This window comes from Taudactylus pleione, unplaced genomic scaffold, assembly GCF_031769625.1.
Source record: "Taudactylus pleione unplaced genomic scaffold, aTauple2 ptg000555l, whole genome shotgun sequence".
Lineage (NCBI taxonomy): Eukaryota > Metazoa > Chordata > Amphibia > Anura > Myobatrachidae > Taudactylus > Taudactylus pleione.
The window spans coordinates 2,908,898-2,980,986 of record NW_028284957.1 but is presented as its reverse complement, the minus strand read 5'-3'; positions in this window follow the sequence as shown (position 1 = coordinate 2,980,986).

Genomic DNA, 72,089 nt, shown 5'->3' with positions numbered 1-72,089 from the left:
AAGCACTGGTACTTCTAGGTATAGAGGTGTATAACAAGCACTGATACTTCTAGGTATAGAGGTGTATAACAAGCACTGGTACTTCTAGGTATAGAGGTGTATAACAAGCACTGGTACTTCTAGGTATAGAGGTGTATAACAAGCACTGGTACTTCTAGGTATAGAGGTGTATAACAAGCACTGGTACTTCTAGGTAGAGAGGTGTATAACAAGCACTGGTACTTCTAGGTATAGAGGTGTATAACAAGCACTGGTACTTCTAAGTATAATGGTGTGTAACAAGCACTGGTACTTCTAGGTATAGAGGTGTAAAACAAGCACTGGTACTTCTAGGTATAGAGGTGTAAAACAAGCACTGGTACTTCTAGGTATAGAGGTGTAAAACAAGCACTGGTACTTCTAGTTATTGAGGTGTATAACAAGCACTGGTACTTCTAGGTATAATGGTGTGTAACAAGCACTGGTACTTCTAGGTATAGAGGTGTAAAACAAGCACTGGTACTTCTAGGTATAGAGGTGTAAAACAAGCACTGGTACTTCTAGGTATAGAGGTGTAAAACAAGCACTGGTACTTCTAGGTATAGAGGTGTAAAACAAGCACTGGTACTTCTAGTTATTGAGGTGTATAACAAGCACTTGTACTTCTAGGTATAGAGGTTTAAAATAAGCACTGGTACTTCTAGGTATAGAGGTGTAAAACAAGCACTGGTACTTCTAGGTATAGAGGTGTAAAACAAGCACTGGTACTTCTAGGTATAGAGGTGTATAACAAGCACTGGTACTTCTAGTTATTGAGGTGTATAACAAGCACTGGTACTTCTAGGTATAGAGGTGTATAACAAGCACTGGTACTTCTAGGTATAGAGGTGTATAACAAGCACTGGTACTTCTAGGTATAGAGGTGTATAACAAGCACTGGTACTTCTAGGTATAGAGGTGTATAACAAGCACTGGTACATCTAGGTATAGAGGAGTATAACAAGCACTGGTACTTCTAGGTATAGAGGTGTATAACAAGCACTGGTACTTCTAGGTATAGAGGTGTGTAACAAGCACTGGTACTTCTAGGTATAGAGGTGTATAACAAACACTGGTACTTCTAGGTATAGAGGTGTGTAACAAGCACTGGTACTTCTAGGTATAGAGGTGTATAACAAGCACTGGTACTTCTAGGTATAGAGGTGTGTAACAAGCACTGGTACTTCTAGGTATAGAGGTGTGTAACAAGCACTGGTACTTCTAGTTATAGAGGTGTATAACAAGCACTGATAATTCTAGGTATAGAGGTGTATAACAAGCACTGGTACTTCTAGGTATAGAGGTGTGTAACAAGCACTGGTACTTCTAGGTATAGAGGTGTATAACAAGCACTGGTACTTCTAGGTATAGAGGTGTATAACAAGCACTGATACTTCTAGGTATAGAGGTGTATAACAAGCACTGGTACTTCTAGGTATAGAGGTGTATAACAAGCACTGGTACTTCTAGGTATAGAGGTGTATAACAAGCACTGGTACTTCTAGGTAGAGAGGTGTATAACAAGCACTGGTACTTCTAGGTATAGAGGTGTATAACAAGCACTGGTACTTCTAGGTATAGAGGTGTATAACAAGCACTGGTACTTCTAGGTATAGAGGTGTATAACAAGCACTGGTACTTCTAGGTATAGAGGTGTATAACAAGCACTGGTACTTCTAGGTATAGAGGTGTGTAACAAGCACTGGTACTTCTAGGTATAGAGGTGTATAACAAGCACTGGTACTTCTAGGTATAGGGGTGTATAACAAGCACTGGTACTTCTAGGTATAGCGGTGTATAACAAGCAATGGTACTTCCAGGTATAGTGTGTAACAAGCACTGGTACTTCTAGGTATAGTGTGTAACAAGCAATGGTACTTCCAGGTATAGTGTGTAACAAGCACTGGTACTTCTAGGTTTTGAGGTGTGTAACAAGCACTGGTACTTCTAGGTATAGAGGTGTATAACAAGCACTGGTACTTCTAGGTTTAGAGGTGTGTAACAAGCACTGGTACTTCTAGGTATAGAGGTGTTTAACAAGCACTGGTACTTCTAGGTATAATGGTGTGTAACAAGCACTGGTACTTCTAGGTTTAGAGGTGTGTAACAAGCACTGATACTTCTAGGTATAATGGTGTGTAACAAGCACTGGTACTTCTAGGTATAGAGGTGTCTAACAAGCACTGGTACTTCTAGGTATAGAGGTGTATAACAAGCACTGGTACTTCTAGGTATGGAGGTGTGTAACAAGCACTGGTACTTCTAGGTATAGAGGTGTGTAACAAGCACTGGTACTTCTAGGTATAGAGGTGTCACTGGTACTTCTAGGTATAGAGGTGTGTAACAAGCACTGGTACTTCTAGGTATAGAGGTGTGTAACAAGCACTGATACTTCTAGGTACAGAGGTGTATAACAAGCACTGGTACTTCTAGGTATAGAGGTGTATAACAAGCACTGGTACTTCTAGGTATAGAGGTGTATAACAAGCACTGGTACTTCTAGGTATAGAGGTGTGTAACAAGCACTGGTACTTCTAGGTATAGAGGTGTGTAACAAGCACTGGTACTTCTAGGTATAGAGGTGTGTAACAAGCACTGGTACTTCTAGGTATAGAGGTGTATAACAAGCACTGGTACTTCTAGGTATAGATGTGTGTAACAAGCACTGGTACTTCTAGGTATAGAGGTGTATAACAAGCACTGATACTTCTAGGTATAGAGGTGTATAACAAGCACTGGTACTTCTAGGTATAGAGGTGTATAACAAGCACTGGTACTTCCAGGTATAGAGGTGTATAACAAGCACTGGTACTTCTAGGTATAGAGGTGTATAACAAGCACTGGTACTTCTAGGTAGAGAGGTGTATAACAAGCACTGGTACTTCTAGGTATAGAGGTGTATAACAAGCACTGGTACTTCTAAGTATAATGGTGTGTAACAAGCACTGGTACTTCTAGGTATAGAGGTGTAAAACAAGCACTGGTACTTCTAGGTATAGAGGTGTAAAACAAGCACTGGTACTTCTAGGTATAGAGGTGTAAAACAAGCACTGGTACTTCTAGTTATTGAGGTGTATAACAAGCACTGGTACTTCTAGGTATAATGGTGTGTAACAAGCACTGGTACTTCTAGGTATAGAGGTGTAAAACAAGCACTGGTACTTCTAGGTATAGAGGTGTAAAACAAGCACTGGTACTTCTAGGTATAGAGGTGTAAAACAAGCACTGGTACTTCTAGGTATAGAGGTGTAAAACAAGCACTGGTACTTCTAGTTATTGAGGTGTATAACAAGCACTTGTACTTCTAGGTATAGAGGTGTAAAACAAGCACTGGTACTTCTAGGTATAGAGGTGTAAAACAAGCACTGGTACTTCTAGGTATAGAGGTGTAAAACAAGCACTGGTACTTCTAGGTATAGAGGTGTATAACAAGCACTGGTACTTCTAGTTATTGAGGTGTATAACAAGCACTGGTACTTCTAGGTATAGAGGTGTATAACAAGCACTGGTACTTCTAGGTATAGAGGTGTATAACAAGCACTGGTACTTCTAGGTATAGAGGTGTATAACAAGCACTGGTACTTCTAGGTATAGAGGTGTATAACAAGCACTGGTACTTCTAGGTATAGAGGAGTATAACAAGCACTGGTACTTCTAGGTATAGAGGTGTGTAACAAGCACTGGTACTTCTAGGTATAGAGGTGTCACTGGTACTTCTAGGTATAGAGGTGTGTAACAAGCACTGGTACTTCTAGGTATAGAGGTGTGTAACAAGCACTGATACTTCTAGGTACAGAGGTGTATAACAAGCACTGGTACTTCTAGGTATAGAGGTGTATAACAAGCACTGGTACTTCTAGGTATAGAGGTGTATAACAAGCACTGGTACTTCTAGGTATAGAGGTGTGTAACAAGCACTGGTACTTCTAGGTATAGAGGTGTGTAACAAGCACTGGTACTTCTAGGTATAGAGGTGTGTAACAAGCACTGGTACTTCTAGGTATAGAGGTGTATAAAAAGCACTGGTACTTCTAGGTATAGAGGTGTGTAACAAGCACTGGTACTTCTAGGTATAGAGGTGTATAACAAGCACTGATACTTCTAGGTATAGAGGTGTATAACAAGCACTGGTACTTCTAGGTATAGAGGTGTATAACAAGCACTGGTACTTCTAGGTATAGAGGTGTATAACAAGCACTGGTACTTCTAGGTATAGAGGTGTATAACAAGCACTGGTACTTCTAGGTAGAGAGGTGTATAACAAGCACTGGTACTTCTAGGTATAGAGGTGTATAACAAGCACTGGTACTTCTAAGTATAATGGTGTGTAACAAGCACTGGTACTTCTAGGTATAGAGGTGTAAAACAAGCACTGGTACTTCTAGGTATAGAGGTGTAAAACAAGCACTGGTACTTCTAGGTATAGAGGTGTAAAACAAGCACTGGTACTTCTAGTTATTGAGGTGTATAACAAGCACTGGTACTTCTAGGTATAATGGTGTGTAACAAGCACTGGTACTTCTAGGTATAGAGGTGTAAAACAAGCACTGGTACTTCTAGGTATAGAGGTGTAAAACAAGCACTGGTACTTCTAGGTATAGAGGTGTAAAACAAGCACTGGTACTTCTAGGTATAGAGGTGTAAAACAAGCACTGGTACTTCTAGTTATTGAGGTGTATAACAAGCACTTGTACTTCTAGGTATAGAGGTGTAAAATAAGCACTGGTACTTCTAGGTATAGAGGTGTAAAACAAGCACTGGTACTTCTAGGTATAGAGGTGTAAAACAAGCACTGGTACTTCTAGGTATAGAGGTGTATAACAAGCACTGGTACTTCTAGTTATTGAGGTGTATAACAAGCACTGGTACTTCTAGGTATAGAGGTGTATAACAAGCACTGGTACTTCTAGGTATAGAGGTGTATAACAAGCACTGGTACTTCTAGGTATAGAGGTGTATAACAAGCACTGGTACTTCTAGGTATAGAGGTGTATAACAAGCACTGGTACTTCTAGGTATAGAGGAGTATAACAAGCACTGGTACTTCTAGGTATAGAGGTGTATAACAAGCACTGGTACTTCTAGGTATAGAGGTGTGTAACAAGCACTGGTACTTCTAGGTATAGAGGTGTATAACAAACACTGGTACTTCTAGGTATAGAGGTGTGTAACAAGCACTGGTACTTCTAGGTATAGAGGTGTATAACAAGCACTGGTACTTCTAGGTATAGAGGTGTGTAACAAGCACTGGTACTTCTAGGTATAGAGGTGTGTAACAAGCACTGGTACTTCTAGTTATAGAGGTGTATAACAAGCACTGATAATTCTAGGTATAGAGGTGTATAACAAGCACTGGTACTTCTAGGTATAGAGGTGTGTAACAAGCACTGGTACTTCTAGGTATAGAGGTGTATAACAAGCACTGGTACTTCTAGGTATAGAGGTGTATAACAAGCACTGATACTTCTAGGTATAGAGGTGTATAACAAGCACTGGTACTTCTAGGTATAGAGGTGTATAACAAGCACTGGTACTTCTAGGTATAGAGGTGTATAACAAGCACTGGTACTTCTAGGTAGAGAGGTGTATAACAAGCACTGGTACTTCTAGGTATAGAGGTGTATAACAAGCACTGGTACTTCTAGGTATAGAGGTGTATAACAAGCACTGGTACTTCTAGGTATAGAGGTGTATAACAAGCACTGGTACTTCTAGGTATAGAGGTGTATAACAAGCACTGGTACTTCTAGGTATAGAGGTGTGTAACAAGCACTGGTACTTCTAGGTATAGAGGTGTATAACAAGCACTGGTACTTCTAGGTATAGGGGTGTATAACAAGCACTGGTACTTCTAGGTATAGCGGTGTATAACAAGCAATGGTACTTCCAGGTATAGTGTGTAACAAGCACTGGTACTTCTAGGTATAGTGTGTAACAAGCAATGGTACTTCCAGGTATAGTGTGTAACAAGCACTGGTACTTCTAGGTTTTGAGGTGTGTAACAAGCACTGGTACTTCTAGGTATAGAGGTGTATAACAAGCACTGGTACTTCTAGGTTTAGAGGTGTGTAACAAGCACTGGTACTTCTAGGTATAGAGGTGTTTAACAAGCACTGGTACTTCTAGGTATAATGGTGTGTAACAAGCACTGGTACTTCTAGGTTTAGAGGTGTGTAACAAGCACTGATACTTCTAGGTATAATGGTGTGTAACAAGCACTGGTACTTCTAGGTATAGAGGTGTCTAACAAGCACTGGTACTTCTAGGTATAGAGGTGTATAACAAGCACTGGTACTTCTAGGTATGGAGGTGTGTAACAAGCACTGGTACTTCTAGGTATAGAGGTGTGTAACAAGCACTGGTACTTCTAGGTATAGAGGTGTCACTGGTACTTCTAGGTATAGAGGTGTGTAACAAGCACTGGTACTTCTAGGTATAGAGGTGTGTAACAAGCACTGATACTTCTAGGTACAGAGGTGTATAACAAGCACTGGTACTTCTAGGTATAGAGGTGTATAACAAGCACTGGTACTTCTAGGTATAGAGGTGTATAACAAGCACTGGTACTTCTAGGTATAGAGGTGTGTAACAAGCACTGGTACTTCTAGGTATAGAGGTGTGTAACAAGCACTGGTACTTCTAGGTATAGAGGTGTGTAACAAGCACTGGTACTTCTAGGTATAGAGGTGTATAACAAGCACTGGTACTTCTAGGTATAGATGTGTGTAACAAGCACTGGTACTTCTAGGTATAGAGGTGTATAACAAGCACTGATACTTCTAGGTATAGAGGTGTATAACAAGCACTGGTACTTCTAGGTATAGAGGTGTATAACAAGCACTGGTACTTCTAGGTATAGAGGTGTATAACAAGCACTGGTACTTCTAGGTATAGAGGTGTATAACAAGCACTGGTACTTCTAGGTAGAGAGGTGTATAACAAGCACTGGTACTTCTAGGTATAGAGGTGTATAACAAGCACTGGTACTTCTAAGTATAATGGTGTGTAACAAGCACTGGTACTTCTAGGTATAGAGGTGTAAAACAAGCACTGGTACTTCTAGGTATAGAGGTGTAAAACAAGCACTGGTACTTCTAGGTATAGAGGTGTAAAACAAGCACTGGTACTTCTAGTTATTGAGGTGTATAACAAGCACTGGTACTTCTAGGTATAATGGTGTGTAACAAGCACTGGTACTTCTAGGTATAGAGGTGTAAAACAAGCACTGGTACTTCTAGGTATAGAGGTGTAAAACAAGCACTGGTACTTCTAGGTATAGAGGTGTAAAACAAGCACTGGTACTTCTAGGTATAGAGGTGTAAAACAAGCACTGGTACTTCTAGTTATTGAGGTGTATAACAAGCACTTGTACTTCTAGGTATAGAGGTGTAAAACAAGCACTGGTACTTCTAGGTATAGAGGTGTAAAACAAGCACTGGTACTTCTAGGTATAGAGGTGTAAAACAAGCACTGGTACTTCTAGGTATAGAGGTGTATAACAAGCACTGGTACTTCTAGTTATTGAGGTGTATAACAAGCACTGGTACTTCTAGGTATAGAGGTGTATAACAAGCACTGGTACTTCTAGGTATAGAGGTGTATAACAAGCACTGGTACTTCTAGGTATAGAGGTGTATAACAAGCACTGGTACTTCTAGGTATAGAGGTGTATAACAAGCACTGGTACTTCTAGGTATAGAGGAGTATAACAAGCACTGGTACTTCTAGGTATAGAGGTGTATAACAAGCACTGGTACTTCTAGGTATAGAGGTGTGTAACAAGCACTGGTACTTCTAGGTATAGAGGTGTATAACAAACACTGGTACTTCTAGGTATAGAGGTGTGTAACAAGCACTGGTACTTCTAGGTATAGAGGTGTATAACAAGCACTGGTACTTCTAGGTATAGAGGTGTGTAACAAGCACTGGTACTTCTAGGTATAGAGGTGTGTAACAAGCACTGGTACTTCTAGTTATAGAGGTGTATAACAAGCACTGATAATTCTAGGTATAGAGGTGTATAACAAGCACTGGTACTTCTAGGTATAGAGGTGTGTAACAAGCACTGGTACTTCTAGGTATAGAGGTGTATAACAAGCACTGGTACTTCTAGGTATAGAGGTGTATAACAAGCACTGATACTTCTAGGTATAGAGGTGTATAACAAGCACTGGTACTTCTAGGTATAGAGGTGTATAACAAGCACTGGTACTTCTAGGTATAGAGGTGTATAACAAGCACTGGTACTTCTAGGTAGAGAGGTGTATAACAAGCACTGGTACTTCTAGGTATAGAGGTGTATAACAAGCACTGGTACTTCTAGGTATAGAGGTGTAAAACAAGCACTGGTACTTCTAGTTATTGAGGTGTATAACAAGTACTGGTACTTCTAGGTATAGAGGTGTGTAACAAGCACTGGTACTTCTAGGTATAGAGGTGTGTAACAAGCACTAGTACTTCTAGGTATAGAGGTGTGTAACAAGCACTGGTACTTCTAGGTATAGAGGTGTATAACAAGCACTGGTACTTCTAGGTATAGAGGTGTATAACAAGCACTCGTACTTCTAGGTATGGAGGTGTATAACAAGCACTGGTACTTCTAGGTATAAAGTAGGGGTGAGCGGGTTCGGATTTCTGAAATCCGAACCCCCCCGAGCCCCCCCGATCCGAGTCCGATCCGAGTCAGGCTCGACTTTTCCCGCCTGACTCGGATCTGAAATCGAGGCAAAACGTCATCATCCCGCCTTCCGAGTCTCGCGGGTTTTGGATCCTATATAAGGTACCCGCGTCGGCGCCATTTTCTCACTCGGCTGTGGACAGTGAAGAGGGAGGGTGGGAGTTAGGGCTGTGTAGTGTAGTGTAGTGTAGTGTAGTGCTGCTGTTGTCCACTACTTCAAAGTCCATAGGGGCTGGCTGTGTTGTGCTGTGCTGCTGTTGTTAATAGGGGCTGTGTCCACTACTTCAAAGTCCATAGGGGCTGGCTGGACTGTGTTGTGCAGTCAGTTCTCCATAGGGGCTGTGTCCACTCCAAAGTCCTGTGCAGTGTCCCAGTCCTAAAGGAGTGCTGTAGTGTTGTCCAGGGGGTGCTCTGTCCATCAGGGGTGCTCCCCCCAAGTGCTAAAAAAATAATATATTTTCTGTGTTTGTGAATTGTGTGCGCAGTAGCCGCACGTGCATCAACAAAGTAGTGCCAAGCGTGCGCCTGTGTCATAAGTAAAGGGCCGGCTGGCTTGACCGTTAAAGGGTGCTGTAACCCCCGAAAGTACACTCCAGTCCAAACCAAAAAAAAATTATTTTCTGTGTTTGTGAATTGTGTGCGCAGTAGCCGCACGTGCATCAACAAAGTAGTGCCAAGCGTGCGCCTGTGTCATAAGTAAAGGGCCGGCTGGCTTGACCGTTAAGGGTGCTGTAACCCCCGAAAGTACACTCCAGTCCAAACCAAAAAAAAAATTATTTTCTGTGTTTGTGAATTGTGTGCGCAGTAGCCGCACGTGCATCAACAAAGTAGTGCCAAGCGTGCGCCTGTGTCATAAGTAAAGGGCCGACTGGCTTGACCGTTAAGGGTGCTGTAACCCCCGAAAGTACACTCCAGTCCAAACCAAAAAAAAAATTATTTTCTGTGTTTGTGAATTGTGTGCGCAGTAGCCGCACGTGCATCAACAAAGTAGTGCCAAGCGTGCACCTGTGTCATAAGTAAAGGGCCGGCTGGCTTGACCGTTAAGGGTGCTGTAACCCCCGAAAGTACACTCCAGTCCAAACCAAAAAAAAAATTATTTTCTGTGTTTGTGAATTGTGTGCGCAGTAGCCGCACGTGCATCAATAAAGTAGTGCCAAGCGTGCGCCTGTGTCATAAGTAAAGGGCCGGCTGGCTTGACCGTTAAAGGGTGCTGTAACCCCCAAAGTACACTCCAGTCCAAACCAAAAAAAAAATTATTTTCTGTGTTTGTGAATTGTGTGCGCAGTAGCCGCACGTGCATCAACAAAGTAGTGCCAAGCGTGCGCCTGTGTCATAAGTAAAGGGCCGGCTGGCTTGACCGTTAAAGGGTGCTGTAACCCCCGAAAGTACACTCCAGTCCAAACCAAAAAAAAATTATTTTCTGTGTTTGTGAATTGTGTGCGCAGTAGCCGCACGTGCATCAACAAAGTAGTGCCAAGCGTGCGCCTGTGTCATAAGTAAAGGGCCGGCTGGCTTGACCGTTAAGGGTGCTGTAACCCCCGAAAGTACACTCCAGTCCAAACCAAAAAAAATATTATTTTCTGTGTTTGTGAATTGTGTGCGCAGTAGCCGCACGTGCATCAACAAAGTAGTGCCAAGCGTGCGCCTGTGTCATAAGTAAAGGGCCGGCTGGCTTGACCGTTAAAGGGTGCTGTAACCCCCGAAAGTACACTCCAGTCCAAACCAAAAAAAAATTATTTTCTGTGTTTGTGAATTGTGTGCGCAGTAGCCGCACGTGCATCAACAAAGTAGTGCCAAGCGTGCGCCTGTGTCATAAGTAAAGGGCCGGCTGGCTTGACCGTTAAGGGTGCTGTAACCCCCGAAAGTACACTCCAGTCCAAACCAAAAAAAATATTATTTTCTGTGTTTGTGAATTGTGTGCGCAGTAGCCGCACGTGCATCAACAAAGTAGTGCCAAGCGTGCGCCTGTGTCATAAGTAAAGGGCCGGCTGGCTTGACCGTTAAAGGGTGCTGTAACCCCCGAAAGTACACTCCAGTCCAAACCAAAAAAAAATTATTTTCTGTGTTTGTGAATTGTGTGCGCAGTAGCCGCACGTGCATCAACAAAAGTAGTGCCAAGCGTGCGCCTGTGTCATAAGTAAAGGGCCGGCTGGCTTGACCGTTAAAGGGTGCTGTAACCCACAAAGTACACTCCAGTCCAAACCCCAAAAAAAATTATTTTCTGTGTTTAGCCGCACGTATATATCAAATCGATATAACATAAATGGAGGACCAAACTTTCTCCGATAAAAATAAAATAGAGAAAGATCAAGAACCACTTCCTCCTAGTGCTGAAGCTGCTGCCACTAGTCATGACATAGACGATAACATGCCATCAACGTCGTCTGCCAAGGCCGATGCCCAATGTCATAGTAGAGGGCACATACAATCCCAAATGGCAAAGTTCAGGAAAATGACCTTGAAAAAGACATTTAAATCAGCTGAAGAGAAACGTAAACTTGCCAATATACCATTTACGACACGGAGTGGCAAGGAACGGCTAAGGTCGATCCCTAGTATGTTCATGACTAGTGGTTCAGCTTCACATGACGATGGAAGCCCTCCTCCCACTAAAAAAATCAAAAGAGTTAAGCTGGCAAAAGCACAGCGAAGAACTGTGCTTTCTAAGAAGATATCACAAATCCCCAAGGAGAGTCCAAGTGTGGTGGTGGTTGCGATGCCTGACCTTCCCAGCACTGGACGGGAAGAGGTGGCTCTTTCCACCATTTGCACGCCCCCTGCAAGTGCTGAAAGGAGCACCCACAGTCCACTTGCTGATATGCAAATTGAAGATGTCACTGTTGAAGTACAACAGGATGAGGATACTGGTGTAGCTGGCGCTGAGGAGGAAGTTGGCGAGGAGGATTCTGATGGTGATGTGGTTTGTTTAAATCAGGCTCCGGGGGAGACAGTTGTTGTCCGTGGGATGAAAAAGCCCATCACGGTCATGCCTGGGCAGAAGACCAAACATTCCACCTCTTTGGTCTGGCAATATTTCTATCCAAATCCGGACAACAACTGTCTTGCCATATGTACCATATGTAAAGGTGAAATAAGTAGGGGTAGGGACGTCAACCACCTAGGAACATCCTCCCTTATACGGCACCTGCAGCGCGTTCATAAAAAGTTACTGTCAAGTTCAGAAACTTTGGCTAAGACCGAAAGCAGTCCAGGGACACCTAAATCCCGTTGTCCTGTTGTATCCAAGTGCCTGCAAACCACACCGTCAACTCCCTCCTCGTCAATTTCCTCCTTAGTTAGGATCGGAAGTAGTCCTGCAGGCCATGTCACTGGCATGACTGACTCTCCTATCCGGGATTCCTCCGGAGGATCCTGCATTGCTACGCCTACTGCTGCCGCTGCTGCTGTTGCTGCTGCTGGGAGTCGTTCATCATCCCAGAGAGGAAGTAGGAACACCATTACTTTTACTAAACAATTGACCCTCCAACAGTCCTTAGCGAGGAGGATGAAGTACGACAGCAGTCATCCTGAAGCAAAACGTATAACTGAGGCCTTGACTGCTATGTTGGTGTTAGACGTGCGTCCGGTATCCGCCATTAGTGCAGTGGGATTTAGACAATTGATGGAGGTAGTGTGTCCCCGGTTCCAAATCCCGTCTAGATTCCACTTCACTAGGCAGGCGATACCGAGACTGTACAGAAACGTCAGAAAAAGTGTCCTCAGTGTCCTGAAAAATGCCGTTGTACACAATGTCCACTTAACCACGGACATGTGGACAAGTGGAACAGGGCAGACTAAGGACTATATGACTGTGACAGCCCACTGGGTAGATGTATCACCTTACGCAGCAACAGCAGCAGCGTCACCAGTAGCAGCATCTCAGAAATGCCAGCTCGTTACAAGGCAGGCTACGCTGTGTATCACCGGTTTCAGTAAGAGGCACACCGCCGACAACCTCTTAGAGAAACTGAGGGAAATCATCGCCCAGTGGCTTACCCCACTTAGACTCTCCTGGGGATTTGTGATATCTGACAACGCCACCAATATTGTGCGGGCATTACATCTGGGCAAATTCCAGCACGTCCCATGTTTTGCTCACACAATAAACTTGGTGGTGCAGAATTTTCTGAAAAGCGACAGGGGCGTGCAGGAGACGCTTTGGGTGGCCCGAAAAATTTCTGGCCACTTTTGCCATTCAGCGACTGCGTGCCGAAGACTGGAGCGCCAGCAAACACTCTTGAACCTGCCCCGCCATCACCTGAAGCAAGAGGTTGTGACGCGGTGGAACTCAACCCTCTATATGCTTCAGAGGATGGAGGAGCAGCAAAAGGCCTTCCAAGCCTATACATCCACCTATGACATAGGCAAAGGAGGGGGTATGCACCTGACTCAAGCGCAGTGGAGAATGATTTCCGTGTTGTGCAAGGTTCTCCAGCCCTTCGAACTTGCCACACGTGAAGTCAGTTCAGACACTGCCAGCTTGAGTCAGGTCATTCCCCTCATCAGGCTTTTGCAGAAGCAGCTGGAGAAAGTGAAGGAGGAGCTAAGACGGAGCGATTCCGCTCGGCATGTGGGACTTGTGGATGAAGCCCTTCATTCGCTTTGCCAGGATTCCAGGGTGGTCAATCTGTTGAAATCAGACCACTACGTTTTGGCCACCGTGCTCGATCCTAGGTTTAAAGCCTATGTGGTGTCTCTCTTTCCGGCCGACACAAGCCTGCAGAGGTGCAAAGACCTGCTGGTGAACACACTGTCAGCTGAAGCGGAACGTGACACGTCAACGGCTCCTTCTTCATTTTCTCCTGCAACTGGGGCTGCCAGGAAAAAACTTAGGTATCCTAAGCAACCCGCTGGCGGTGATGCAGGGCAGGCAGGACCAAGTTTGGACATCTGGTCCGGACTGAAGGACCTGGCAACAATTTCTGACATGTCTACTGTCACTGCATATGATACTGTCACCATTGACAGAATGGTGGAGGATTACATCGGTGACAGCATCCAAGTAGGCATGGCAGACAGTCCATACCTGTACTGGCAGGAAAAAGAAGCAATTTGGAGGCCCCTGTACAAACTGGCTCTATTTTACCTGAGTTGCCCCCCCTCCAGTGTGTACTCCGAAAGAGTGTTTAGTGCAGCCGGGAACCTTGTCAGCGAAAGGCGTAGGAGGTTGCTTCCACAGAATGTGGAGAAGATGATGTTCATCAAAATGAATTATCAGCTCTTCCAGGGAGACCAGCCTCCAGAAGGTACAGAGGGACCTGTGGTGGTGGATTCAAGTGGGGACGAGTTAATACTTTGTGAGGATGAGGATGTACACACTGAAGAGGGTGAGGAATCGGTGGATGAGGAGGATGAGGATGACATCTTGCCTCCATAGAGCCAGTTTGTGCAGGGACACATTAATTGCCAGCTTGTTTTGTGGGGGCCCAAACGAACCAATCATTTCAGCCACAGTTGTGTGGCAGACCCTGGCGCTGAAATGATTGGTTTGTTAAAGTGTGCATGTCCTGTTTATACAACATAAGGGTGGGTGGGAGGGCCCAAGGACAATTCCATCTTGCACCTCTTTTTTTTCTTTGCATTATGTACAGTTTGGGGCCTAGTTTTTCAAACTGCCATCCTGTCTGCCACTGCAGTTTCACGCCTAGATGGGTCACGTGTTTGTGCCGCCCACTTGTGTCGCTTAGCATAGTCATCCAGCTACCTCGGTGCAACGTTTTGGACATAAAAACACTATTGTGAGGTGTGAGGTGTTCAGAATAGACTGGAAATGAGTGGAAATTAAGGTTATTGAGGTTAATAATAGCATAGGAGCAGAAAAACCTACAAATTCTGTGATTTTAGCTGTTTTTATGCTTTTTTAAAAAAAAATACAGATCCAAAACACAAAACCCAGAACCCAAAACACGGAAGGGTGGTTTTGGCAAAACCAATCCAGATCCAAAACACGAAGAAAGATCCAGATCCAAAACCAAAACACAAAACACGAAAAGTGGCCGGTGCACACCCCTAGTATAAAGGTGTATAACAAGCACTGGTACTTCTAGGTATAGAGGTGTATAATAGGCACTGGTACTTCTAGGTATAGAGGTGTATAACAAGCACTGGTACTTCTAGGTATAGAGGTGTATAATAGGCACTGGTACTTCTAGGTATAGAGGTGTATAACAAGCACTGGTACTTCTAGGTATAGAGGTGTATAATAGGCACTGGTACTTCTAGGTATAGAGGTGTATAATAGGCACTGGTACTTCTAGGTATAGCGGTGTATAATAGGCATGGGTACTTCTAGGTATAGAGGTGTATAACAAGCACTGGTACTTCTAGGTATAGAGGTGTATAATAGGCACTGGTACTTCTAGGTATAGCGGTGTATAACAAGCAATGGTACTTCCAGGTATAGTGTGTAACAAGCACTGGTACTTCTTGGTATAGAGGTGTGTAACAAGCCCTGGTACTTCTAGGTATAGAGGTGTGTAACAAGCACTGGTACTTCTAGGTATAGAGGTGTGTAACAAGCACTGGTACTTCTAGGTATAGAGGTGTGTAACAAGCACTGATACTTCTAGGTATAATGGTGTATAACAAGCACTGATACTTCTAGGTACAGAGGTGTATAACAAGCACTGGTACTTCTAGGTATAGAGGTGTGTAACAAGCACTGGTACTTCTAGTTATAGAGGTGTATAACAAGCACTGATAATTCTAGGTATAGAGGTGTATAACAAGCACTGGTACTTCTAGGTATAGAGGTGTGTAACAAGCACTGGTACTTCTAGGTATAGAGGTGTATAACAAGCACTGGTACTTCTAGGTATAGAGGTGTATAACAAGCACTGATACTTCTAGGTATAGAGGTGTATAACAAGCACTGGTACTTCTAGGTATAGAGGTGTATAACAAGCACTGGTACTTCTAGGTATAGAGGTGTATAACAAGCACTGATACTTCTAGGTATAGAGGTGTGTAACAAGCACTGGTATTTCTCGGTATAGAGGTGTATAACAAGCACTGGTACTTCTATGTAGAGAGGTGTATAACAAGCGCTGGTACTTCTAGGTAGAGGTGTATAACAAGCACTGGTACTTCTAGGTATAGAGGTGTAAAACAAGCACTGGTACTTCTAGTTATTGAGGTGTATAACAAGCACTGGTACTTCTAGGTATAGAGGTGTGTAACAAGCACTGGTACTTCTAGGTATAGAGGTGTGTAACAAGCACTAGTACTTCTAGGTACAGAGGTGTATAACAAGCACTGGTACTTCTAGGTATAGAGGTGTGTAACAAGCACTGGTACTTCTAGGTACAGAGGTGTATAACAAGCACTGGTACTTCTAGGTACAGAGGTGTATAACAAGCACTGGTACTTCTAGGTACAGAGGTGTATAACAAGCAATGGTACTTCTAGGTATAGAGGTGTGTAACAAGCACTGATACTTCTAGGTATAGAGGTGTATAACAAGCACTGGTACTTCTAGGTATAGAGGTGTATAACAAGCACTGGTACTTCTAGGTATAGAGGTGTATAACAAGCACTGATACTTCTAGGTATAGAGGTGTGTAACAAGCACTGGTATTTCTCGGTATAGAGGTGTATAACAAGCACTGGTACTTCTATGTAGAGAGGTATATAACAAGCACTGGTACTTCTAGGTATAGAGGTGTATAACAAGCACTGGTACTTCTAGGTATAGAGGTGTAAAACAAGCACTGGTACTTCTAGTTATTGAGGTGTATAACAAGCACTGGTACTTCTAGGTATAGAGGTGTGTAACAAGCACTGGTACTTCTAGGTATAGAGGTGTGTAACAAGCACTAGTACTTCTAGGTATAGAGGTGTGTAACAAGCACTGGTACTTCTAGGTATAGAGGTGTATAACAAGCACTGGTACTTCTAGGTATAGAGGTGTATAACAAGCACTCGTACTTCTAGGTATGGAGGTGTATAACAAGCACTGGTACTTCTAGGTATAAAGGTGTATAACAAGCACTGGTACTTCTAGGTATAGAGGTGTATAATAGGCACTGGTACTTCTAGGTATAGAGGTGTATAACAAGCACTGGTACTTCTAGGTATAGAGGTGTATAATAGGCACTGGTACTTCTAGGTATAGAGGTGTATAACAAGCACTGGTACTTCTAGGTATAGAGGTGTATAATAGGCACTGGTACTTCTAGGTATAGAGGTGTATAATAGGCACTGGTACTTCTAGGTATAGCGGTGTATAATAGGCATGGGTACTTCTAGGTATAGAGGTGTATAACAAGCACTGGTACTTCTAGGTATAGAGGTGTATAATAGGCACTGGTACTTCTAGGTATAGCGGTGTATAACAAGCAATGGTACTTCCAGGTATAGTGTGTAACAAGCACTGGTACTTCTAGGTATAGAGGTGTGTAACAAGCCCTGGTACTTCTAGGTATAGAGGTGTGTAACAAGCACTGGTACTTCTAGGTATAGAGGTGTGTAACAAGCACTGATACTTCTAGGTATAATGGTTTATAACAAGCACTGATACTTCTAGGTACAGAGGTGTATAACAAGCACTGGTACTTCTAGGTATAGAGGTATGTAACAAGCACTGGTACTTCTAGGTATAGAGGTGTGTAACAAGCACTGGTACTTCTAGGTATAGAGGTGTATAACAAGCACTGGTACTTCTAGGTATAGAGGTGTATAACAAGCACTGATACTTCTAGGTATAGAGGTGTATAACAAGCACTGGTACTTCTAGGTATAGAGGTGTAAAACAAGCACTGGTACTTCTAGGTATAGAGGTGTATAACAAGCACTGGTACTTCTAGGTATAGAGGTGTATAACTAGCACTGGTACTTCTAGGTATAGAGGTGTGTAACAAGCACTGGTTCTTCTAGGTATAGAGGTGTGTAACAAGCACTGGTACTTCTAGGTATAGAGGTGTGTAACAAGCACTGGTACTTCTAGGTATAGAGGTGTATAACAAGCACTGGTACTTCTAGGTATAGAGGTGTATAACAAGCACTGATACTTCTAGCTATAGAGGTGTATAACAAGCACTGGTACTTCTAGGTATAGAGGTGTATAACAAGCACTGGTACTTCTAGGTATAGAGGTGTATAACAAGCACTGGTACTTCTAGGTATAGAGGTGTATAACAAGCACTGGTACTTCTAGGTATAGAGGTGTGTAACAAGCACTGATACTTCTAGGTATAGAGGTGTATAACAAGCACTGGTACTTCTAGGTATAGAGGTGTATAACAAGCACTGGTACTTCTAGGTATAGAGGTGTATAACAAGCACTGGTACTTCTAGGTATAGAGGTGTATAACAAGCACTGGTACTTCTATGTATGGAGGTGTGTAACAAGCACTGGTACTTCTAGGTATAGAGGTGTGTAACAAGCACTGGTACTTCTAGGTATAGAGGAGTGTAACAAGCACGGGTACTTCTAGGTATAGAGGTGTGTAACAAGCACTGGTACTTCTAGGTATGGAGGAGTGTAACAAGCACTGGTACTTCTAGGTATGGAGGTGTATAACAAGCACTGGTATTTCTAGGTATGGAGGTGTGTAACAAGCACTGGTACTTCTAGGTATAGAGGTGTATAACAAGCACTGGTACTTCTAGGTATAGAGGAGTGTAACAAGCACGGGTACTTCTAGGTATAGAGGTGTGTAACAAGCACTGGTACTTCTAGGTATAGAGGTGTATAATAGGCACTGGTACTTCTAGGTATAGCGGTGTATAACAAGCAATGGTACTTCCAGGTATAGTGTGTAACAAGCACTGGTACTTCTTGGTATAGAGGTGTGTAACAAGCCCTGGTACTTCTAGGTATAGAGGTGTGTAACAAGCACTGGTACTTCTAGGTATAGAGGTGAGTAACAAGCACTGGTACTTCTAGGTATAGAGGTGTGTAACAAGCACTGATACTTCTAGGTATAATGGTGTATAACAAGCACTGATACTTCTAGGTACAGAGGTGTATAACAAGCACTGGTACTTCTAGGTATAGAGGTGTGTAACAAGCACTGGTACTTCTAGTTATAGAGGTGTATAACAAGCACTGATAATTCTAGGTATAGAGGTGTATAACAAGCACTGGTACTTCTAGGTATAGAGGTGTGTAACAAGCACTGGTACTTCTAGGTATAGAGGTGTATAACAAGCACTGGTACTTCTAGGTATAGAGGTGTATAACAAGCACTGATACTTCTAGGTATAGAGGTGTATAACAAGCACTGGTACTTCTAGGTATAGAGGTGTATAACAAGCACTGGTACTTCTAGGTATAGAGGTGTATAACAAGCACTGATACTTCTAGGTATAGAGGTGTGTAACAAGCACTGGTATTTCTCGGTATAGAGGTGTATAACAAGCACTGGTACTTCTATGTAGAGAGGTGTATAACAAGCGCTGGTACTTCTAGGTAGAGGTGTATAACAAGCACTGGTACTTCTAGGTATAGAGGTGTAAAACAAGCACTGGTACTTCTAGTTATTTAGGTGTATAACAAGCACTGGTACTTCTAGGTATAGAGGTGTGTAACAAGCACTGGTACTTCTAGGTATAGAGGTGTGTAACAAGCACTAGTACTTCTAGGTACAGAGGTGTATAACAAGCACTGGTACTTCTAGGTATAGAGGTGTGTAACAAGCACTGGTACTTCTAGGTACAGAGGTGTATAACAAGCACTGGTACTTCTAGGTACAGAGGTGTGTAACAAGCACTGGTACTTCTAGGTACAGAGGTGTATAACAAGCAATGGTACTTCTAGGTATAGAGGTGTGTAACAAGCACTGATACTTCTAGGTATAGAGGTGTATAACAAGCACTGGTACTTCTAGGTATAGAGGTGTATAACAAGCACTGGTACTTCTAGGTATAGAGGTGTGTAACAAGCACTGGTACTTCTAGGTATAGAGGAGTGTAACAAGCACTGGTACTTCTAGGTATAGAGGAGTGTAACAAGCACGGGTACTTCTAGGTATAGATGTGTGTAACAAGCACTGGTACTTCTAGGTATGGAGGAGTGTAACAAGCACTGGTACTTCTAGGTATGGAGGTGTATAACAAGCACTGGTATTTCTAGGTATGGAGGTGTGTAACAAGCACTGGTACTTCTAGGTATAGAGGTGTATAACAAGCACTGGTACTTCTAGGTATAGAGGAGTGTAACAAGCACGGGTACTTCTAGGTATAGAGGTGTGTAACAAGCACTGATACTTCTAGGTATAGAGGAGTGTAACAAGCACTGGTACTTCTAGGTATAGAGGTATGTAACAAGCACTGGTACTTCTAGGTATAGAGGTGTGTAACAAGCACTGGTACTTCTAGGTATAGAGGTGTATAACAAGCACTGGTACTTCTAGGTATAATGGTTTATAACAAGCACTGATACTTCTAGGTACAGAGGTGTATAACAAGCACTGGTACTTCTAGGTATAGAGGTATGTAACAAGCACTGGTACTTCTAGGTATAGAGGTGTGTAACAAGCACTGGTACTTCTAGGTATAGAGGTGTATAATAGGCACTGGTACTTCTAGGTATAGAGGTGTATAATAGGCACTGGTACTTCTAGGTATAGCGGTGTATAATAGGCATGGGTACTTCTAGGTATAGAGGTGTATAACAAGCACTGGTACTTCTAGGTATAGAGGTGTATAACAAGCACTGGTACTTCTAGGTATAGAGGTGTATAACAAGCACTGATACTTCTAGGTATAGAGGTGTGTAACAAGCACTGGTATTTCTCGGTATAGAGGTGTATAACAAGCACTGGTACTTCTATGTAGAGATGTATATAACAAGCACTGGTACTTCTAGGTATAGAGGTGTATAACAAGCACTGGTACTTCTAGGTATAGAGGTGTAAAACAAGCACTGGTACTTCTAGTTATTGAGGTGTATAACAAGCACTGGTACTTCTAGGTATAGAGGTGTGTAACAAGCACTGGTACTTCTAGGTATAGAGGTGTGTAACAAGCACTAGTACTTCTAGGTATAGAGGTGTGTAACAAGCACTGGTACTTCTAGGTATAGAGGTGTATAACAAGCACTGGTACTTCTAGGTATAGAGGTGTATAACAAGCACTCGTACTTCTAGGTATGGAGGTGTATAACAAGCACTGGTACTTCTAGGTATAAAGGTGTATAACAAGCACTGGTACTTCTAGGTATAGAGGTGTATAATAGGCACTGGTACTTCTAGGTATAGAGGTGTATAACAAGCACTGGTACTTCTAGGTATAGAGGTGTATAATAGGCACTGGTACTTCTAGGTATAGAGGTGTATAACAAGCACTGGTACTTCTAGGTATAGAGGTGTATAATAGGCACTGGTACTTCTAGGTATAGAGGTGTATAATAGGCACTGGTACTTCTAGGTATAGCGGTGTATAATAGGCATGGGTACTTCTAGGTATAGAGGTGTATAACAAGCACTGGTACTTCTAGGTATAGAGGTGTATAATAGGCACTGGTACTTCTAGGTATAGCGGTGTATAACAAGCAATGGTACTTCCAGGTATAGTGTGTAACAAGCACTGGTACTTCTAGGTATAGAGGTGTGTAACAAGCCCTGGTACTTCTAGGTATAGAGGTGTGTAACAAGCACTGGTACTTCTAGGTATAGAGGTGTGTAACAAGCACTGATACTTCTAGGTATAATGGTTTATAACAAGCACTGATACTTCTAGGTACAGAGGTGTATAACAAGCACTGGTACTTCTAGGTATAGAGGTATGTAACAAGCACTGGTACTTCTAGGTATAGAGGTGTGTAACAAGCACTGGTACTTCTAGGTATAGAGGTGTATAACAAGCACTGGTACTTCTAGGTATAGAGGTGTATAACAAGCACTGATACTTCTAGGTATAGAGGTGTATAACAAGCACTGGTACTTCTAGGTATAGAGGTGTAAAACAAGCACTGGTACTTCTAGGTATAGAGGTGTATAACAAGCACTGGTACTTCTAGGTATAGAGGTGTATAACTAGCACTGGTACTTCTAGGTATAGAGGTGTGTAACAAGCACTGGTTCTTCTAGGTATAGAGGTGTGTAACAAGCACTGGTACTTCTAGGTATAGAGGTGTGTAACAAGCACTGGTACTTCTAGGTATAGAGGTGTATAACAAGCACTGGTACTTCTAGGTATAGAGGTGTATAACAAGCACTGATACTTCTAGCTATAGAGGTGTATAACAAGCACTGGTACTTCTAGGTATAGAGGTGTATAACAAGCACTGGTACTTCTAGGTATAGAGGTGTATAACAAGCACTGGTACTTCTAGGTATAGAGGTGTATAACAAGCACTGGTACTTCTAGGTATAGAGGTGTGTAACAAGCACTGATACTTCTAGGTATAGAGGTGTATAACAAGCACTGGTACTTCTAGGTATAGAGGTGTATAACAAGCACTGGTACTTCTAGGTATAGAGGTGTATAACAAGCACTGGTACTTCTAGGTATAGAGGTGTATAACAAGCACTGGTACTTCTATGTATGGAGGTGTGTAACAAGCACTGGTACTTCTAGGTATAGAGGTGTGTAACAAGCACTGGTACTTCTAGGTATAGAGGAGTGTAACAAGCACGGGTACTTCTAGGTATAGATGTGTGTAACAAGCACTGGTACTTCTAGGTATGGAGGAGTGTAACAAGCACTGGTACTTCTAGGTATGGAGGTGTATAACAAGCACTGGTATTTCTAGGTATGGAGGTGTGTAACAAGCACTGGTACTTCTAGGTATAGAGGTGTATAACAAGCACTGGTACTTCTAGGTATAGAGGAGTGTAACAAGCACGGGTACTTCTAGGTATAGAGGTGTGTAACAAGCACTGATACTTCTAGGTATAGAGGAGTGTAACAAGCACTGGTACTTCTAGGTATAGAGGTATGTAACAAGCACTGGTACTTCTAGGTATAGAGGTGTGTAACAAGCACTGGTACTTCTAGGTATAGAGGTGTATAACAAGCACTGGTACTTCTAGGTATAATGGTTTATAACAAGCACTGATACTTCTAGGTACAGAGGTGTATAACAAGCACTGGTACTTCTAGGTATAGAGGTATGTAACAAGCACTGGTACTTCTAGGTATAGAGGTGTATAATAGGCACTGGTACTTCTAGGTATAGAGGTGTATAATAGGCACTGGTACTTCTAGGTATAGCGGTGTATAATAGGCATGGGTACTTCTAGGTATAGAGGTGTATAACAAGCACTGGTACTTCTAGGTATAGAGGTGTATAATAGGCACTGGTACTTCTAGGTATAGCGGTGTATAACAAGCAATGGTACTTCCAGGTATAGTGTGTAACAAGCACTGGTACTTCTAGGTATAGAGGTGTGTAACAAGCCCTGGTACTTCTAGGTATAGAGGTGTGTAACAAGCACTGGTACTTCTAGGTATAGAGGTGTGTAACAAGCACTGATACTTCTAGGTATAATGGTTTATAACAAGCACTGATACTTCTAGGTACAGAGGTGTATAACAAGCACTGGTACTTCTAGGTATAGAGGTATGTAACAAGCACTGGTACTTCTAGGTATAGAGGTGTGTAACAAGCACTGGTACTTCTAGGTATAGAGGTGTATAACTAGCACTGATACTTCTAGGTATAATGGTTTATAACAAGCACTGATACTTCTAGGTACAGAGGTGTATAACAAGCACTGGTACTTCTAGGTATAGAGGTATGTAACAAGCACTGGTACTTCTAGGTATAGAGGTGTATAACAAGCACTGGTACTTCTAGGTATAGAGGTGTATAACAAGCACTGATACTTCTAGCTATAGAGGTGTATAACAAGCACTGGTACTTCTAGGTATAGAGGTGTATAACAAGCACTGGTACTTCTAGGTATAGAGGTGTATAACAAGCACTGGTACTTCTAGGTATAGAGGTGTATAACAAGCACTGGTACTTCTAGGTATAGAGGTGTGTAACAAGCACTGATACTTCTAGGTATAGAGGTGTATAACAAGCACTGGTACTTCTAGGTATAGAGATGTATAACAAGCACTGGTACTTCTAGGTATAGAGGTGTATAACAAGCACTGGTACTTCTAGGTATAGAGGTGTATAACAAGCACTGGTACTTCTATGTATGGAGGTGTGTAACAAGCACTGGTACTTCTAGGTATAGAGGTGTGTAACAAGCACTGGTACTTCTAGGTATAGAGGAGTGTAACAAGCACGGGTACTTCTAGGTATAGATGTGTGTAACAAGCACTGGTACTTCTAGGTATGGAGGAGTGTAACAAGCACTGGTACTTCTAGGTATGGAGGTGTATAACAAGCACTGGTATTTCTAGGTATGGAGGTGTGTAACAAGCACTGGTACTTCTAGGTATAGAGGTGTATAACAAGCACTGGTACTTCTAGGTATAGAGGAGTGTAACAAGCACGGGTACTTCTAGGTATAGAGGTGTGTAACAAGCACTGATACTTCTAGGTATAGAGGAGTGTAACAAGCACTGGTACTTCTAGGTATAGAGGTGTGTAACAAGCACTGGTACTTCTAGGTATAGTGGAGTGTAACAAGCACTGGTACTTCTAGGTATAGAGGTGTGTAACAAGCACTGGTACTTCTAGGTATGGAGGTGTATAACAAGCACTGGTATTTCTAGGTATGGAGGTGTGTAACAAGCACTGGTACTTCTAGGTATGGAGGTGTGTAACAAGCACTGGTACTTCTAGGTATGGAGGTGTGTAACAAGCACTGGTACTTCTAGGTATAAAGGTGTATAACAAGCACTGGTACTACCACGTATAGAGGTGTAAAACAAGCACTGGTACTTCTAGGTATGGAGGTGTGTAACAAGCACTGGTACTTCTATGTGTAAAGGTGTATAACAAGCACTGGTACTTCTAGGTAGAGAGGTGTATAACAAGCACTGGTACTTCTAGGTATAGAGGTGTATAACAAGCACTGGTACTTCTAGGTATGGAGGTGTGTAACAAGCACTGGTACTTCCACGTATACAGGTGTATAACAAGCACTGGTACTTCTAGGTATAGAGGTGTATAACAAGCACTGGTACTTCTAGGTATAGAGGTGTATAACAAGCACTGGTACTTCTAGGTATAGAGGTGTATAACAAGCACTGGTACTTCTAGGTATAAAGGTGTACAACAAGCACTGGTACTACCACGTATAGAGGTGTACAACAAGCACTGGTACTTCTAGGTATGGAGGTGTGTAACAAGCACTGGTACTTCTAGGTATAAAGGTGTATAACAAGCACTGGTACTACCACGTATGGAGGTGTACAACAAGCACTGGTACTTCTAGGTGTAAAGGTGTATAACAAGCACTGGTACTTCTAGGTAGAGAGGTGTATAACAAGCACTGGTACTTCTAGGTATAGAGGTGTATAACAAGCACTGGTACTTCTAGGTATGGAGGTGTGTAACAAGCACTGGTACTTCCAGGTATACAGGTGTATAACAAGCACTGGTACTTCTAGGTATAGAGGTGTATAACAAGCACTGGTACTTCTAGGTATAGAGGTGTATAACAAGCACTGATACTTCTAGGTATAGAGGTGTGTAACAAGCACTGGTACTTCTAGGTATAGAGGTGTGTAACAAGCAGTTATACTTCTAGGTATAGAGGTGTATAACAAGCACTGGTACTTCTAGGTATAGAGGTGTGTAACAAGCACTGGTACTTCTAGGTATAGAGGTGTATAACAAGCACTGGTACTTCTAGGTATGGAGGTGTATAACAAGCACTGGTACTTCTAGGTATAGAGGTGTATAACAAGCACTGGTACTTCTAGGTATGGAGGTGTATAACAAGCACTGGTACTTCTAGGTATAGAGGTGTATAACAAGCACTGGTACTTCTAGATATAGAGGTGTATAACAAGCACTGGTACTTCTAGGTATAGAGGTGTGTAACAAGCACTGATACTTCTAGGTATAGAGGTGTATAACAAGCCCTGGTACTTCTAGGTATAGAGGTGTGTAACAAGCACTGGTACTTCTAGGTATAGAGGTGTGTAACAAGCACTGGTACTTCTAGGTATAGAGGTGTATAACAAGCACTGGTACTTCTAGGTATAGAGGTGTATAACAAGCACTGGTACTTCTAGGTATAGAGGTGTATAACAAGCACTGGTACTTCTAGGTATAGAGGTGTATAACAAGCACTGGTACTTCTAGGTATAGAGGTGTATAACAAGCACTGGTACTTCTAGGTATAGAGGTGTGTAACAAGCACTGGTACTTCTAGGTATAGAGGTGTATATCAAGCACTGGTACTTCTAGGTATAGGGGTGTATAACAAGCACTGGTACTTCTAGGTATAGCGGTGTATAACAAGCAATGGTACTTCCAGGTATAGTGTGTAACAAGCACTGGTACTTCTAGGTATAGTGTGTAACAAGCAATGGTACTTCCAGGTATAGTGTGTAACAAGCACTGGTACTTCTAGGTATAGAGGTGTGTAACAAGCACTGGTACTTCTAGGTATAGAGGTGTATAACAAGCACTGGTACTTCTAGGTATAGAGGTGTGTAACAAGCACTGGTACTTCTAGGTATAGAGGTGTATAACAAGCACTGGTACTTCTAGGTATAGAGGTGTATAACAAGCACTGGTACTTCTAGGTATGAAGGTGTGTAACAAGCACTGGTACTTCTAGGTAAGGAGGAGTGTAACAAGCACTGGTACTTCTAGGTATAGAGGTGTGTAACAAGCACTGGTACTTCTAGGTATAGAGGTGTGTAACAAGCACTGGTACTTCTAGGTATAGAGGTGTGTAACAAGCACTGGTACTTCTAGGTATAGAGGTGTATAACAAGCACTGGTACTTCTAGGTATAGAGGTGTGTAACAAGCACTGGTACTTCTAGGTATAGAGGTGTATAACAAGCACTGGTACTTCTAGGTATAGTGTGTAACAAGCACTGGTACTTCTAGGTATAGAGGTGTATAACAGGCACTGGTACTTCTAGGTATAGAGGTGTAAAACAAGCACTGGTACTTATAGGTATAGAGGAGTATAACAAGCACTGCTACTTCTAGGTATAGAGGTGTATAACAAGCACTGGTACTTCTAGGTATAGAGGTGTATAACAAGCACTGGTACTTCTAGGTATAATGGTGTATAACAAGCACTGGTACTTCTAGGTATAGAGGTGTGTAACAAGCACTGGTACTTCTAGTTATAGAGGTGTGTAACAAGCACTGGTACTTCTAGGTATAGAGGTGTATAACAAGCACTGGTACTTCTAGGTATAGAGGTGTATAACAAGCACTGGTACTTCTAGGTATAGAGGTGTGTAACAAGCATTGGTACTTCTAGGTATAGAGGTGTATAACAAGCACTGGTACTTCTAGGTATAGGGGTGTATAACAAGCACTGGTACTTCTAGGTATAGCGGTGTATAACAAGCAATGGTTCTTCCAGGTATAGGGTGTAACAAGCACTGGTACTTCTAGGTATAGTGTGTAACAAGCAATGGTACTTCCAGGTATAGTGTGTAACAAGCACTGGTACTTCTAGGTATAGAGGTGTGTAACAAGCACTGGTACTTCTAGGTATAGAGGTGTATAACAAGCACTGGTACTTCTAGGTATAGAGGTGTGTAACAAGCACTGGTACTTCTAGGTATAGAGGTGTATAACAAGCACTGGTACTTCTAGGTATAGAGGTGTATAACAAGCACTGGTACTTCTAGGTATGAAGGTGTGTAACAAGCACTGGTACTTCTAGGTAAGGAGGAGTGTAACAAGCACTGGTACTTCTAGGTATAGAGGTGTGTAACAAGCACTGGTACTTCTAGGTATAGAGGTGTGTAACAAGCACTGGTACTTCTAGGTATAGAGGTGTGTAACAAGCACTGGTACTTCTAGGTATAGAGGTGTATAACAAGCACTGGTACTTCTAGGTATAGAGGTGTGTAACAAGCACTGGTACTTCTAGGTATAGAGGTGTATAACAAGCACTGGTACTTCTAGGTATAGTGTGTAACAAGCACTGGTACTTCTAGGTATAGAGGTGTATAACAAGCACTGGTACTTCTAGGTATAGAGGTGTATAACAAGCACTGGTACTTCTAGGTATAATGGTGTATAACAAGCACTGGTACTTCTAGGTATAGAGGTGTGTAACAAGCACTTGTACTTCTAGTTATAGAGGTGTGTAACAAGCACTGGTACTTCTAGGTATAGAGGTGTATAACAAGCACTGGTACTTCTAGGTATAGAGGTGTATAACAAGCACTGGTACTTCTAGGTATAGAGGTGTATAACAAGTAGGGGTGTGCACCGGCCACTTTTCGTGTTTTGTGTTTTGGTTTTGGATCTGGATCTTTCTTCGTGTTTTGGATCTGGATTGGTTTTGCCAAAACCACCCTTCCGTGTTTTTGGTTCTGGGTTTTGTGTTTTGGATCTGTATTTTTTTGAAAAAAAGCATAAAAACAGCTAAAATCACAGAATTTGTGGGTTTTTCTGCTCCTATGCTATTATTAACCTCAATAACCTTAATTTCCACTCATTTCCAGTCTATTCTGAATACCTCACACCTCACAATAGTGTTTTTATCTCCAAAAGGTTGCACCGAGGTAGCTGGATGACTATGCTAAGAGATACGAGTGGGCGGCACAAACACGTGGTCCATCTAGGAGTGGCACTGCAGTGGCAGACAGGATGGCAGTTTGAAAAACTAGGCCCCAAATTATACATAATTCAAAGAAAAAAAAGAGGTGCAAGATGGAATTGTCCTTGGGCCCTCCCACCCACCCTTATGTTGTATAAACAGGACATGCACACTTTAACAAACCAAACATTTCAGCGCCAGGGTCTGCCACACGACTGTGGCTGAAATGATTGGTTCGTTTGGGCCCCTACAAAACAAGCTGGCAATTAATCTGTCCCTGCACAAACTGGCTCTACGGAGGCAAGATGTCGTCCTCATCCTCCTCATCCACCGATTCCTCACCCTCTTCAGTGTTGTGTACATCCTCATCCTCACAGAGTATTAATTCATCCCCGCTGGAATCCACAACCACAGGTCCCTCTGTACGTTCTGGAGGCTGGTCTCCCTGGAAGAGTTGATAATTAATTTTATGAACATCATCTTCTCCACATTTTGTGGAAGCAACCTCCTACGCCTTTCGCTGACAACGTTCCCGGCTGCACTAAAGACTCTTTCGGAGTACACACTGGAGGCGGGGCAACTCAGGTAAAATAGAGCCAGTTTGTACAGGGACCTCCAAATTGCTTCTTTTTCCTGCCAGTACAGGTACGGACTGTCTGACATGCCTACTTGGATGCTGTCACCGATGTAATCCTTTAACAGACAGACGCACGCTTGTCGCTGCTGCTTTGAGGATGCAAGTGCGGCTACAGCCCACACAATTCACAAAGACAGAAAAAAAAAGAATATTTTTATTGTTTGTGGAGCGCACTTTGAGGGTTACACCACCCTTTAACAGACAGACGCACGCTTGTCGCTGCTGCTTTGAGGATGCAAGTGCGGCTACAGCCCACACAATTCACAAAGACAGAAAAAAGAAGAAGAATATTTTTATTGTTTGTGTAGCACACTTTGAGGGTGTCACCACCCTTTAACAGACAGACGCACGCTTGTCGCTGCTGCTTTGAGGATGCAAGTGCGGCTACAGCCCACACAATTCACAAAGACAAAAAAAAGAAGAAGAATATTTTTATTGTTTGTGTAGCACACTTTGAGGGTGTCACCACCCTTTAACAGACAGACGCACGTTTGTCGCTGCTGCTTTGAGGATGCAAGTGCGGCTACAGCCCACACAATTCACAAAGACAGAAAAAAAAAGAACAATATTTTAATTGTTTGTGTAGCACACTTTGAGGGTGTCACCACCCTTTAACAGACAGACGCACGCTTGTCGCTGCTGCATTGAGGACAGTATCATATGCAGTGACAGTAGACTTGTCAGAAACTGTTGGCACGTCCTTCAGTCCGGACCAGATGTCCAAACCAGCCCTTGACTTATGACACAGGCGCACGCTTGGTGCTGCTACTATGTTGATGCACATGCGGCTACATCGCACACAAGTCACAAACACATTAAAAAAATAGTTTTTTATTTTTTGGAGCACTTTGAGGGTTACACCACCCTTTAACAGACAGACGCACGCTTGTCGCTGCTGCTTTGAGGATGCAAGTGCGGCTACAGCCCACACAATTCACAAAGACAGAAAAAAGAAGAATATTTTTATTGTTTGTGTAGCACACTTTGAGGGTGTCACCACCCTTTAACAGACAGACGCACGCTTATCGCTGCTGCTTTGAGGATGCAAGTGCGGCTACAGCCCACACAATTCACAAAGACAGAAAAAAGAAGAATATTTTTATTGTTTGTGTAGCACACTTTGAGGGTGTCACCACCCTTTAACAGACAGACGCACGCTTGTCACTGCTGCTTTGAGGATGCAAGTGTGGCTACATCGCACACAAGTCACAAACACATTAAAAAAATTGTTTTTTATTTTTTGGAGCACTTTGAGAGTTACACCACCCTTTAACAGACAGACGCACGCTTGTCGCTGCTGCTTTGAGGATGCAAGTGCGGCTACAGCCCTCACAATTCACAAAGACAGAAAAAAGAACAATATTTTTATTGTTTGTGTAGCACACTTTGAGGGTGTCACCACCCTTTAACAGACAAACGCATGCTTTTCGCTGCTGTTTTGAGGATGCAAGTGCGGCTACAGCCCACACAATTCACAAAGACAGAAATAAAAAGAACAATATTTTTATTGTTTGTTTAGCACACTTTGAGGGTGTCACCACCCTTTAACAGACAGACGCACGCTTGTCGCTGCTGCTTTGAGGATGCAAGTGCGGCTACAGCCCACACAATTCACAAAGACAGAAATAAAAAGAAGAATATTTTTATTGTTTGTGTAGCACACTTTGAGGGTGTCACCACCCTTTAACAGACAGACGCACGCTTGTCGCTGCTGCTTTAAGGATGCAGGTGCGGCTACAGCCCACACATTTCACAAAGACAGAAAAAAAAAGAAGAATATTTTTATTGTTTGTGGAGCGCACTTTGAGGGTTACACCACCCTTTAACAGACAGACGCTTGCTTGTCGCTGCTGCTTTGAGGATGCAGGTGGAATCTAGACGGGATTTGGAACTGGGGACACACTACCTCCATCAATTGTCTAAATCCCACTGCACTAGAGGCGGATAACGGATGCACGTCTAACACCAACATAGCAGTCAAGGCCTCAGTTATACGTTTTGCTTCAGGATGACTGCTGTCGTACTTCATCCTCATCGCTAGGGACTGTTGGAGGGTCAATTGTTTAGTAAAAGTAGTGATGTTCCTACTTCCTCTCTGGGATGATGAACAACTCCCAGCAGCAGCAACAGCACTAGGAGGAAGTGGTTCTTGATCTTTCCCTATTTTATTTTTATCGGAGAAAGTTTGGTCCTCCATTTATGTTATATTGATATATACGTGCGGCTAAAGCGCACACAAACACAGAAAATATTTTTTTTATTTTTGCTGGAGAGTAGTGCACTTTGTGGGTTACACCACCCTTTAAGAAATGAGCCAGCCGACTCTTTACTTATGGGACACAGGCGCACGCTTGGCGCTGCTCCTTTGTTGATGCACGTGCAGCCACAGTGCACACAAGTCACAAACACAGAAAATATATATTTTTTTGGTTTGGAGTGTACTTTGGGGGTTACAGCACCCTTTAATGGTCAAGCCAGCTGGCCCTTTACTTATGACACAGGCACATGCTTGGCACTACTTTGTTGATGCACGTGCGGCTTCTGCGCACACAATTCACAAACACAGAAAATTATTTTTTTTTTGGTTTGGACTGGAGTGTACTTTGGGGGTTACAGCACCCTTTAACGGTCAAGCCAGCTGGCCCTTTACTTATGACACAGGCGCAAGCTTGGCATACTTTGTTGATGCACGTGTGGCTACTGCGCACACAATTCACAAACACAGAAAATAATTTTTTTTTTGGTTTGGACTGGAGTGTACTTTGGGGTTTACAGCACCCTTTAATGGTCAAGCCAGCCGGCCCTTTACTTATGACACAGGCGCACGCTTGGCACTACTTTGTTGATGCATGTGCGGCTACTGCGCACACAATTCACAAACACAGAAAATATATATTTTTTTGGTTTGGAGTGTACTTTGGGGGTTACAGCACCCTTTAACGGTCAAGCCAGCCGGCCCTTTACTTATGACACAGGCGCACGCTTGGCACTACTTTGTTGATGCACGTGCGGCTACTGCGCACACAATTCACAAACACAGAAAATATATTTTTTTTGGTTTGGACTGGAGTGTACTTTGGGGGTTACAGCACCCTTTAACGGTCAAGCCAGCCGGCCCTTTACTTATGACACAGGAGCACGCTTGGCACTACTTTGTTGATGCACGTGCGGCTACTGCGCACACAATTCACAAACACAGAAAATAATTTTTTTTTTGGTTTGGACTGGAGTGTACTTTGGGGGTTACAGCACCCTTTAATGGTCAAGCCAGCCGGCCCTTTACTTATGACACAGGCGCACGCTTGGCACTACTTTGTTGATGCACGTGCGGCTACTGCGCACACAATTCACAAACACAGAAAATATATATTTTATTGGTTTGGACTGGAGTGTACTTTGGGGGGTTACAGCACCCTTAACGGTCAAGCCAGCCAGCCCTTTACTTATGACACAGGTGCACGCTTGGCACTACTTTGTTGATGCACTTGCGGCTACTGCGCACACAATTCACAAACACAGAAAATAATTTTTTTTTTGGTTTGGACTGGAGTGTACTTTCGGGGGTTACAGCACCCTTAACAGTCAAGCCAGCCGGCCCTTTACTTATGACACAGGTGCACGCTTGGCACTACTTTTTTGATGCACGTGCGGCTACTGCGCACACAATTCACAAACACAGAAAATAATTTTTTTTTTGGTTTGGACTGGAGTGTACTTTCGGGGGTTACAGCACCCTTAACGGTCAAGCCAGCCGGCCCTTTACTTATGACACAGGTGCACGCTTGGCACTACTTTGTTGATGCACGTGCGGCTACTGCGCACACAATTCACAAACACAGAAAATAATTTTTTTTGGGGTTTGGACTGGAGTGTACTTTGGGGGTTACAGCACCCTTTAATTGTCAAGCCAGCCGGCCCTTTACTTATGACACAGGCGCACGCTTGGCACTACTTTGTTGATGCACGTGCGGCTACTGCGCACACAATTCACAAACACAGAAAATAATTTTTTTTTTTGTTTGGACTGGAGTGTACTTTCGGGGGTTACAGCACCCTTAACGGTCAAGCCAGCCGGCCCTTTACTTATGACACAGGCGCACGCTTGGCACTACTTTGTTGATGCACGTGCGGCTACTGCGCACACAATTCACAAACACAGAAAATAATTTTTTTTTGGTTTGGACTGGAGTGTACTTTCGGGGGTTACAGCACCCTTTAACGGTCAAGCCAGCCGGCCCTTTACTTATGACACAGGCGCACGCTTGGCACTACTTTGTTGATGCACGTGCGGCTACTGCGCACACAATTCACAAACAAAGAAAATAATTTTTTTTTTGGTTTGGACTGGAGTGTACTTTCGGGGGTTACAGCACCCTTTAACGGTCAAGCCAGCTGGCCCTTTACTTATGACACAGGCGCACGCTTGGCACTACTTTGTTGATGCACGTGCGGCTACTGCGCACACAATTCACAAACACAGAAAATAATTTTTTTTTTGGTTTGGACTGGAGTGTACTTTGGGGGTTATAGCACCCTTTAACGGTCAAGCCAGCCGGCCCTTTACTTATGACACAGGCGCACGCTTGGCACTACTTTGTTGATGCACGTGCGGCTACTGCGCACACAATTCACAAACACAGAAAATAATTTTTTTTTTGGTTTGGACTGGAGTGTACTTTCGGGGGTTACAGCACCCTTAACGGTCAAGCCAGCCGGCCCTTTACTTATGACACAGGTGCACGCTTGGCACTACTTTGTTGATGCACGTGCGGCTACTGCGCACACAATTCACAAACACAGAAAATAATTTTTTTTTTGGTTTGGACTGGAGTGTACTTTCGGGGGTTACAGCACCCTTAACGGTCAAGCCAGCCGGCCCTTTACTTATGACACAGGCGCACGCTTGGCACTACTTTGTTGATGCACGTGCGGCTACTGCGCACACAATTCACAAACACAGAAAATAATTTTTTTTTTGGTTTGGACTGGAGTGTACTTTCGGGGGTTACAGCACCCTTAACGGTCAAGCCAGCCGGCCCTTTACTTATGACACAGGCGCACGCTTGGCACTACTTTGTTGATGCACGTGCGGCTACTGCGCACACAATTCACAAACACAGAAAATAATTTTTTTTTTGGTTTGGACTGGAGTGTACTTTCGGGGGTTACAGCACCCTTTAATGGTCAAGCCAGCCGGCCCTTTACTTATGACACAGGCGCACGCTTGGCACTACTTTGTTGATGCACGTGCGGCTACTGCGCACACAATTCACAAACACAGAAAATAATTTTTTTTTTGGTTTGGACTGGAGTGTACTTTCGGTGGTTACAGCACCCTTTAACGGTCAAGCCAGCCGGCCCTTTACTTATGACACAGGCGCACGCTTGGCACTACTTTGTTGATGCACGTGCGGCTACTGCGCACACAATTCACAAACACAGAAAATAATTTTTTTTTTGGTTTGGACTGGAGTGTACTTTGGGGGTTACAGCACCCTTTAACGGTCAAGCCAGCCGGCCCTTTACTTATGACACAGGCGCACGCTTGGCACTACTTTGTTGATGCACGTGCGGCTACTGCGCACACAATTCACAAACACAGAAAATAATTTTTTTTTTGGTTTGGACTGGAGTGTACTTTCGGGGGTTACAGCACCCTTAACGGTCAAGCCAGCCGGCCCTTTACTTATGACACAGGTGCACGCTTGGCACTACTTTGTTGATGCACGTGCGGCTACTGCGCACACAATTCACAAACACAGAAAATTATTTTTTTTTTGGTTTGGACTGGAGTGTACTTTCGGGGGTTACAGCACCCTTTAACGGTCAAGCCAGCCGGCCCTTTACTTATGACACAGGCGCACGCTTGGCACTACTTTGTTGATGCACGTGCGGCTACTGCGCACACAATTCACAAACACAGAAAATAATTTTTTTTTTGGTTTGGACTGGAGTGTACTTTCGGGGGTTACAGCACCCTTAATGGTCAAGCCAGCCGGCCCTTTACTTATGACACAGGCGCACGCTTGGCACTACTTTGTTGATGCACGTGCGGCTACTGCGCACACAATTCACAAACACAGAAAATAATTTTTTTTTGGTTTGGACTGGAGTGTACTTTCGGGGGTTACAGCACCCTTTAACGGTCAAGCCAGCCGGCCCTTTACTTATGACACAGGCGCACGCTTGGCACTACTTTGTTGATGCACGTGCGGCTACTGCGCACACAATTCACAAACACAGAAAATAATTTTTTTTTTGGTTTGGACTGGAGTGTACTTTCGGGGGTTACAGCACCCTTTAACGGTCAAGCCAGCCGGCCCTTTACTTATGACACAGGCGCACGCTTGGCACTACTTTGTTGATGCACGTGCGGCTACTGCGCACACAATTCACAAACACAGAAAATAATTTTTTTTTTGGTTTGGACTGGAGTGTACTTTGGGGGTTACAGCACCCTTTAACGGTCAAGCCAGCCGGCCCTTTACTTATGACACAGGCGCACGCTTGGCACTACTTTGTTGATGCACGTGCGGCTACTGCGCACACAATTCACAAACACAGAAAATAATTTTTTTTTTGGTTTGGACTGGAGTGTACTTTCGGGGGTTACAGCACCCTTAACGGTCAAGCCAGCCGGCCCTTTACTTATGACACAGGTGCACGCTTGGCACTACTTTGTTGATGCACGTGCGGCTACTGCGCACACAATTCACAAACACAGAAAATAATTTTTTTTTTGGTTTGGACTGGAGTGTACTTTCGGGGGTTACAGCACCCTTAACGGTCAAGCCAGCCGGCCCTTTACTTATGACACAGGCGCATGCTTGGCACTACTTTGTTGATGCACGTGCGGCTACTGCGCACACAATTCACAAACACAGAAAATAACTTTTTTTTGGTTTGGACTGGAGTGTACTTTCGGGGGTTACAGCACCCTTTAACGGTCAAGCCAGCCGGCCCTTTACTTATGACACAGGCGCACGCTTGGCACTACTTTGTTGATGCACGTGCGGCTACTGCGCACACAATTCACAAACACAGAAAATAATTTTTTTTTTGGTTTGGACTGGAGTGTCCTTTCGGGGGTTACAGCACCCTTTAACGGTCAAGCCAGCCGGCCCTTTACTTATGACACAGGCGCACGCTTGGCACTACTTTGTTGATGCACGTGCGGCTACTGCGCACACAATTCACAAACACAGAAAATATTTTTTTTTTTGGTTTGGACTGGAGTGTACTTTGGGGGTTACAGCACCCTTTAACGGTCAAGCCAGCCGGCCCTTTACTTATGACACAGGCGCACGCTTGGCACTACTTTGTTGATGCACGTGCGGCTACTGCGCACACAATTCACAAACACAGAAAATAATTTTTTTTTTGGTTTGGACTGGAGTGTACTTTCGGGGGTTACAGCACCCTTAACGGTCAAGCCAGCCGGCCCTTTACTTATGACACAGGTGCACGCTTGGCACTACTTTGTTGATGCACGTGCGGCTACTGCGCACACAATTCACAAACACAGAAAATTATTTTCTTTTTGGTTTGGACTGGAGTGTACTTTCGGGGGTTACAGCACCCTTTAATTGTCAAGCCAGCCGGCCCTTTACTTATGACACAGGCGCACGCTTGGCACTACTTTGTTGATGCACGTGCGGCTACTGCGCACACAATTCACAAACACAGAAAATAATTTTTTTTTTGGTTTGGACTGGAGTGTACTTTTGGGGGTTACAGCACCCTTAACGGTCAAGCCAGCCGGCCCTTTACTTATGACACAGGCGCACGCTTGGCACTACTTTGTTGATGCACGTGCGGCTACTGCGCACACAATTCACAAACACAGAAAATAATTTTTTTTTGGTTTGGACTGGAGTGTACTTTCGGGGGTTACAGCACCCTCTAACGGTCAAGCCAGCCGGCCCTTTACTTATGAAACAGGCGCACGCTTGGCACTACTTTGTTGATGCACGTGCGGCTACTGCGCACACAATTCACAAACACAGAAAATATATTATTTTTTTAGCACTTGGGGGGAGCACCCCTGATGGACAGAGCACCCCCTGGACAACACTACAGCACTCCTTTAGGACTGGGACACTGCACAGGACTTTGGAGTGGACACAGCCCCTATGGAGAACTGACTGCACAACACCGTCCAGCCAGCCCCTATGGACTTTGAAGTAGTGGACACAGCCCCTATTAACAACAGCAGCACAGCACAACACAGCCAGCCCCTATGGACTTTGAAGTAGTGGACAACAGCAGCACTACACTACACTACACTACACTACACAGCCCAAACTCCCACCCTCCCTCTTCACTGTCCACAGCCGAGTGAGAAAATGGCGCCGACGCGGGTACCTTATATAGGATCCAAAACCCGCGAGACTCGGAAGGCGGGATGATGACGTTTTGCCTCGATTTCAGATCCGAGTCAGGCGGGAAAAGTCGAGCCTGACTCGGATCGGACTCGGATCGGGGGGGCTCGGGGGGGTTCGGATTTCAGAAATCCGAACCCGCTCACCCCTAATAACAAGCACTGGTACTTCTAGGTATAATGGTGTATAACAAGCACTGGTACTTCTAGGTATAGAGGTGTGTAACAAGCACTGGTACTTCTAGGTATAGAGGTGTGTAACAAGCACTGGTACTTCTAGGTACAGAGGTGTATAATAGGCACTGGTACTTCTAGGTATAGAGGTGTGTAATAAGTACGGGTGAGCGGGTTCGGATTTCTGAAATCCGAACCCCCCCCGAGCCCCCCCGATCCGAGGCCGATCCGAGTCAGGCTCGACTTTTCCCGCCTGACTCGGATCTGAAATCGAGGCAAAACGTCATCATCCCGCCTTCCGAGTCTCGAGGGTTTTGGATCCTGTATTAGGTACCCACGTCGGCGCCATTTTCTCACTCAGCTGTTGACAGTGAAGAGGGAGGGTGGGAGTTAGGGCTGGCTGGGCTGTGTAGTGTAGTGTAGTGCAGAGTAGTGTTGTGCTGTGCTGTGCTGCGCTGTGCTGCTGTTGTCCACTACTTCAAAGTCCATAGGGGCTGGCTGTGTTGTGCTGTGCTGCTGTTGTTAATAGGGGCTGTGTCCACTACTTCAAAGTCCATAGGGGCTGGCTGGACTGTGTTGTGCAGTCAGTTCTCCATAGGGGCTGTGTCCACTCCATAGTCCTGTGCAGTGTCCCAGTCCTAAAGGGGTGCTGTAGTGTTGTCCAGGGGGTGCTCTGTCCATCTGGGGTGCTCCCCCCAAGTGCAAAAAAAAAAATATTTTTTGTGTGTTTGTGAATTGTGTGCGCAGTAGCCGCACGTGCAGCAACAAAGTAGTGCCAAGCGTGCGCCTGTGTCATAAGAAAAGGGCCGGCTGGCTTGACCGTTAAAGGGTGCTGTAACCCCCAAAGTACACTCCAGTCCAAACCAAAAAAAAAATTATTTTCTGTGTTTGTGAATTGTGTGCACTGTGGCTGCACGTGCATCAACAAAGGAGCAGTGCCAAGCGTGCGCCTGTGTCCCATAAGTAAAGAGCCGGCTGGCTCATTTCTTAAAGGGTGGTGTAACCCACAAAGTGCACTACTCTCCAGCAAAAATAAAAAAATATTTTCTGTGTTTGTGTGCGCTTTAGCCGCACGTATAAATCAATATAACATAAATGGAGGACCAAGCTTTCTCCGATAAAAATAAAATAAAGAAAGATCAAGAACCACTTCCTCCTAGTGCTGTTGCTGCTGCTGGGAGTTGTTCATCATCCCAGAGAGGAAGTAGGAACATCACTACTTTTACTAAACAATTGACCCTCCAACAGTCCCTAGCGATGAGGATGAAGTACGACAGCAGTCATCCTGAAGCAAAACGTATAACTGAGGCCTTGACTGCTATGTTGGTGTTAGACGTGCGTCCAGTATCCGCCATTAGTGCAGTGGGATTTAGACAATTGATGGAGGTAGTGTGTCCCCGGTTCCAAATCCCGTCTAGATTCCACCTGCATCCTCAAAGCAGCAGCGACAAGCGTGCGTCTGTCTGTTAAAGGGTGGTGACACCCTCAAAGTGTGCTACACAAACAATAAAAATATTCTTCTTTTTTTTTCTGTCTTTGTGAATTGTGTGGGCTGTAGCCGCACTTGCATCCTCAAAGCAGCAGCGACAAGCGTGCGTCTGTCTGTTAAAGGGTGGTGACACCCTCAAAGTGTGCTACACAAACAATAAAAATATTCTTCTTTTTATTTCTGTCTTTGTGAATTGTGTGGGCTGTAGCCGCACTTGCATCCTCAAAGCAGCAGCGACAAGCGTGCGTCTGTCTGTTAAAGGGTGGTGACACCCTCAAAGTGTGCTACACAAACAATAAAAATATTGTTCTTTTTTTTTCTGTCTTTGTGAAATGTGTGGGCTGTAGCCGCACCTGCATCCTCAAAGCAGCAGCGACAAGCGTGCGTCTGTCTGTTAAAGGGTGGTGACACCCTCAAAGTGTGCTACACAAACAATAAAAATATTCTTCTTCTTTTTTCTGTCTTTGTGAATTGTGTGGGCTGTAGCCGCACTTGCATCCTCAAAGCAGCAGCGACAAGCGTGCGTCTGTCTGTTAAAGGGTGGTGTAACCCTCAAAGTGCGCTCCACAAACAATAAAAATATTCTTTTTTTTTCTGTCTTTGTGAATTGTGTGGGCTGTAGCCGCACTTGCATCCTCAAAGCAGCAGCGACAAGCGTGCGTCTGTCTGTTAAAGGATTACATCGGTGACAGCATCCAAGTAGGCATGTCAGACAGTCCGTACCTGTACTGGCAGGAAAAAGAAGCAATTTGGAGGTCCCTGTACAAACTGGCTCTATTTTACCTGAGTTGCCCCCCCTCCAGTGTGTACTCTGAAAGAGTGTTTAGTGCAGCCGGGAACCTTGTCAGCGAAAGGCGTAGGAGGTTGCTTCCACAAAATGTGGAGAAGATGATGTTCATAAAATTAATTATCAACTCTTCCAGGGAGACCAGCCTCCAGAACGTACAGAGGGACCTGTGGTTGTGGATTCCAGCGGGGACGAATTAATACTCTGTGAGGATGAGGATGTACACAACACTGAAGAGGGTGAGGAATCGGTGGATGAGGAGGATGAGGACGACATCTTGCCTCCGTAGAGCCAGTTTGTGCAGGGACAGATTAATTGCCAGTTTGTTTTGTGGGGGCCCAAACGAACCAATCATTTCAGCCACAATCGTGTGGCAGACCCTGGCGCTGAAATGTTTGGTTTGTTAAAGTGTGCATGTCCTGTTTATACAACATAAGGGTGGGTGGGAGGGCCCAAGGACAATTCCATCTTGCACCTCTTTTTTTTCTTTGCATTATGTATAGTTTGGGGCCTAGTTTTTCAAACTGCCATCCTGTCTGCCACTGCAGTGCCACTCCTAGATGGACCACGTGTTTGTGCCGCCCACTCGTATCTCTTAGCATAGTCATCCATCTACCTCGATGCAACCTTTTGGACATAAAAACACTATTGTGAGGTGTGAGGTGTTCAGAATAGACTGGAAATGAGTGGAAATTAAGGTTATTGAGGTTAATAATAGCATAGGAGCAGAAAAACCCACAAATTCTGTGATTTTAGCTGTTTTTATGCTTTTTTTCAAAAAAATACAGATCCAAAACACAAAACCCAGAACCCAAAACACGGAAGGGTGGTTTTGGCAAAACCAATCCAGATCCAAAACACGAAGAAAGATCCAGATCCAAAAGCAGAACACAAAACACGAAAAGTGGCCGGTGCACACCCCTAGTAATATGTACTGGTACTTCTAGGTATAGAGGTGTATAACAAGCACTGGTACTTCTAGGTAGAGAGGTGTGTAACAAGCACTGGTACTTATGGGTATTGGGGTATGTAACAATCTCTGGCACTTTTGGGTATGGGGGTGTGTAACAAACACTGGTACTTATGGACGTACGTATTTATCCTTGCATCCCATGAGATTTACATTAAACATAACTCATTCCTCATTGGCTGGCAATGGGGAAGGGGTAGGAATACATTTAAATATTTAAATTAACCTGGGTGCATTCTGAAATGTTTGCTTTGTTGCAATCGTGACATTGGCATACAGTGAGCACTGAGCAATGCAGAGAACATTCATTGGGGCATATTTATCATATCAATTTTGTGGGATACCCCCCTAAAGCTTCCTTGAGCTCTGCCCTGGTCTCCAGATGGCATTAGCCCATTGTAGCCTATGAGCTAATGTTCCGCATCTTATTTCCCTGTTAGCCAATACTGACACATGGGCAGCCCGAAGGCCGCGTGCACACATTATGCTCTTATTTCTAACCCCTCGCTGGGACAACTTATTGTTATTTCTCACAAGCTTTGGGCCTGATTCAGAGCGATCGCTCCGAATCAGGACCGGGCTTTTCTTTTTTGATCGGCCTCTTGGCCGCTCGCATACCTGTGGGTGACCACCCACAGCTATAGCGAGCGGCCAGGATGATGGTCAAGACCATCGCGACCATCGGGCTTGCGACAAGACCCTTGTGGTAGGGTCTCGTGGCCGAAAGCCCCAGAGAGCTTCTGGCTCTAATAGATCCGGAAGCTCTCTCACCGACATTACTGGTGATGTCAGTGGGGCCGGCCCACAAATGGCAGTTTGCTTGGGAACGCCTTAATTCGTGAAGCCACCCTCCCACCACGCCTACAAAACAGGGCGAGCTGTCGATCTACATCGACAGCCGCCCCTTTTGTAGTGAGCCACAGAGTGAGAGATTTTCTCTCTCACCCCGGGGCTTGCGCACGCGCAGTGTCAGAGCGCAGCATCGACCTGCTCACGAGCGCTCAAGTGCTTGCAAGCGGGTCTGAAACAGGCCCATAGTGCGGGCTCCATTTTCCTGGAGACCTGCACATGCGCAGTAGACTCTGGCACAAAACCAGAGTCTATTGCGCAACTGGAGAGGAGGGGGCCTGCACGGTGGCTGTACATGGGCCCCCTTCTCTCTTAAACAATTTAAAAAAACAAGCTGTAAAAATGGACACAGTCGCCCACTTTGAGTGTCTTTAGACACTAAAACACCATTTGGTGCATCTTGAGACGCAACTATCTAAGATGACCAGCGGCTGCCTCGCAGATCCATAGATAATCGCCCGTCTGAGTAACCCTATGATCACGCATGAGTGTCCGAGGGAACTGAGTCGCTGGTGCCGTATATTCTGCGTATAGGATCGCAGATGTAGGCAGATGCACATCCCTGAAAATTGCCACGACATGCCAGAGTTTTTGTCGCCACTCCCTGTTATCTCCCAGAAAACAGTCCCGTAGTCAAGTAGCGTCCACTTGTGAATAGAGATGAGTGGTTTGGATTCTGTGGAATCCAAACCGCTCCGAACAGTGGGGATCCGAGTCCACCCGAACGCTGTTCGGGTGTTCCCTGCCTGACTTGGATCCCCGTTCGAGGCCGACCCGCAGCTTCCTGATGTCGGATTCTCACGAGAGAATCCGACGTCAGGATTCTCACGAGAGAATCCGACGTCAGGGCTCCTCTGGTGTAGGGCAGAATGATGTGATAGCGGTCTGCCCTACACAGATCAAACACACACCCGCCAGCTGCAGCTATGTGTTTGTAATAGCAGCCAATGAGAGTCACACAGACTCTCATTGGCTGCTGCACGGAGGGAGCCGGCTGGAGCTAGCTCAGAAGCTCCGTCTTCCGGCTCCCTCCTTGTTGCGTGGATGCAGAGTGGATGACGCGGGAGCGGGGATTCAGGTGTTTTTTTATTTTTTTTATGTGTGTAAGGGCCGGGGGCACTACTGGGGGGCACAACTACTGGGGGGCATACTACTGGGGGGGTCTGCTACTTGGGGGGGCATACTACTGGGGGGCCATTCTACTGGGGGGCCTGATACTGGGGGGGAATACTACTGGGGGGGCCTGCTAATGGGGGGGCCTGCTACTGGGGGGCATAATACTGGGGGCCATACTACTGGGGGGCCTGCTACTGGGGGGGCATACTACTGGGGGGGCCATACTACTGGGGGGGCCTGCTACTGGGGGGGCATACTACTGGGGGGCCTGCTACTGGGGGGTCTGCTACTTGGGGGAGCATACTACTGGGGGGGCCTGCTACTGGGATGCATAATACTGGGGGCCTGCTACTGGGGGGGCCTGCTACTTGGGGGCCTACTACTGGGGACCATACTCCTGGGGGCCATACTACTGGGGGGGGGAATACTACTTGGGAGGCCATACTAATGGGGGGGCCATACTTCTGGGGGGGCCTGCTAATGGGGGACATACTAATGGGGGGCATACTACTGTGGGCATTGTGTAAAAGGGGCACTACTGTGGGTATTGTGCAAAAGGGGCACTACTGTTTGTCGTAACATAAATAGGAGACACTACTTTATGGTGTAATGTGAATAAGATTGTGCACTGTGACTCCTAGGGCCGTAGCCTACTTTGTAAACGAGTACTGTGATTCTGCTGGCCGTACCCCACTGGGTGGGTGCACTACTTTTCATTTCTGCCACTGCTGTGTGGCAATGTGTCATAGATGTGCTTTATACTGTGGTGTCTGTGCCGCTGCTTTGTCGCTTAGTAACCAGTCAGCTCACTGCAACCTTTGGCCAATAATGTTGAAAACAATATTATAAGCTGTGATATGGTCTAAATTGACTGAAAATTAATGTTATTGAGGTTAATAATACTCTAGGAAGAAAAAAAAGACCAATTTATGTGAATTTAGCTTTTTTGTCAATTTTTGTAATAAAAATCCAAATCCAAAGCCAGTCACAGCAGTTTGGCAAATCCAAATCCAAAGCCGGATGACGAATTAGAACCAAATCCAAACCCAAATCCGGCAAAAATGGTCCGGCGCACATCCCTACTTGTGAATCAGTCCCAGAGCTCACAATCATTTAACCGCCTGCGACTGATATATGATGATATTTATGTTTCAAATTATATTGCAGCATTAATTTACTATTTCTGACACCCAAGATATATACTGTATATATATATATATATATATATATATAACAAAGGGGGTGATTCAGCTTCGAACCTGACTGTGGACCTGATTCAGCAATGAATGCAGTTGCTAATACGCACGCAATTGGTTGATTAATTAGCACAGTGCGTGTGCACGAGCCAGATGCTGTGATCAGAACTGCGTACACAGAGGCTACGCAGACAGACGACAGAGTGATTGACAGGAAGTGCCGTTTGTGGGTGGTGCTGGGGGGGTAGCCGTGCGAACGCAGGTGCGTCCGTGCGTTTCAAATGCCATTGCATTGGCGTGCATAAATTAGCCACTGTGATACCAGAAGCCGCCTGAGTATTCCTAGCGTGCGCTGAAGTTAGCAATTCCTGAGTGAGTCTGGGCTTCCTTAACTCTGTGTCTGGGTCCGATGTTACTCGATGTTACCGATTGTTTCGCTGTGTGAGCAAAGTATACGGATGTGAGTAAGGGAAGTGGGCGTCCTTATGTCAGGCTGCGTCCTCAATGTGAATGCAAACATATAAATAGCACCGCTGATATTAGCAACGCAGTTACGTGCATATAAGCAGAATAGCGATCCGTGCTGAATCAGGCCCTATGTCAGGAGTAAGACACCCGCTGCTGCATTTGCAATCCCAGCCCTGCGACCGAGGTCACATGCTGGGATCACAATCGTGACCATCATTCGTGACCATCATTCGCCATTGTGGATGGTGCTGAGGCTTTCTCAGGCTGGCCGGCTTGCGACGCCAGAAAACTGCATCCGTAGACGTAGTCCCTGGCCTTGACACTCCCAGAAAATGGGGCCAACACGTCGCCGTTTCCGGGGAACGCCGGCCGTCCCCACACCCGCACCGCCCCTGAAATGCCTCTGCCTGTCAATCAGTCAGAGGCATAGCAGGGGCTGCGTGCGATTACGCAGGATCTGTTCTGCACACGCGCAGGTTCACGGTAATCGGGAATCTGCACTCAATGCACAATCAGGCCACCATAGCGAAGAATTCATTTTTCTGCCATTTCCAGGCGCTTATGTAATTAGTTTACATTAGGAGTTTTATTCAGCTAGATTCCCATCTGCTGTGAAGGTGATTTTTTTTCTCTATCTGCCATAAATTGCTCTATGCATAGAGGCCCTGATTCAGAGCCGGACGCTCTGACAGAGCTCTCACTCTGAATCAGGGCCGGCCTTCTTGTTTTTTAGAGCGGCCTCCTTTTAGAGGTGACCACCCACAGCTATAGCGAGCGGCCATGATGATGGTAGCGATGGTCAAGACCATCGTGACCATCGGGCTTGTGACGAGACCCTTGTGGTAGGGTGTCGTGGCCGCAACTCCCAGAGAGCTTTCGGCTCAAACAGAGCCGAAAACTCTCCCACTGACATCACATGGGAACGCCTCCGTCTGGACAGCTACCCCCCCGGCCCGCCAACCAAAGGGGGCGTGCTGTCACTCACCATCGACAGCACGCCCCCTTTGGTACGAGACCCGGAGCAACGGCTTGCCCGTCGCTATCCGGGTCTCGCGCATGTGCACGACGGAGCCGGCTCCGCCGTGCGCATGCGCACTGGCCCACCATCGACCCGGTTGCGAGTGCACAGCGCTTTCGACCGGGTCTGAAACAGGCCCAGATTGCAGAGAATAGAGGAAGGCAGCCGTAGTCAGTACTTCTGGTTTATGCAGGAACATTTCAAGGTTATCAGTCTTTCCAAGAACAAGTGCTAAAAATAATCATTAAAAAAAAGTTTTGTTTTTTTTTTTCCCCCACTCTCTGGTTACTATGGATATTGTAAATCAAATTGAAATGTGTTTATTTTATGTTTTTTAATGAGTAGATTTTGTATGGAGTTTAAAATAATTATGCAAATTAATAATTTACGTATAAGCGCTATTTTCCCCACAATCCATCTGTGTTTTGTATCCTGGCTATGACCCATTAACTCTGTGATATTCCAAGTATGTGTTTACTTTTAATTTCAGTTTGAAAGCTAAAATGAAAATAAGATTTAGTATCCTTACTTATATAAGCCCGCACAGCAGCAACCATTGGCGCTTGCCCATCTGCAGCTTCATGCAAATGGCGCTACAAGCACCTTCCCTAGGGTACATCAGCCACTTTTAGCGCCCGTTCCCGTAGTAATACCGATTGGTGCCTCCTTGTACACCACCATCAGTTGTACCATCGAAACTAGCACTAGCCTATGGCAGATGCAGTAACTCTGATTCATTACCGATCACAACTGCGATTATGCGCGCAATCAGCCGACTGTTGCATTCAGCGCATGTATTTGCATTACAGTGCGCGAACCGGCCACTGCGATCAGGACTGCGATCGCAGTGACTACGCAGACCCATCGCAGAGTGATTGACAGGAAGTGCTGTTTGGAGGAGGTGACGGGGAGTGGTTGGCGAACTGCAGGCGTGCCAGTGCGTTTGAACGCCATTGCATGGGCGTGCATAAATTATCCAATGCGATGCCATACGCAGCACGAGGCCTGATAGTGTGCGATGAAGTTAGCAATTTATGAGGTCAGAGCTTGTGCAAGTGTGCGTGAGGCTGCAATGGTACTCGATTGTACCGATGGTTCACAGTCTTGCTAAGGATTACGGATGTGTGTAAAGTAAAGTGGGCGTCCTTGTGTAGTGCTTCGTCAGCATAGCGATCGCAATGGATTAGCATACTATCGCAGTGAGACTGTGTGCGTAATCTCTATTGCATTCGCAGTTGCGATCCGTAATGAATCAGGTCCTCTGTCTGACCACGGGCTCCTATGCCTGTGGCTGTGCATCTGGGAATGCAGACATTTGCATGCGCAGCAGCAATCTATCCATTAGACGACTTTCTGAACGTTCAGAAAGTCGTCTAATGGATAGCTGGCAAGGACCAGCGATGCGCGTGCACGCTGGGTCCTTGCCGGCACTGTGGAACATGCCCGTCAACCTGACGACGATTGTCAAGTTCCACATGTTAGATAGGAGGTCAGTCTCCTGCACTGAATGATGTTCAGTGAACGCCGTTCAGTGTGGGCAGCGCACCTAGGCGACCTGAATGACTGAACGCTAGCATACCTCCCAACATGACCCTCTCCAGGAGGGACACAATGCTCTGCTCCTGGACTTCCCTGGTAAGAGGCGGGGCTGCAGCACAGTCCAAAATTCAAATAGGGGAGTCACACCAACTGTCATTTCACACACTGCCCAACATCACTGGCTGGGACTTACTGGCAGTTGGTGTGACTCTCCTATTTGAATTTTGGCCTGTACTGCAGCCCCGCCCCTGGGCCCTCCACCAATCATAAATTACCAGGGAAGTCCAGGACCAGAGCATTGTGTCCCTCCTGGAGAGGGTCATGTTGGGAGGTATGCACTAGTCATTCATTTTTCCAGGTCGCCTAATGGATAGGCCCCTTAAGTTGCTCATAGAAACCAATCAGCTGCTAACTGTCATTTTTCTAGCACAGCCTGTATGGGCATCTTCTCCATTTTATGGGGCTAATTTATCAAATAATATTCGCGGCATGTCCCCCGAAAACACCCATTTTCGGGGAATACCCGAAAATATTAACTAACAACCGTATGTATGAAGGAGGGACTGCATTAGATATATCGCCGACCTGAGTCTGCCGCAGTCCCTCCATTCCCGACAGCAGCCGCAACCCCCCTACTGTAGGTGTTTGGTCCCCGCAGCTTACTCCATCTTATGGGCTACAATTAGTAACATTTACAGAGAGAGGGTCCCTCCTGTCAGGAGACCATGCATGCAGAGTATCACGCTGGGGGTCTCAGTATAGTGAGTCACTTTTTTTATTAAATCAATAGTGTGAAGGTTTAGGGCAAAAGCTCTATAATAGCCTATTGCTGCCCCATAAACTCTCTATCATCAGAGATCAGATAAACCACATCAATGAACCAAACTTAACATTACTAAACTTAACTAAAATAAAGACATGAGACATGAATATGGCATTCAAGGAATGGTGAGCTTTATTTATATATGGTGGCAGAAGGTAGAACGGCCAGTTACTCAGCCTCCACTTACTTAGGTAAAGGATATCGCTACTTGCAAGGGCCAACTACCCTTTTATCAATGGCAAGTGTGAGATAGCAACTTGCATGGGCCAGCTATCCCTTTCTAAGCAAGTGAGAGGTATCAAAGACCCATACCAATGCACTATTCAGGCCCGCTCGGGTGAGAGGTGCCGCTGACCCCAGTAGGGTGAAATCTGCCTGCCCATGGTATTGAAGGACAGCGCACCCCCATACTGCAGCAACTTACATTGGAATGTATCCCAGAAGAAAGCGGATTCCTCTGAGCAAAAGATGCCCCTTTGAGGGGTTCCTAACGTAAGTATGGCCATACCATCTGCACTCTACGCAAGGCTGACATACGTATTTCATTTTTGCTTTTCACAGTAATTTATAAAAGACAATCCTGACACCTCATAATACTATTAGCAGGCTTTAACTTTAATTGACCGGAAAGTTTATTTTATTAAAGCTGTTTCGTGCACATGGAGTTCCGAGACAGATCATCTGAGGAACAATCGTCATGGAAACCATTAATCTATCTAAATTAACTGCCCTTTCTGATTTAGAGGAAAGAAAATGAGTATTGATCGGTTCTCTCCGTTCATCGGGAATAGGGATGCTCTTTTGTTTTAAGCCAGTGTCGATTTTTCTTTAAGGTCCAGAATAAGAAGCGTGCAATTGTCCCGGAAAGACTTCTCTGGCCTTCTCATACAAATTACATCGTATTGATTTGATATATTGACTGAGGACAATAATATTCTCTGGGTTAATTACGCGGTCGCATACAATAATGTTTTTAGAACACCTATGTTGTCGGTTTTAATGAGTTCTTGAATAATTAATATTATGATTTAAATTTTCTTTTAAACTGTTTAGTCATCGTTGCAAGTTTAATAGCGAAGTCCTTCCAAATCCACCTGCAGGTGGCGTTACATATTGTTTTTGGTTAACCAGAGTTTTACCAGTAGACTGGTTGTAGCACTGTCCCATTTCTGGGACGTGTCCTATGCAAAGTGTCTTTGCCTAAAAAAAAAGGGGCGTGATTGGGTGGAACTGGGTGGGTTTGGGCTGATCAAGGGTGTGATTTTGAAAAAAAAAAACATGAACAGGGTTTAAATTGATTGTTTTACTTTGAAATTCCGCTGCCAAATGCTTGTATGTTTAATAAACTTTTAATGAATGATCCAGAAGCTATGAGAAAGCAGCCTATCCCATTGGTGTAGTCAGGAGCGTCGAGAGGTGGGAGAGCAGGCACTAATTACCTGAGCCAGGGCTTTATGGAGGTGCCCGGGTCCGCCGCCATCCCCACCTTCTCTTACCTGTCAGCAGCCCGGTAGGCTGCTGTGTGTTGGGCTGTGGCAATAGTATATGCACCTAACCCTGGACCTCATTCAGACCCGCTCACAAGCACTTGAGCGCTCGCAAGCGGGTCGATGTTTGGCTGTGCGGATCTGCAAACCCCGGAGCGAGAGAGAAATTCTCTCGCTCCGGGGCTCACTACAAAAGGGGCGGCTGTCGATGTTGATCAACAGCTTGCCCCGTTTTGTAAGCGTGGTGGGAGGGTGGCTTCACAAATGGAGGCGTTCCCAAGCAAGTGCCTACAATTTGTGGGCGGCCCCACTGACATCACCAGTGATGTCGGTGGGAGAGCTTCCGGCTGTATTAGAGCTGTGGGTGGTAACCCACAGCCTGGTGAGTGGCCCGGAGGCCAGCTCAGAAAATGGAAGCGGCCGCCCTCATTCAGAGCGAGCGCTCGCATTTTGCGAGTGGCTCTGAATGAGGTCCCCTATCTCCTAACCATAACCCAAATACTTACCGTCGGGATGTCATCGGGTCGGGACGCTGGTGCCAGTATTTTGACTGGTGTCGGGATACTAACTACATCCCCACAACACGTCCACAACCTCCTCTCTGTTGTGTCCCTGGGTACAATTTTTTAATTTAAAATGTTGGAAGCAGGGGCGTTTTAAGAGAGGAGGGGGCTCCATTTCGGCCCCCTCCTCTCTGGCAGCAGACTGAGCACAGTAGATTCTGGCTTAATGACAGAATCTACCGCGCATGCGCGGTTCTTCGGGAAAATGGCGCCTGCGCCTTATTCCCGGGGACATCTTTTCTGCGCATGCGCGAGTCACCGGAAAAATGACCGCCGCCATTTTCCCGGTGATTTTAGCTGCACTGCAGCGCCCCTAGGTGGAAGGCAACAGAGAGGTGCATATTGCCACTTAATTTTTTCCAATAATAAATGACACCCAAAGATGCCTAATCAGATAACAATCACACAGATGTGAATGAGATCTAAAGTGTCACTAAGTACTGTATAAGTGGTAATTGTAATTCGCACAAATTAAGATAATAATTTCTACTACAGCAAAAATAGGACGTTCTTGAAAAATACATTTTATATCAGTCCACAGCTTACTCTGGTTCCATACACTCCCTGAATAGGGTGCATGGCGTATTTTTAGAACTACACATACTATAAGAACCAGAGGATGTGTAATTACCTCTAATTGCCAAGTTGCTGATGTATTCAGTGTACTGACAACACAGGAGCACTGGCAGCTTGGCAGGCTATTTACACACATGAGCGAGCTTTTGTCGCTGCCCACTTCTATTTTGCATATTAAAATTTCCGATGATGGACAGCTGTCGAAGACACAGAAAACAGAAATCTTAAATTTAATTTCAATCATCTGCTTAAGGCTGTAGACGTTTACAAGTGTACATCTGAGCGTTCCATTGCTCCTATATGTCTGCTATTAGAGATAAATGATTTGATTCTGAAAATGAAATAACCAAGTAACAAGGAAAAGCAATCTCCATATGTGAAGTGCCTAAAGGGGTTACAGCGTTTGTGACCAGGGACCTGATTCAGACTCGCTCGCTAAGGCGCGATCGCTCGCTCTGAGCGATTTTCGCACATCTGCGCATGCGTATAATTCGCAGTGCGCAAGCTATTCATTGCAATCTGATTTTGGTAGCTTGTAAGCCACTATCAGGTCGCTGCTTTGAGTGACAAGGGAAGGTGCTTATGAACGGGGGAGTGGATGTGCGAACGCAGGCGTGTCTGGCCGCCAAAACGCTGTTTAAAGGGCGTGCATAATTAGCAAAGTGGTGTCATTGTACATGTCACCTGCATGTATTTCAGCCAGCGCTGATCGCTGTGCTTGCGGCAGGCTAAGGCAACCCCAAGGACTGCGAGCAGCTCTGATGGCTGACGATGGTCTCGATTAATCCTTCATTTCCCGGAGATGAAGTGCATTGCTAGTGGCAAGGGGGCGTCTTCAGACATTTGCGAGCGCACTTTGCCGTAGCTTGCTAAAACATAGTGGGCGTCCTTACGCAACGCAGTGCAAGTGCTTAATTTAAGTATCCGGACTCTTTTTGCCAGCGAGCGTTCGTATCTTGTGAGTGGGTCTTAATGAGCTCCCAGGTGCGAAGTCCTACATAATTTTGGGGACCATGATTTGGGACACCAATACATGCTCTGAGTGGCCAAATTACTATGAGCACTGGGTTACGGTATGATAAAAATGCACGATATGAATGATAACGATATCGATCATATCGTTATCGTTCATGTCGTGCATTTTTCAGTGCCTCCAACCCACCAATGACTTGCGATGTGAGGGCATGTATGGATGATAAAGATATCGCCCATCAACAGTGCAAGCAGACCAACCTGGTCGATATTGACCAGGTTACTATAGGGACCCGTGATCGTTGATCGCGGGTCGTTGGTCGACATTGGTGGGTTGGTGGTGTGCTGGATGCAGGGGCAGAAGCATGGGAGACAATTGAGGCGCCTGCCGCCAGGCGCCAGCACTGAAGGGACACCTCCTCCATCACCCACAATGTATTCACCCCATTAAGGGCTGTAAATATGGGGGCTAGGGGGAGCACTAAATGATAACTTGCCTCCGGGAGTCTGGGATGAACTCACGCCACTGGCTGAATGATCGATATTGATCATCCAGCACACCGGGAAGGTTTTAGAAGCTTGCAACGGGTGTGTGGTGTGGACCAACATGGAATCAGGGGTCCGTGTGCCCTGCTCAGCCTGTGCCCATTATAGAATAGATACTCTGTTCCCATTTTGTGAATGTATTGAGCCAAGCTGCACTGGGAAAAATATCCAAAACTTCGCAGCCATCTGCGGAACTAGGCAAATATGTTGCAGAACAGTTTGGAAAATGTTGCTGAGCTCTACCTAGGAGTTAAACATGAGTCACTGATCATCAGGGCGACCCTACAAATGATACAATCTGTCTTTGTCACAGCATCATTGATTACTGCTAAGAAGATACTTAGTAGGATAAATGCTCCAGTCTTATCTGCTTGCCAGTATGCAGCATGTTGATTAACCCCAGCGCTGTGAACAGGCCTCCAATGCAAATCAGGGAATCCATGTCCATTGATTGCAAGGGATGAAACTCTGGGACTATATCAGCGTAAACTGGGTGTCACTGTTTTTCTAGACTCATTTTGCTTCGTGCTTTATGTTTTCCACTTGTCTGTCTTGTCACCGGGCCTGAGATGAAATGTTATTGACAGCCAATAATACGCGGTTCTCTAGAACCACATTACAAATGCTTATGCGATCAGTAACAAGACTATAATGTGGTTATTGAACGGCAAAATATATTAGGCACTTTGTTTTCTCTGTCAGGGGGACGTTGTCCATATGCCGGTGGATCGTTAAAATTTTTTAGGCATATCTAACCTATTAAAACATACGTACACACAGTGGTGTAGAGAGCCTGGCCGGGCCCAGGTGAAGGGGGCATGGCCTAATTGCGGGAGATGTGGCCATGCCCCCTTGGACAAAAAAAAATTGTTGCAGCACCACGTAGTGACACTGCGCGCTGGGGAGGGGGCACTGTGAGCACTTCAGTCCAGCGCAAAGCCAGGGGGGCGTTATCAGTGTGATCGCTCCCCCCCACAGGCATAGGAGACTGCTATGGCACTAACGAGCAGCAAATGCTGTGTGCTGGGCTACTCTAAGGGAGGGGGGGCAGCGCTGGGCCCCTCTAGCAAGCCTTTGCCCAGGTAAATAGTACCTGCCCTCCCCCCCTCTCGGTGCCCCTGCCTGCACACTACACAGAGGAGGCTGCCATCTTGTGGGATGAACCAATACAAGCATGTCCTTTTACCCTGTGGCTCAAGTTGTGCCAAATAGACCCTCTGGGCGGAGCAGGTCCCGTGTGACCCGGACGTGCTTAGCATCTTTTTGCTCAAAATGTGCATTTTATTTGCATAATTAAAACAACTACAGTAGGAGCAACAAAACTACATTGCTAGCGTACACTGACTACTGGGGCTTGCATCTGAATCTGTGTGGCCGCGATACGAGCAGCCACGACTTTTCCTCATGCCAAATTCCGTCACCTGTGCAGTTAAAGTCGCAGCCTAGGGTTTCTGGTAGAAGATGTGCGCCGACCCCCATGTTTTGGATCTGGATTCACTTTCATGTTTTGATTTTGGTTTTGCAAAACCACCCTCGTGTGCTTTGGTTCTGGATCTGTAATTTTTTTTAAAAATAAAAAACAGCTAAAATGACGTCATTGTGACCTGTTAGCATGTAAACCAAAACCTGAGTATGGTTTTTAAATCCGAGTTCCGAACTGCAGGAAGATCCGAACTGGGACTCGGTTCGACTCTAACCCCAAAGTGATTCCGAACTTGGACTCAGTTCGATTTGGAACCCCTAAATACGGTTGTTGTCGATTCTCTGACATATGGACCCTCACATCTCTAGTTTCTGGTACACTATGAGCGGCTTTACGCTGAATCTGCGATGCAACTAAGGGCGGTATTCAATACGTTTCGCACTCACTATAAAGTTCCACCTGCCAGACTTTTTGCCTACATCACGTCTTTTGGCCGCAGAAACTTATCATGCGCATATCCGCTATTCGCCGTATTCAATGCCAAAAGACGCGAAAATGGCGACATGCGAAGTCAGAACAGGCAGAAAGTGGTGTCAGAATCGGATAAATCAGCCTGAACCCTCCAAATAGATGCATAAACATTGGGGATCAATGCAGTAGTGCCCGATTAGTCCTAATTAAACTGTTTGGGGTACTTAAGTTGGTACAATTGCCGCTAATTAGCGTCTTTGGACAAGTGGTAAAGAATGGCATAGAGCAGTAATTTTTGGAGAAAATAAGTAGTCCTGGCAAATTTGGGGTACTTGATAATGGGTACTAGCATTTTTAAAGTCACTAAAGTGTACTTTTAAAAAAAAAACGCAACTGTCCCAAACACCTACAATCCTAAAAACAGCTGCCCCATACTTGCAGACCCCCAAGAAGTCTATTTCACCACTTTTTATGCTTGTATCCCCATTTTGTACTATTTCGGCCCCAAAATGAAAGTACTTTTTTGGGATGTTCCTCACTTATTTTTTAGTTTTTTTTTTTATGCAGTTATCCTTTGGGCGGCTGTCCCAAGGGTTCTGAATAGTCTCCCCACCACTGCACTCCCAAATTTTAAAAAATCACTTTTTTTTCTCCTGCTATTCAGAGGCGAATCTTTTCTGCCTATTACATTGCATTGAGTTTCCGCGTATGTGAAAAGTATTTGGAATTGAATATGGAGATAAGTTTCCGACTGGCGAAAAGGCACAATCGGCGATACTTTTTCACGGATCTCGGCTTTTTGGTTCTAATTGAATACGGCCCTAAGTTGCAAAATTTTAGCAAATATATGATACGCTACTAATCTCAGAGCGACTGAGATCCAGCTATAGTAAGTCTTTCAGTAGCTGTTGTTTAGGTGCTCAGAACCAACACTGCTCTCCCCATTATGTCCCCATGCTCTTTAAAATAAGAAAGGAGGAAACATGGCAGAGATGAAAGGAGTGGTATAGACTGATAACCTGCCATGCCAGAACTGCCACAGCGGATCCCTACCTGCAATACAGAACCAGATTAATACCCATATTGAATTCTTACAAAATGTTTCTTTGGGGTCCATAAATATGTACTTATCGGCCGGCTGCGTGACCCATGGGGTCCTGCAGATACAGCCGACGGAGACCCTGGCCTCTTCCCTCCCCACCAACGGCGGTGACAAGCCTCCATTTCGGAAAACGGAGGCTTGTCACTGCTCCCTCCTGCCCACAAACGGCCTGTCTGTCCGTCACAGCTGAAACAGGCCCTGTACGTGTAATTCTTATGATACACTTTACATATAGGCAAGCTAACTATTTTTTGCAATATCAACGGAGGGATGAAGTGGATTCTATAATAGTTCACATGTTTTAATATATGGCATTGTTATAGTATACACCCCCTGTGGACTGAATGTGTATCCTCGTATGTACTATTGTTTATGTGTACACACTGTAGCTGGGTTTTCTTTTTGACATAATAAGGAAAATAAACAACATAAAATGATACTGTAAGGTTGTCCAGTATGGATGCTGGTCCTTGGTGGGAGCCTGCTGTGTTTTTACGTCAATGAACCATAGTCTTTCATGAACTATTACCTCTAATGGCGTCCTTGAAGGTCTTCTTAATGTTTCTGTTTGTGCTGCATAGAATCAGTCGGCCTCCCTGAAAATCACAGGTTAATAACATCTGATCGATGCTATCCATTCTATCTGGGGAGCAAGTTCAATTATATTCAGATCTGTTTTAGACCTGTTTTAGAAGCTTGCAAATGTACTGCAAAGCTAACATAATAATAATAGTAATAGTAATAATAATAATAATAATAATAATAATAATAATAATAATAATAGTAATAATAATAATAATACAGGTTGAGTCTCCCATATCCAAAATGCTTGGGACCAGGGGTATTTTGGATATCGGAATATTCCGTATTTTGGAATAATTACAATATTTTTTAGAATTTTGTGCATCAAAAAAAGTTTGTGTACATACATGAAATTCATTTATGTTTCATATACACCTTATACACACAACCTGAAGGTTATTTTATACAATCTTTTTAATAATTTGTGCCTTAGACAAAGTTTATGTACATTAAACCATCAAAAATCAAAGGTTTCATTATCTCAGTCATGCTGAAAATATTCCGTATTTCGGAATATTCCGTATTTCGGAATATTTGGATATGGGAGACTCAACCTGTAATAATAATAATAATAATAATAATAATAGTAATAATAATAATAATAGTAATAGTAATAATAATAATAATAATAATAGTAATAGTAATAATAATAGTAATCGCAATAATAATAATAATAATAATAATAATAATAGTAATAGTAATAATAATAATAATAATAACAATAATAATAATAGTAATAATAATAATAATAATAATAATAATAATAATAATGATTAGGCACAGTACTGATTTTCACAATAAGGCACTTATTTATTTTTTTGGCATATTTTTTTAATTCTTAGAACTAGTCCAAGAAACAGGTACAAACCAGAGGAATAATTTCAGAAATGAATAAATAAGCCTCTAAAGACTCATCCAGAATAAAGAAATTACCATGAACCTTGCATCTACTTGTACATTGGAAAGTCAAAGCAGTAATCAGTGCCCCATTCCCTACTTACCACCTGCAAAAAAGTTAATCAAAGGAACAGGACAGTAGTTGGACAACAGAAGGATCTGGGGGGAAGTTGTTACAACTTATATAATTGTATCCTATAAGGAGATACTGTACAAGTAGATTGATGGTTAGTTGTCAAAACCAATTGCCGCCTGCGACACTGGAGGATTATAACTGCAAAACATATGCAGTAGCCTAGTACAAGGAGAATGTGCATCTTCCAATGTAGGGTACAAAGGGATTATGGGAGATTTATCAAAGCTTGGGGGGAGATGTACTAAGCCTTGGTGTGAGATAAAGTGGAGAGCGATAAAGTACCAACCAATCAGCTCCTATCACAAAAAAACCCTCCCTTTTCTACTTAGCTCCTGTCATTTTTCAGACACAACCTGTAGAGTGAAAGTTAGGAGCTGATTGGTTGGTACTTTATCTCTCTCCACTTTATCTCTCTCCAAGGCTTAGTGCATCTCCCCCTTGGAGAGTGATAAAGTGGAGAGATAAAGTACCGACCAATCAACTACTGTCATTTTTCAAATACAGCCTGTAAAGTTACATTTAGCAGCTGATTGGTTGGTACTTTATATCTTTTAATCTCTCTCCAAGGCTACATAGACCCCACAGCCAGTAAAGTGACAGGTAGGAGCTGACTGGTTGGTACTTTATCTCTCTCCAAGCTTTGATAAATCTCCCCCTAAGGCTGAGTATGTGTAAAATGAGTTTCAGGCTCTCGGAGCAAACTTTGAACCTTATTATGTCTATAGCTAATATTGTGAAAAAATGGTATTAATAGCCAAGTGAATAAGGTACAGTACTGAATAACCCCATATAGAGGAATGTAAAATAACATTCATCCAGTAAAAATAGCTAAATGAAGATAACATTCAATGCAACCATATACTGTAGATACCGATTCCTGTTGTAGACTCGTCGTGGGACAGGACATTTCCAAAGGACTGGGATCCTTTCCTCGAATTTGCACAATGCGGCAAGAATCTCATACTTGTCTACACTCCCAAAAGTCGCGGGAGGCTCCAGAAATTTTTGGGTAGCCCCCCGGAAGTGTAGGCAGATCTTCCTAGTGAAGCAGGCAGTAAGGGCAGATTTAATGGGTAAATCGCAGGTCCACGGGGAGTGGGCGGGGCTAAATGACGTACTTTGCCCCCTCCTCGTGGACCAGTAAATTGCGGAAAGGGGTGGGACCTAAACTTTTCCAGGAAAGGGGTGGGACCTAATTTACGGCAACAGCCTTGCTCTGCTCCCCGAACCGGCCTGCTGCAGCAGCTCTCCAGGCTGCTCCCGGAAAGTACTACAACAAAGTCAGTAAGTCTGAGCAAGATGTATAGCGGGACGGCCTATATGTCTGCAGACTGATGTACAGTGTCCCATGTCCCAGAGGCTGCAGGCGCTGCGCTGTCTTGTACCCCGGAAGCTGTATTCTTGGCACCCAGGTGTATGATTAGCGGTACAACAATGCAGGTTCAGAGTCCTGTCCTGATGGTTGGGGGATCTGTGTCGTTCAGTGTCTAGGTATGCCCAGGGCCGGATTAAGGCTTGTGGGGGCCCCCGGGGCAACTAAATTGTGGGGGCCCCCGGGACCCACCAGGCAGTGGTGGCTGCCCATGTACAGTTAGCAGTACTGCGCATGCGCAGAATCCCCCGCAGCACTCCGAGCACATCACAGGGATGGAGACCCTGTCCCTGCGCGTGCCGGTTGTTAGTCTACAGGTATGATCGCATTTTGCAGTGCGATCATGGGCGGTAATGTCATGCCCAGATCATATTGCAAATGCGATAATTAAAAAATTGGCCCCCATGATCTAGTATGCTGCCAGGGGCAAACGCAGAACTTTGAGTGGGGGGGGCAGGGCCAGATTAAGGCCCACATGGGCCTGGAGCTGAACATGTTCAAGGGCCTATACTGAGAAGGGGAAGAGCTGTGATCGGTGCTGTGTGGCTGTGGTCAAAGTCACCTTGGTGTATACACCCCCTAAACTATGACCACAATGTCTCCCTAACTACATAGAAATAGAAAAATTGCATAATTTTTTTTTTTTAGGGGGAGAACTAGAAAAACTATTTAAATACTTAAAATGTATGGCCAGTTAGGCAGCTGGTATTCATGCTGTGATGTTGATGGGCCTATATTTATGTGGAGGCCTGGAGCTGTAGCGCCATCCGCCCCATTGTTAATCTGGCCCTGGGGGGGGTGAGAGAAAGAGAAGGGAGTAGGAGGAAGGGGGATAGAAAGGGAGAGACAGAGAGTGAAGAGAAAGAGAGAGGGAGGGACAAGGAGGGAGAGAGGGGGGAGGGAGAAAGGGAGAGAGTGAGACAGACAGGGAAGGGAGAGCAAGATAGAGAAGAGAGAGAGAACAGGGGGAGAGACAGAGAGGAAGTGAGAAAGAGAGAGGCCATGGCTAATTAAATACACCCCAGAGACAGAGAAGTAATGAGTGACTAGGAGACAGAGAAGTAATGAGAGAGAGAGAGAGAGAGAGAGAGAGAGAGAGAGAGAGAGAGAGAGAGTGAGCGTGCGCGAACTAGCTATTGCCATCGGGACTGTGATAGCAGAGGCTACGCAGACCCATCGCAGAGTGATTGATAGGTGGTAACAGGGGGGGTGATCGGCCGTACACAGCCTGAGGCCTCATAGCTTGCGTGGCTGTTAGCAATTTCTGAGTAAGGTCTTGTGCAAGTGTGCATACAGGTCCGATGGTACCCGATTGTACCGATGGTTTCACTTTCTGCTAAGTATTACGGATGTGCGTATGGTAAAGTAAATAAATTATAATAAGAAAGTGGGCGTCCTTATGTGATGCTGTGATGCTCCGGCCCTGTGTTCACTACGACTATTGTGCTCTCTGCATAGCAGTCAATGGAAATCTCTCTGTTGTGTATAGTGCTATCTCTGCATTGAATACTGCTCTCTGGAATACGCTGTTGCATAACAGGCTCTAGGGCATGGCCTCTGTATTTTATGGTGGTCTGTGGAATATTATTTGTATTGCATGCACCTCTGCATTGTATGTTTGTCTATGGAATGCTCCCTGTATTGTATGGTGATCTCTGAGATGCTATTTATAATTTCTGGCATGCCTCTGTATGTTTTATCAGTCTCTAGAATGCTCTCTTTATTAGTTATCAATCCGTGGAATGCTATAATGTTGTATGGCAGCCTTTTGAATGCTGTCTCTACTGTATGGCAGTCACTAGGATGCTTGTATCTCTGTGTCTGGAATGCTCCCTGTACTGTATTTAGGTTGCTAAAGTGTCTCATCTACCACTAATATGATGTAGAGATAGTGGTGTGCTAACTCCACCTACTTTTGTGTTGGCTTCGACTATGATTTGGACCAATGAGAGGCTACTTTCAGAATTTTTTCCAGGGCCACTTTAAGGGCCAGTGATTGACAGGCAAAGACATTTAAGGGGCTGATTGACAGACAGAGGCATTTAAGGGCGGTGCAGGGGCGGCCGGTGTTCTCTGAAATGGGGGCGTGTCCTCCCTCGTTTTCCGGGAGTAGCCAGGATCTGCGTTGATCAACGCAGTGTCCTGGGCTCGCAAGCTAGCCAGTCTAAGTAAGCTGAGGCTTACTCAGCTGGCCGGAGGCTCGGCACCAACCACCATCGCGACCATCGACCATCGATCGTCTGTACACACCGTCAGAAGTGCATAATATATGCAGTTATACTGCATCTGCCTTGCTACACAGCCAACGCAATATCTGCGAATGACATCGCTCACAGATATATTGCGTGTACACACTCACAGATGCACTGAACGATATATCGTACAGTATATAGCCAGCATAAGAGAGGTGACGCACTGTTTAATCATTCACCTCATACCAAATACACCGTGACAGGTTATTACACATTGATGTGTAGAGTGAGAACAATCTCAATATGGTTTACTTTTATTTATGATTTTTGTTCAGTGTATGTCTCAAACGTGTCATATTCAGGGTGTCTATCACTGAATGAATTACCCAGGTTAGTTAAACACACATGGGTTGTAGAATCCATCTGCCCATCAGCCTACGCTCCTCGCGCTATTTGTCATACAAGCCTCTGGTTAGCGACTGACAGTGTAAGCGTCGTGTTTTTCTGTCGTCTAAACTGCACAGTGGGATGTGGGATGACAAAAGCTCTAACACCTCCCACGCAATCTGATCACACAAGAACCACTGTGATAAACCAACAGGAAACTTTATGGGCTCAGTAATCACAGCGGGCTTCAGTCTGCTAAAATGTTATTACTCACAGTGATGAAACTCTATCCTAGTTATAGCATCTACAATTGTCATCAAATGTACCAGTAATCGCATCTGCTCTCTCTTTAGCAACTGCCCTCAAAGAAAAGGTCCCCTCCTCAGCAACATGACTGCGGTGTAGACCCTCACCCCTGCTCCCACCATCTCTGTTAGGGTTGGGAAGTCTCGCAAGCCTTAGAAGTGGACCTGCAGTTTCAGGAACTCCCACAGCACTCAGTGGCCGGGACGTACAGTAGTTGGTGGATATTAGGGAGGTGGGGAGCAGGATCACATCAAACCACTAAAGATATATAAGCTGGTTGTGCTCCCCCTCTTCTTATCTGTCATCCATGTATAAGCAATACAACCCCCTGCAGCTGGATATTTTTCCATTTTCTCTGCAGGTGTAAAAAAAGAAAACAGCAGCACTTGGGGTCTTGCCAGTGTCGGACTGGGCCATGCAGGGCCCACCGGGGAATGCAGTGGTAGGGGCCCATGCTTAAGGGGTGTGGTCAGCCACCACAGATGTTTGGCTAACCAATGGGCAAATCTTGGGGTAGTTTCTATAGAGGGGAACCAATCCCACATGCCGATCAGTGTTCCTGGTAACTGACCATCTAATAGAGTAACAATCTATAATTTGAGGTCTGGAACCTGACACCTAGAGAAGGGGGTGGGCCCACAGGCAGTGGGGCCCGCCAGGGATTTCCCCTGTTCCCCTGTGGGCCAGTCCAACTCTGGGTCTTGGAAACAATGAGAGCACCACCAGGGAGCTGGAAGGAGAGCTGCAGTTTCTGCAGTGGCCACTGTCCAGGCTTATTACATTTATTAAGGCTCCTGATGTGGAGGTAACAGTTGGGAACAGGGGGTGATCTCCAGGGCAGTCCCCTCATTTCCCCTGTCACCAGAAGACAACAGGAGCTTCAAATGAGAAATAACCAGTCTTGGCCTGACTGGTGAGGTGTGAGGTTATACTGTGCTGTCATAATGGCAACATAATGGCAACTGCCTAGATCAGGGCTTTGCTGTTGCTGCCCCATACGGAGTTCAGTCACATTGTCGACAGATATCAGTTATGTTGACATGCAGAATGTCGACATTAGAATGACTACATAGTTTATAGTTCAATGTGTTGACAGGAATGTTGAACATCTAAAGTGTTGCCATGTGAAATTTTAACATTCACAGAAGGCCGACAATTAGGGTTAGGCACTGCAAGAAGGATTAGGCTGAGGGGAGAGGTTAGGGTTAGGCTGCAGGGGGAAGGTTAGGTTCAGGCTGCAGAGGGGAGGTTAGGCTTAGGCTGCGGAGAGGAGGGTTATGGTTAGGCTGTGGAGGGGAGGTTAGGTTTAGGCTGCGGAGGGGAGGTTAGGGTTAGGCTGCGGAGGGGAGTTTAGGCTGCGGAGGAGAGGTTAGGGTTAGGCTGCGGAGAGGAGGGTTAGGGTTAGGCTGAGAAGGGGAGGTTAAGGTTAGGCTGCGGTGGGGAGTTTAGGGTTTGGCTGAGGGGGGAGGTTAGGGTTAAACTGTGGCGGGGGTTAAAGGTAGGGATAGAGTTAAAGTAACCAAAACTACTGCTCCCCCTGAGTTCTACAAAAAAAGTGATGGTCACATGATCCCCGGAACCCGGAAGCCACATTGGATCTGCCAAGAGCAGGCAAGCGACTTTGGGGCTAACAGAGATGTGATGTTGACATTCGATTATGCCGACATGGCATCTGTGTAGACGTGATGACTGTTGACATGTTCACTGTAGACATGCTGCAAGCCAACATGTCGACCATGTTAATATTCTCATATCAACCTGATAAATGTTGACAGGATAGCTGTTGACTTAAAATACCACACCCCTCCCATACACATCCAGACCCTGACAGGGCTCAGCCCACTGGCAGAGGGAGATACCTACATAAGGTTAGTGACTCGAAACATAGAAAGAAAGCTCAGATCCATGTATGTCACTGCTTTTATCCCCTGTTCTTAACAACAATTCTAAAATGGGGATACGTTCAATATCCTGGTGCAGGGGATGCTGGTGCATAGAATACCAGCGCCGGAATCCTGACAACTGTCAAAAGTAGCGGGGTTGGGGGGGGGGGTTAGGGGTTTAGGTTAGGCACTAGGGGGAGGGTTAGGGTTAGGCACTAGGGCTAGGGTTAGGCACTAGGGGGAGGGTTAGGGTTAGGCACTAGGGGGAGGGTTAGGGTTAGGCACTAGGGGGAGAGTTAGGGTTAGGCACTAGGGGGAGGGTTAGGAACTAGGGGGAGGGTTAGGGTTAGGAACTAGGGGGAGGGTTAGGGTTAGGCACTAGGGGGAGGGTTAGGCACTAGAGGGAGAGTTAGGGTTAGCCAAGAGGGGGAGGGTTAGGGTTAGGCACTAGGGGGAGGGTTAGGCACTAGGGGGAGAGTTAGGGTTAGGCACTAGGGGGGAGGGTTAGGCACTAGGGGGAGAGTTAGGGTTAGGCACTAGGGTTAGGGTTAGGCACTAGGGGGAGGGTTAGGGTTAGGCACTAGGAGGAGGCTTAGGGTTAGCACTAGGGGGAGGGCTAGGGTTAGGCACTAGGGGGCGGGTTAGGGTTAGGCACTAGGGGGAGGGTTAGGCACTAGGGGGAGGGTTAGGGTTAGGCACTACAGGGAGAGTTAGGGTTAGGCACTAGGGGGAGGGTTAGGGTTAGGCACTAGGGGGAGGGCTAGGGTTAGGCACTAGGGGGCAGGTTAGGGTTAGGCACTAGGGGGAGGGTTAGGCACTAGGGGGAGGGGTAGGGGTAGAGCTAGGGGTAGGCACTAAGGGGAGGGTTAGGGTTATACACTAGCAGGATGGTTAAGGTTATGCACTAGGGGGAGGGTTAGGGTTAGGCACTAGGGGGAGGGCTAGGGTTAGGCACTAGGGGACAAGTTAGGGTTAGGCACTAGGGAGAGGGCTAGGGTTAGGCACTAGGGGGCGGGTTAGGGTTAGGCACTAGGGGGAGGGTTAAGGTTATGCACTAGGGGGATGGTTAGGGTTAGGCAGTAGGGGGAGGGTTAGGGTTAGGCACTAGGGGGAGGGTTAGGCACTAGGGGGAGAGTTAGGGTTAGGCACTAGGGGGTGGGTTAGGGTTAGGCACTAGAGGGAGAGTTAGGGTTAGGCACTAGGGGGAGGGTTAGGGTTAGGCACTAGGGGGAGGGTTAGGCACTAGGGGGAGAGTTAGGGTTAGGCACTAGGGGGAGGGTTAGGGTTAGGCACTAGGGAGAGTTAGGGTTAGGCACTAGGGGGAGGGTTAGGGTTAGGAACTAGGGGGAGGGTTAGGCACTAGGGGGAGGGTTAGGCACTAGGGGGAGAGTTAGGGTTAGGCACTAGGGGGGAGGGTTAGGCACTAGGGGGAGAGTTAGGGTTAGGCACTAGGGTTAGGGTTAGGCACTAGGGGGAGGGTTAGGGTTAGGCACTAGGAGGAGGCTTAGGGTTAGCACTAGGGGGAGGGCTAGGGTTAGGCACTAGGGGGCGGGTTAGGGTTAGGCACTAGGGGGAGGGTTAGGCACTAGGGGGAGGGTTAGGGTTAGGCACTACAGGGAGAGTTAGGGTTAGGCACTAGGGGGAGGGTAAGGGTTAGGCACTACTGGGAGAGTTAGGGTTAGGCACTAGGGGAGGGCTAGGGTTAGGCACTAGGGGGAGGGCTAGGGTTAGGCACTAGGGGGAGGGCTAGGGTTAGGCACTAGGGGGAGGGCAAGGGTTAGGCACTAGAGGGAGAGTTAGGCTTAGGCACTAGGGGGAGGTTTAGGATTAGCACTAGGGGGAGGGCTAGGGCTAGGCACTAGGGGGCGGGTTAGGGTTAGGCACTAGGGGGAGGGTTAGGCACTAGGGGGAGCGTTAGTGGTAGAGCTAGGGGTAGGCACTAAGGGGAGGGTTAGGGTTATACACTAGCAGGATGGTTAAGGTTATGCACTAGGGTGAGGGTTAGGGTTAGGCACTAGGGGGAGGGCTAGGGTTAGGCACTAGGGGACGAGTTAGGGTTAGGCACTAGGGAGAGGGCTAGGGTTAGGCACTAGGGGGCGGGTTAGGGTTAGGCACTAGGGGGAGGGTTAGGCACGAGGGGTGGGTTAGAGGTAGAGTTAGGGTTAGGCACTAAGGGGAGGGTTAGGATTAGACACCAGCAGGAGGGTTAAGATTATGCACTAGGGGCGGGTTAGGGTTAGGCACTAGGGGGAGGGTTAGGGTTAGGCACTAGGGGGCGAGTTAGGGTTAGGCACTAGGGAGAGGGTTAGGGTTAGGCACTAGGGGGAGGGTTAGGGTTAGGCACTAGCGGGAGGGTTAGGCACTAGGGGGAGAGTCAGGGTTAGGCACTAGGGGGAGGGTTACGGTTAGGCACTAGGGGGAGAGTTAGGGTTAGGCACTAGGGGGAGGGTTAGGGTTAGGAACTAGGGGGAAGGTTAGGCACTAGGGGGAGAGTTAGGGTTAGGCACTAGGGGGAGGGTTAGGGTTAGGCACTAGGGGGAGGGTTAGGGTTAGGCACTAGAGGGAGAGTTAGGGTTAGGCACTAGGGGGAGGGTTAGGGTTAGGAACTAGGGGGAGAGTTAGGGTTAGGCACTAGGGGGAGGGTTAGGGTTAGGAACTAGGGGGAGGGTTAGGCACTAGGGGGAGAGTTAGGGTTAGGCACTAGGGGGAGGGTTAGGGTTAGGCACTAGGGGGAGGGTTAGGGTTAGGCACTAGGGGGAGGCTTAGGGTTAGCACTAGGGGGAGGGCTAGGGTTAGGCACTAGGGGGAGGGTTATGCACTAGGGGGAGGGTTAGGGTTAGGCACTACAGGGAGAGTTAGGGTTAGGCACTAGTGGGAGTGTTAGGGTTAGGCACTACAGGGAGAGTTAGGGTTAGGCACTAGGGGGAGGGCTAGAGTTAGGCACTAGGGGGAGGGCTAGGGTTAGGCACTAGGGGGAGGGCTAGGGTTAGGCACTAGAGGGAGAGTTAGGGTTAGGCACTAGGGGGAGGCTTAGGGTTAGCACTAGGGGGAGGGCTAGGGTTAGGCACCAGGGGGCAGGTTAGGGTTAGGCACTAGGGGGAGGGTTAGGCACTAGTGGGAGGGTTAGGGGTAGAGCTAGGGGTAGGCACTAAGGGGAGGGTTAGGGTTATACACTAGCAGGACGGTTAAGGTTATGCACTAGGGGGAGGGTTAGGGTTAGGCACTAGGGGGAGGGCTAGGGTTAGGCACTAGGGGACGAGTTAGGGTTAGGCACTAGGGAGAGGGCTAGGGTTAGGCACTAGGGGGCGGGTTAGGGTTAGGCACTAGGGGGAGGGTTAGGCACGAGGGGGAGGGTTAGGGGTAGAGTTAGGGTTAGGCACTAAAGGGAGGGTTAGGATTAGACACTAGCAGGAGGGTTAAGGTTATGCACTAGGGGGAGGGTTAGGGTTAGCACTAGGGGGAGGGCTAGGGTTAGGCACTAGGGGACGAGTTAGGGTTAGGCACTAGGGGGAGGGTTAGGGTTAGGCACTAGTGGGCGAGTTAGGGTTAGGCACTAGGGAGAGGGTTAGGGTTAGGCACTAGGGGGAGGGTTAGGGACTAGAGGGGAGGGTTAGGTTTATGGTACGGGGAGGGGGAGGTTAGGTTTAGGCACTTGGGGTGGAGATTAGGTTCAGGCATCAGGGAGCCATGGAGGGAGGGTTAGGGTACAGAGAGGGGGAGGGTTAGAATGCCTACCAGCAGGTGTCGGTATCCTAACCCTGTCAGGATACCGGTGTTGGGATTTTGACCGCCGGCATCCCATATCCATCCCCTAAAATGAGGTGAGGGGAAAATATCACAAAGAGGATCCAGTCAAATTTTGCAAATAATTTACCAAAAAAAAAAAAAAAAGAAAACAACTGCCTGAAAACTAGGATAAAATAGAAATAAAAATAATTATACTATATCTGCGACACCCTCAAAATGTTAAACTGTATTCTGAATTGCATAAAATATTTGTACAAAACCCGCATGGATCACTGACACCTCAGGAGTGATGTGATCACTTTGGGACATGGTATGGGTTCCAATGACACAGGCTTTATAGCTAGGATCAAGATTTTAAAGGATCTTCAACCATGTGTTTTTTTCCCCCTTTTGTATTTGACTTCTATAACTATTAAGGAATTGACGTATTCCAAGATACATGTTACAGGACTTTATGTAAAGCCTATGATGGTGCTACTAAGGCTGGCCGCCGAGCTCGCCATCAGCTACGCTTTCATTGTTCTGCTTTCTGTCCCCCAGAATCTGAAACGCCGCCAGAACTGGGTGTTTGCTAATTTCCCTATATAGAAGCCTATGGGTCTAAGGACAATGTGTGGGATATGATGTCATCATACTGTACCTCCCAACAAATGGATTTCAGATTCGGGACTGCACACTTCTGTAGAGAGGGCGTGGCTTTGGAGGAGGAGAATGACCTCACTGCACGTCCCCAGTTTTCGGCACTCCCTGAGCTGTTGGGTTTTGCCCACAGGCTCTCTTCCCCACACTGTTTAGGTGCTGAGCAGCAGTGATTAAGTGCTCTCCCAACCTCCCTCCCCCACCCGTGAGACACTGCGGCTTGTGAGTGGGACAGCAGCACAGTGTCTTAAAAGCGGGATTGTCCCGCGGGACTCGGGACAGTTGGGAGGTATGTGTCATTGAGGGGTGTGGCATTTATCATTCAACTACAAAATGATAACATACTAGCTGATTAGTTGTTATGGACAATGGCACTGATTCAGAGCCGGTCGCTCTGACAGAGCGCTCGCTCTGAATCAGGGCCGGTCTTTTTTTTTTTTAGAATGGCCTCCTGGCCGCTCACATAGCTGTGGGTGACCACCCACAGCTATAGCGAGCGGCCAGGAAGATGGTCGCGACCATTGCGACCATCAGGCTTGTGACGAGACCCTTGTGGTAGGGTCTCGTTGCCTCAAGCCCCAGAGAGATTTCAGCTCTAACAGAGCCGAAATCTGTCCCACTCGTGATGTCATTGGGGCCAGCCCCAACGGAACGCCTCCGTTTGGGCAGCCACTCCCCCGGCCCACCCACCAAAGGGGGCGTGCTGTCACTCAACATCGACAGCACGCCCCCTTTGGTACGAGACCCGAAGCGACGGCTTGCCCGTCGCTATCTGGGTCTCGCGCATGCGCACGACAGAGCCGGCTCCGTCATGCGCATGCGCTCTGGGCCACCATTGACCCGGTTGCGAGCGCTCAGCGCTTGCGACCGGGTCTGAATCAGGCCCAATATCTCCACTCCTTATATAGCTTGTGCTAGACAAAATTAGGCAAAACAAAATTGGGAAGGCCACAGTCCACTGAAATGGAAAATATTTAGGCTGTTTTTTTTTCTTTTTAACGGAAAATATATAGATTACTTTTATGCACCTTTACATTAACACTGCTCTTCAGAAGCCTTCAGAAATAAATATCATATACTGAGATGCCAGAGCCACTACCACTGCGTTGAGGATCACAGATGCAGGTTTTGACACCCCCCCCCCCCCGTAAACTATGGCGACGCTCCTGCGTTCTTTGCCGACACTCCCCATCACCTTCCCCAAACGCTCCCTGTCAATCACACTGCAAGTTAAAAATCTCTGCGAGTAAACTACGGTGATGTACCTTGAAGCATGCACAGTGCGACCTAGACCCATGAGCAGATCGCCGATTACCGCTCAGCTGCAAAAGCATCGGCATAACGTACAACTCTGACTCAGTAACTATATCACCAAAAACTTGCAGGTCGCCGGGTATTACATTTACCCCCATTTGTTATGTTCCAGGAGGCATCCAGATGGTGTGTGGGGCAGCACCAAATCCTTATCAGCGTCATGCTCAGACCTGCCCTGGTCACCGTCTACAGCTAGGCTTCTATTTGGCTTTAAAGAGCAGTAAAAGTAGGAAAAAGACATAGAATAGGAATTCCCTGAAGGGTGTCGATCTCCTTTGTTTCGATCATATGTTGTGTTGATCTCATGTCCATGTCGATCTTCTGGTGGTCGATCCAGGGGTCTGGTCGATCTATGGTTTGTCGAGCTATTGTTCCTGTCGAACTAGTTGGAGTCAATGTACTGTGGTCGATGTATTTATTGTTTATCTCAGTTAGGTCGATCAAACAACCGGATACCTACAACAGGTGCCTTGGCCAGTGCTGGTTGAAAGGACAGTCCGGTAAATAGCTATATTGCATTGAATCCTAAGAGCCGTGGGAGCCAACCACTATAGGACGTGCTATGCATCCTGTACATATAACTGCGGGCAGCACAAATATTGGGGTTGTTCAAGCATCCACAGACCTGGCTGCTAAGAGCCCCGAGGCATAAAATAGGGATAGGGGTTAGGGTTAGGCACTAGGGGGAAGTATTAAGGTTGGTCTGTGGGGGGGAGGTTGGGGTTAGGCTGCAGGAGAGAAGGGTTAAGCCGCAGAAAAGGTAGGTTAGGGGTTAGGGTACTACTTACCTGCGAGCGTCAGGATTCTGACTGCCGAGATGCCTCTTTATCCCGACCGCTGGGATCCCATACCCAACCGCCATTGTTCCTCTCACACATGAAATAACAATTTCTTATGAACAAAATAGTAAAAATGTAAAAGTGATAAAATAAAACCCTTTCTTATCAAACAGAACTTGCTACTTATCCGTCTGCCTGTATTACTGTATATTGCTGTCTCCACCACCCGAGCGGCAAGTGTTAAAACAAAACTGCCTATTATGTGCTGAGGCTGCATCTAACCGCCTGCAAGTTATGGCCTAAGAGAGGGTGAAGCATTGTGCTGGGTCCGTTCAATGTAGTCGTGTCTCTACAGGCGGCCCTTGCTGCTGTAACAGGGAGCCCTTCCGTTATTACACTGACAGCAGCTCCATATTATGCTGTAAGGCTGACCTCAATAAATAAAGCCCTTTAAATGAATCTTTCATGTACCTCATACTTAGCTGTGACGTTGTGCAGCAGCAGGTAGCATTAAGATATCTGCCCCAGGCGTTTGGAAATGACATGCTTATTCAATATCCGAGAAGCCAGCCTGGCTCCAGGGTACAATGAAGGCAAAGAGCTAATTCTGAAGAAGCAAGGATTTGCTAATTACACAGTAGCTGAGGATTCGCTCTTTCCCCCTGCGCTGGGTAATGTGCCGCCTCCATGCCTAGCTCGCCTAACGACAAGTGCCACTTCTCCTGTCTGTATAATCCAACTTCTCGGTTATTATGGAGAGAGGACGTCAATTGTGCAGATTGCACTTACTGGAAAGGAAGTGATTTAATATATGGAATTACCACATATTTGATCTTAGAAATGACCAAACATTTTGCGTGCATTGAGCTTCTCTGTGTAACAGACCGGTTTACAGCGGTGCGAAGGTCCAGCGATAGCCTTTCAGACTTTGGACTGTGATTGGCCATCGCACACTGTTGGTCTCATGTAGCGTTGGAGCCAAATCCAACTGCAACATGTAAAAACTTGCAGCCTGTGTAATATTTAGCAATACCTTGCACCCTGCATTTACTGTATTTTGGCTTGTGGCCACCATTGCTTTTCCTCAGAGTCAGGTCCACACTCTGCCACTCATGACCTATCCATAACTCACCAAGAACTGGCACTTGGGTGGATGCAAGTAGTTTGCAGAATTGCAGGCTATACAGGTTTGGTCGCAGGTTTTGTTACGCCTGTTTCCAGACAGATGGTTTGCACCTGACTGTTGCAACCTTGATAATAAGGACAGGTATCAAACTAAGCAGGGGCCTATCATCCAGGAGCGGTGGGGGGGCACCGTCAGAGCCATCTGCGGCCAGTTCTGTCTGTCAAAAGTCTGTGTTGCTGCTGATCTCTCATTCAGAAACATCAGCGCCAGACAACGAACGAGGGGAGGGGGGCGATCGCTGACCGTACAGCCGCTACGGTGTCTGTTTCCTAACTGCCAACAGGGCACTGGTCCATTATTTTGCCAGGAGTGCTCGGACCCCTAGATACACCCCTGAATCCAAGCATATAGAAAGGGGCAGTACGGCTATAGAAATGCCCCTCAGTATCAGCTGCTTCCTCTGCCACTTAGATCATGAAGATATTTCCGTTTTTTTCTATTGAAAGTGAAACCAACACTAACATTCAAGTGAAGATGACACAACTGCTGAGCCTCCAGGTATCTTTTTATTTTAGTGCAGTCGGAAGAATAATGAGAGATTATTATAATCTATTCATTGACTGCTAAAGACTCACTCAGTGAAAGTTAAACACAATAGATAAAAACCTTCAATTTGTTCTAGTGTTCACAGCACATTCAAAGCCTGTTCCCGGGGAGTTCAAAGTGCTTTCATAGTGGGCTAAGTATATATATATATATATATATATATATATATATATATATATATATATGGCTCTGAGCACTGTATTGGTATTACACAGGAAGTTGTTCTCATTGTTAAATACTTTAGCTGATGCTAAGTGAGCATTCTGATAGAACGCCAAAGAATTCTGAATTTTCATTTAATTCCTCTAAATGCTGCAGTCACTGTCAAAAGTGCTACAAAGCCAAAGCAAGTTCTGTTCAGAAAGTGTTTGCGCACATGGTCTTTCGGCTTACACTATGAAACTGCCTGGCCCCCTGTACCAATTCAAATCTCCCAAATGTTGGGAGGTATGTAGTAGGGAGTCTCTAGATCTAATCTGTCACAACCAGGGCCATAACTAGGAGTATGGAATTGGTATGATTTACCGCCGGACCTATGCCCGGCGGTTGGAATCACGACAGCGGCATCCCGGCAGAGGAGGAAATCCCAATCGTCCAAGGTAAGTATTCTCTAACCTAATTCTACCCCCTAACACTAACACTCCCTTATGGGTGCCTAACCTTCCCCCCAGTGCCTAAACCTAATCCCCCCTTCCCCACCACCTAAACCTAAATCTCCCCCGGATATGCCTAACCCCCCCCTTCCCCTAGCCTAACCCTAACCTCCCAGGGGGCTCTCCGCGCTTGGCGGCCAGCGTCCCTTCGATCAGGATGCCGGGCGCCGGTCTTCCAGCATCGGTAAAATGACAGGCGTCTAGATTTAGACGCCTGTCATTTGTCCCCCGCCGGGATTAAGCAGTTGGGATGCCGGCTTCCCGACTGCATACCAGGGTGGTGCCGCTGCCCAGGAAGTAGGAACCTGGGGACTCATCTACATTTGGCGTGCAGGGTGTGGTAGAACCATTTGCTGCCCTAGGTCACTCCAGATAGTGCTCTTATTTTTGGTGCCATCAGCCCTGCTACCTCAGCATGAATCAGGGGGCAGGGGCGGCACAGGGAAGAGAATCACCCAGCTCAGGTGCCAGTGACAACAGATATCCAGAGCCCTGGCGTGTACAGGAGCACTACTCTGTATATACTAGGGGTGTGCACCGGCCACTTTTCGTGTTTTGTGTTTTGGTTTTGGATCTGGATCTTTCTCCGTGT